This window comes from Astyanax mexicanus, chromosome 4 (genome assembly GCF_023375975.1).
Source record: "Astyanax mexicanus isolate ESR-SI-001 chromosome 4, AstMex3_surface, whole genome shotgun sequence".
Taxonomy (NCBI): domain Eukaryota; kingdom Metazoa; phylum Chordata; class Actinopteri; order Characiformes; family Acestrorhamphidae; genus Astyanax; species Astyanax mexicanus.
The window spans coordinates 24,683,267-24,755,355 of record NC_064411.1 but is presented as its reverse complement, the minus strand read 5'-3'; the positions used below and the strand labels follow the sequence as shown (position 1 = coordinate 24,755,355).

Sequence of the window (72,089 nt, the reverse complement as noted above, 5' to 3'; positions counted from 1 at the left end):
TACACCACCCGCAGCATCCGCAAAGCAACCAGCATTGTGAATGACCCCACCCATCCCTCACACAAACTGTTCTCCCTCCTGCCTTCGGGAAGACGGTACCGCAGCTTCCGGTCCAGCACGACCAGATTCTGCAACAGCTTCTACCCCCAAGCCATCAGACTCCTCTACTGCAGAGACTGAACTGATGGTTTTTCTGTACATGCACACACACTCTTACCCCACTTACCCCAGAAAATGGAAAGCACTAAAAACCCTACTACCTCACTGGACTCTATTGCACACTGTGTAATAGAGGTAATTACTACCTCACTGGTCTTTTTTGCACACTTTTTGCACACTGCATAATTTGCACACTGTCTTGTTATTTATTATTCTTTGTCTGTATTGTGTTGTATTGTCTGTCTGCACTTTTGTACTGTTGCACTATTGTTCTGTCTACACTGTGTTTATGTGCACCATGGTCCCTGGAGGAACGTTGTTTCGTTTCACTGTGTACTCTGTATATAGCTGAAATGACAATAAAAACCACTTTGACTTTGACTTTGACTTTGGCATTCCCTGTGTCTTTAATCATAGCCCTCAACGGCGCCATTATCCTAGCATAATCCTCTATCCATGCTGAGGAATACCCAGTAATACCCAAAAATGTCATCATTTCCCTGACTGTCCTGGGCTTTGGAACCTTACGAATTGCTTCTAGCTGTTGTCGCGGTTATTTCACGACTCTTCTAGGCCTCCCAGAAAGGGAAGCCTGGGCTAGCTAAAATGAGCTCTAGAACTTATCTAGTCATGCATCACTACAAAAGCTTTAAGTTCAAAAGAAAGAAGGTAAAAACAGACGAGTGCCTCAAGTTTAAAGAAAGGAGAAGACGAGTCTTTCCGAAGTTCTAAGTTGATCTTTTACTGTTCTTGAAGTCAGCCAGATAGGGTCAGGAAGCTTCAGTCTTCTGATAATACAGAGGAATACACACACTTTTATACAGTATTTGGGTGAACAAAGGTGGGGGCTCTAAGCTCCACCTTTCCTTCACTTGGGCACTCTTCTCGTGAGAGAAAGCTGATCTTGCGCAACGTCTGGGCTTTTTCAGCCGAAGTCAGACAAAGCCCAAGGTCGCCTCGACCAGCACCTCACGCCTTGGTACAGACTGTACAGGCCTCAGAGAAAGGGTCAGACACCTGTTTTAACAGAACTTAGTGAACTCTATACTTTTTATACAAATATATTATTATAAAGGTAATATAGCATATATTGATTACCAATTTAGGGCCCACACTGTTTGTCAGAAATACTTCTATGTCCATGTGATATTGTCTGACCCAAATAAGTTACCTTCTCCTGACAATATTGCAACTTTTTCTGAGAGACTTTGTGACCTTTTTCTTCTAGCATTTTTAACAACTTAACCGAGTCTTCGTGACAAATTTCTTTTGATGAACTGCAAATAGCAATATCATCTACATAATAAATCATTTTACTTTGTATTGACAACTCTAATCCTGCCAAATCATCCTTCAAAACTTTATTGAAAATGTGAGGACTGTTTAAATCCCTGTGGTAACCTTTTATACTCATAGAACTGTCCATTGTATGTAAATCCAAACAACCCTTGGCTTTCTACACTAAGTGGAACACTAAAATATGCCCCACATAAATCTAACACTGTAAAATGTGTTGCGTCTGAAGGAATCTGATCTAATAAAGTATGTGGATCTGGCACTTCAGCTGGAAAATCAGCCACTACGTCATTCACTGCTCTCAGATCATGTACTAAGCGATAAGAACCATCTGGTTTCTTCACAGGTAACAAAGGAGTGTTACTCTGAGGAGTCTGTGTTATCTTTAGAACATCAGCTTTCAGAAGACCTTCAATTTGTGGTCCAATCCCCTGAACAGCTTCTTCTGGCAATGGGTATTGGTTCTTCCATGGAGGTTTGACTCCAGGTCGAAGTTCAACTTTCACCGGTTGAGCTGATTTCACAAGTCCGATATCAGTACTATGTTGAGACCAGAGAGATTGTGGTACTTGTCATAACATTTCCATCTTCAGAGAATCAGCTTCCACTTCAGCACTACATATTGATTCATGTGTCATCCGCACAGTTTGTGGTTGTCCTTTTCCTTGTGCAGCAATTATGATTTTCAAAAATCGCTGATCTTCACTCCTGCATATAGTCGGATTCTCTTGTGGAGGCTTGAACAGAGCCTTCTCCGCTTCTGACATCATTTCTCCAAGATGTTTCTGCTCATAATCCTCAGAGACCAACAATGTCACATGTGGGACACTGTGTTTAATGTCAAATTCTTCCTTTAAATAGTCATTTTCGTCTATCTTCATAGCGGCATCTTGTAGTCCCAAAATGATACAACTTGACTGAAGTTGAACTTCCTTAGGTTGATGACTCAGCCAGTCTTCCGCATTTGATTTTGCAGCATCTTTGAAATATTTGAGAGTACAGTGAAATGGATACTCTGGAAGCTTTGCATCAGGTAGGTTTGCTGTCAAGAACTTCTCCCACACTCTGGCTGGCTCCAAAAGTTCAGCACTTAAATTTCCAATCCAAAACACTGCAGACTCTCCTACTTCTTCTGTCATCATTAATTGATGGACAACATCATGTGGTACTTCCACCAGACAGCCGTCTGGCGTACCTTTTATCGTACAGTTCAGTCTACATAAAGCATCTCGTCCTAGGAGTGCAATGGGTGTATGTTCTGATACCAAAATTGGTATTTTAGTCTTTTGATGTTTATAGCAGAGCTCAATTGGTTCTGTGAGAGGAATCAGCTGTTTTACTCCCTCAAACCCGATCGTCCGAATCCATTGTCCAGACATGGGGAGGTGTATAGCATCTTCAGACCGAATACAGGTGAAAGCAGCTCCACTATCTGCTAAAACTTCCAATGGTCGATCATTAACTTTCACCTCTATTGTTGGATCACTCTCCGATCCTATTGCTACCAGCTGACACCCCCCTTTCGAGTCTTCGGGCACCCCTAGAATCCTGGTTCCGGGCCCCTCATCGGGTTCACCGGTCCTCTTGATATTCTTGCTTGGCCTCTGAATCCTCCCCTTTGATTTCCTCTGCAATTTCCTCTGAAATTTCCTACTGGTCCGTTGCACTCACGAGCAAAGTGGCCTAACTGTCCACAATTGTAACACACTTCTGTAGATTGTTGAAAATACGGATCAAATCGTCCTCCTCGACCTCTATTCATGTTTCCTCTGCTCCTTCCTCTCCACGTCTGGCCTTGTCCATAAAATGGTTGTGTCCAAGAAGTGACTGGAATCTCCATTGATGGTTGAATTGGTGTCTGTGTTGATTGAGGTTGTAATACCTGCTGTGGTTGTGGAGCTTGCGTCTGTATCACCAAAGCTTGTTTTTTCTCTTTGGTTTTGGAATCCACCAATTGTATTTGGTTCAGCTTTCTTAGGATGTCTTGATCTTGTTCTTTTCGATCATGTTCTCTCTTTCGATACAATTCCACTTGATGCGAAATATGATCCGTGTAGATGCCTTTTGCCATACTTCCAAGACCAACCACCTCTGCCAGTTTAGTTCTCACTGGTAATGGCAGCCCCTTCTGCAGCTTGGCTCTCAAAATCGATTGCTCCATTTGGTTCAGATCTGGATCATTTCCTGTAACATTTCTCCAAACTGGATGAGCTCTTGACACATAAGCTCTTGGATTTTCTTCTTCTCCCAATGGGTCAATTATAATATTATCAGGATGTACATTTGTTGGAAACATATTTCTCAATGTTCTCCACATTTGCCCTCTAACTTATAGCCCTTCGTCTACTTTCATAGGGAAAATCTTTACTTCCTGAATCTTCATCACTGTCACCGTGCTCACTTTCAGTAGAACTTTCAACTTCTGTGGAGTATTCCTTCTTTCTTGTCTTATCTCCTCTTCTTTCTGCAGTAGCCAGTATTCTACTGAAATGTATCCACCCCTTTTCTCTCCCACATCACTTTGTTCCTCTTCTTCTTCATCTCTTGTCCTTCTGATCCTTAGTCCACCTGTTGTTGTCAGATGTGTGGTTTTCTTCTTGGACTTTGGATACATCTTGATGGTTGTTTCTGCACGTCCTGCTTCTATCACTTGATCATCTTCATTTTTGATGTGGTAATCACCCTGTTGACTAATCACTGGGAGTTGAGGATAGATCTCCTCAAAGTTCACTTGCTTCTCATAAGGTGGGGGTTTCTTCACCGGATCCACATGTGAAAAAGGTACATTGATTTCTGTCATCTGTTTTTCTATTACTTTAGCACGTTGTCCTATTTCTTCTACACCTTTCTCTCTCTTCTCCTTAGCTGCTTTAATCATTTTCTGTCCCTCAGCGTCAAACAATTGAAGAATGCCAAGCTCCATTTTCCTCTTTTCCTTGCGCCTTTCACCTTTCTTCCTTGTCTTTTGCCCCGCTTTATATGTAGAGACCAGTACTCGTATCACACTAATTACATCTGGATTAAGAGTCCCTTCCTGAGGCCACGGCTGATCAATTGAAGGCCATCTTTGATTCCACTTTTTGGACACTTTTGCAATGCCTTTAATTAATGGATTATTCTTTTTAACCACATCAATCGGAGTAATCTGTTTCGCAGCATTTGTTTCCATGTTTGACATTCCTATGGTTCTTTTTGTTTTAATTGTCTACAATACAGTAACATAAAATGCTTAAGATAATTAATTAATTGACCTTTTTTTTAATTATACATGTTTTAATTATACAACATGTATTGAATTTTCCCTAATAAACAAAAATCTAAATAAATTTATCAAAATCTGAAAGTTAGAATATATACTAGTGTCACACTTCTATCCCACAGTAAGTCCCCTTAACAATGATAAGCATAGCAAAAACAAGAAACTATCCACCACTTATGAAATCTAAACATCAAATGTGTGTAACTATTATAATTACTCACAATGCTTAAATATTATGATCCTAATTAAAATTCTTCTTAACAAACTCCTGTAAGATCACTTGTTCACTAAAAATATTGATTACTCAATCAGTTGCAAAGTTTCTGAGAGATTACCCTTAATTATTTGTAGGCCAATCGTGAAAACTAAACCCAATGCATATGTACTAGTCCACAAATTAAATAAATGATTGCATTAACCATGAGTACTATTCACAAATTTATGTGTCTATAAAATCTAATGCAGGTGTGAATCTTTTATAGAGTTTGTGAATTAGGAAACAGTACCCTGAGTTGTTTTTGAAGCTTCCTCAGGCTTTTCTGTTCGTCGGCTCAGGTCTGCTGCAGCCCCTGTGGACGGCCCCCCAAACTCCCTCTCGGTTCTCTCACATCCCCAATTAGACATGGATAAAAGAAACACAAGACAGTGATTACTTTCCAAGTTCAAAACCCATAAACCATCTGGTATGAGCTCATGTTATGTTTTCCTAAGGGATGTTCTAATAGCTATACCAGTTTGCCTAATGACCTGTCACCCCAGTTTGATGTACAGCATACATAAGCTGACAGACTCAAGCAATCAACCAAACTTCACATAGATCTCATTACATCCTGTTTAAACCAGCAGCACTTTACTCTCCAGTCCATCACCAGGCTACAAAAACATTCCAGACCAAAATCCCGCAGCACCTTCACTTGTTTTTCTCTCGTGACCATATGTTCTTTGACATAGTAATTTACATTAGTTCAAGTTGAAAGCTTTAAACCTCATCTACCAAACATCCCTAGAGACACATACATTACCCATGAAACCCAAACCATGAAGCACAACCATTTCTACAAAGCCATATCACAAAGTAAAACAGCCTAAGACAAAAAAACACCACCAGTGTGACCCCAAATGCATTAATCAATGTCAACCAAACTCAGAAGGTCCAAACACTCTGTATACAGCTCAAAGTACACACAGACATACCCTCATTTTAAGCACACACAAGCCTGCACATACGTTCAGCCAGCTGTACCCAATTATAATAATACAACTATTTCTTCTACTCAAGCACAAAAAAATATATACACCCATATTTCATATTTATCTCATAATCAACCCATTTCAACATATCATTAAACTCTCCAGTGGTGTGTTTATGATGGGAAAGCACTAAAAATACCACTTTATACGTCCAAATTTAATTATTTATTTAATATCTATTTATCATGACAAGATACAGAGCTCATTCCAATATTCAAGTATTGGTTACTGTGTCTCTGACCTCATCCACATTTATACAAAAAAATAAGTCGGCTCATCTTTCAGTGGTTTATAAATATTACCTCATGATTCCTATATAAAATACACACACACCAGAGAATTTATAAACCCTTATTCACTCACTTATAGTCTATACCTCAATATAGCATTAACACTACTTTTACTCTTTATTATACCTATGCAGTAATATATATATATTATCGGCCGTTTTAAAACTAACTAAACACATAACATATACCATTCATTCTCTAACTTTCAGGCACTATATTCAGTATATACAGTATTCAGGCACTATATATTATAATTTTGTCTTCAAAGCTGTTTAATGTTTAATCAAAATAAGGTGACTTTTATCAGTACTTCACAAAAATCCATTGTTCCATTTGCCTCTCCCTAGGCCAAGATCAAAGACAAGGCATGTAATCTCAAAGCCTGACTGAGACAATTGGTAACCTGGCTCTGTGAAATTTTTTTCTCCCAATAAAAGTCATCACAATGGAGATTTGCAATTGCTCTCCTCTAAATTAATACAATTCAACCCCTAAATTCCCCCGATTAGCCTGATCTGCCATATTAAGTATAGTAATCAACAGTGATGTCAGTACTTATTTAGAAACGCTACTCTAATCTGACCCTTTTTTTCAGCAATGAGTAATCTAACGCGTTACTATTTCCGATCCAGTAATCAGATTAAAGTTACTTATTTACAGTGTTGGGCATGTTACTTTGAAAAAGTAATTAGTTATAGTTACTCCTTACTTCTCCAAAAAAGTAACTGAGTTACTAACGGAGTTACTCCACTATAAAAGTAATTAGTTACCAGTAAAAGTAACTATCGCGTTACTTTTTATTATTTGCCCGTCAAAAAAAGAAAATCAATTATGCATTTACAATTATTATTAGAAAAATAACAAACGAAAATAAACCCAAAATGTTGACAAAAATATAGTCTAACGAATTTCAAAAAAACAAAACGAAATTCTCCACAGAACCAAAGAAAATTACTAAAACTTGTAATACTGAAAAACATGAAAAACGCGTCTGGGGATGAAATTAAACAAACCAAGCCACACTCAAAGGAAATATGTATATATAAACAAAACAAAATAATGGAGAAAAACAACAATTTAATGCCCGTTAAAATGGTATTAATATAACAGCTACACCAAAGGGGAATAGAGCTTAGATCGGGCTCAAAAAATCCGACCCGACCCAGCCGGAGCCCGTGCACGTTCTGCCCGAGCCTGAACCATGAACTGTCATTATGAGCCGGACCCGATCCGCCCCATAAACTGTCTGTTTTCGGGCTGATTGAATGAGCGAAATATAATCAGAATTATGTTAATTTACACTGTAACATAAAAGCATAGAACTATTATTTAATTTAAATGTTTTTTTAAGAACAGCTACACACAGTGCTGCAAGTCAAACGCGGAGGCGTTCACGTGCGCCCAGAGCTACGTGATTACATTTTTCATTATTATTATAGTTTAATTTTATTTTGTTTTTATTTTTTCTGTTCAGCAAGTTTTTAGGGTGGGCTTGCTAGCGCGAGCGCTTTATACAAGAACTAAAGGACCACGAGGTGCCGCGCGCTCGGCACAACACCCCGCTGTACAACTCCGCTGTACAACAGCGCTTATAAATAAATTAAACACGAAAATGAGGGTATTCTATCTGTAATTTCAGTTCGTTTTAGTTATAAACACAAAATACAGTTCGAGTTATGTTTTTTCCTTTTAATTACCTTTTTTATTAGATTCAGTTAACACAAATGTTTTTTTCACTTTCAGTTTTCGCTATTTCGTTCGCTGTAGTGAACAATAATAATTGGTTACTTAGCAACATTGTGATTATCACATCAGAGCTTTATATAAAATAAAAAATAGGAGCTAATAGGAGCCTTCTCTAAAAGAGGAAGCAGCAGCACCACAAAAACCGGAGCAGCTAAAAAGAGTTTAACGTCCTTAATTCGGAACTTGGGCTGTCCACGGCAATCACTGAATTAATTAGAGCACGCAAATCGTCACAATTGTGCCTCACTTCACCACGCCAAACCACCTAAACCTACAGGCACAGCGGCCAGAAGCTCAAGTTCACCGGACAGAGGATCGGTTAGGGCAAAGCGAAGTAAAAAAAAGTGCGGCCAAAGTAACGTGCAGTAACAGGGTGTCGGAAATGGTAACGGCGTTATAGTTACAGTCAGAGTAATTAGTTAGATTACTCGTTACTGAAAAAAAGTAATTGCGTTAGTAACGCCGTTAGTTTTAACGCCGTTACTCCCAACACTGCTTATTTAAGTCACTGTGCGTTACTCTCTCTCTCTCCACCTCATCTCCTCCACACACACACCGCTCCCTTACCCATTCCCCCTCCGCTCTTCCCCAATCACACACGTCTCGCTTTCTCCCCTGTCTCTCTCTCTCGCGCTCGGCGTGTCTTTATTTTCCGTCCCAATTCACTAGCCAGGGCAGCGGTCTGCCACAAATTTGATTGGCAGAGGAGAGCATTTAAAGATTTTACACCACACGTGATTGGAAGTTCACTGTGGCGCAGAGCGCACATACCGTAAAGACAAGAAAAGTTCCGGTGCTTTAAATGAACACTGTCAGAATTAAATCCTTCTCAGTAGTTGGGTCCGGTATGGGTCCGTATTGGACAACGTCTGGGTCCGGACCCGGACCGCAGTCTGCAAATGTGTGATCCCTGGTCTAGACCATATACACGGTTCTGTTTTATAAAACCACTCCTTGCTGCCCTGCAGAGAACAACAGGTTTAATGTTCAGTTTTACAGTGTTAAATATGTCAGGTCAAGAAAGACTTTCTTTATTTTATATATTTTTTATAAAAACAAGTATTTATGTTTAGTAAAATCAAGAAAGACCATATTTTATTTTATTTTTAAAAAATATGTTAAGTTAATTTTTTTATTTTTATATAAAAAGAAAATTAGGAAATAGTTCAACTTAATAGAGATACATTGTTGCTGTTAAAAATGCATTTTCCAATAAAGGGAGTATTGGCAAAACTGGTTATAATTTTTATGTTAAGGCGGCGGGAGGTGGTGTCTGCAGCTGCTGAAAGTAACTAATAAAGTAACTTGTAAAGTAACTTACTTACTTTTAAAATCAAGTAATCCATAAAGTAACTAAGTTACTTTTTAAAGGAGTAATCAGTAATCAGTAATCGGATTACTTTTTTAAAGTAACTATACCATCACTGGTAATCAACACATAAACATAATACATATATTTGTTAATGAAACACATTTTACACTCTCTCACTGTATTCACCAAAAGAAAGAGATTCCACACACACACACACAGCCTTGCGCAGCCCCAAAACTCAAAACACACAGACAGAGAGCCTCAGTGTCCAGCACTGTTTTTACACACACAAAGAAAGAAAGTCGACTACTTTTTTAATTTCTTGCAAGTTTCCTATCTCTTTTCTTAACATATTTTCTTGTGTCTTTGCTAGCTTCTTTTACTGCAGTATTCTTCTCTATTACTTTTTTACTCCTATTGTTTTCTTCCTCTATTCTCTTTTAAGGTCTTTTCACACTTTTTCCTCTTTTGCATGCTTTTTTAACCTCTTCTTCTTCTTCTTCATTAAAAACACATAAATACCTTTTTCAGTCAACTTTCACATAGATAATGCACGCTAAAGCCGGGTTTGTGGACACGTCTCATAGAAAGTCACGTATAGTCTTACGCCATCCTGAAGACTATATTTCGCGCATGCCGTACAATACTTGTTACTAGTTACTGTATTTTTTTTTTCCTTCTTCTTTTGACGTCATTCCTGTTTCTCTTTTTTTACTCTTCTCTTTATTCTTCTCTTTATTCTTCAATTTTTACTTTAACTCTTTCTCTTTTACTTCTTTACTGCAGTTATACCCCTTCTAGTTAAAATACTTTTTTACCCCAATTTAGAACGGTGCATCCTCCCCACATCTCCACAGCAAAATCTAACTACACAGGACTCAATAACAATGCGACCAATAGTAACAGCCCACAGCTTCTAACAAACAAACCAGCACCCCAAATCATGTGAGAAATGCTCACCTTATTTGCCGGCTGGAGCGGGAGTCGGCGTGCTGAAGCTGTGACGTCACAAATGGCAGTCAATGTCCCTGTTCGGGCGTCAGGATTGTCGTTTACCGCTGTCTCTTTGCTGTGAAGATACTTGAAGATGAGGAAGAAGACACCGCAGACATTGCCTTAAGTGTAATACAATTATTTATTACAAAGACTAAGACAATATCTTCAAGGCTTCCTAGGCCAGCCTTGGAGTCCTCTGTTCTCACAATGTTCCTCTGTTCTCTCTCCCAGTACACTATGCCGGGACTCCTTTTAAAGGTCTGTGGTACACATCTGGAAACACTTAAACCTACACAACCATACATAGCCATAGGCGGAGCCTACAGTAACATGCATTAGTGAAAGAGTATAAAGAGAAATAAAGGAGAATATAAAGAAAATACATATGCTGAAAATATACTTCAAGGTGTTTGATACTGCTTCAAACAGAGTGCCTGTATTGCACAACCTAGCCACTGAAGCCTTTAATGGTGGTCCAGTAACAAAGTGCACACAATACAATTGTTTCCTTAGAGATTATGTACAAAACCATTTGGATTGTAACAACAGGTTGCAAAAGAGAAATCATTCTATTGTAGAATTGCAAGATGGAACACTGTGCAATGTCTTGGGTCTTGTTGCTTATGTGAAAGTGTGCAAATGTGCCAATTGTGCATGTGAAAAAAGTACTGTGTGATGGTGGAGGTGCTTTTTAGGTCAGGAACTTTAAAATAAGTTTTTTTAGGGTACACTTTTTAAATAATACATTTTAGTTGACATACCAACTCTGCCAAGGCCAGTCCCAAGCCTGGCTGAAAAAGGAGGAGAGGATGGGGCGTGGGGCTAGAAACCCCTCCTCACTAAAACTCTTACTACAGAAATTGCAACAACAACTTCATCCCAGCAACTGCCTGGGCGGGACTTTTCTTTAGGGGGACCCATGACGCGTGCCGGTAAAAGCCTTCGGGAAGCCAGCTCGCCATCAAGTCTTCTTCCGACCAAGGCCAAGACCAGGATAGAGACCTTATAACATCCGAACCCTATATGAGAGTGGTAAAGCAGGGCAGGTAGCCAGTGAAATGAACAAATACAACGTCAAGTTACTCTGTCTGTGTGAAACCAGATGCAATTGCAGCAGTTCACAGTTCAACTGTGAAGTCCAGAACAAGTTTGAGGCACTAACAGAGCTAGCTGAAGAGACAGTATAGAACCACTGGGCTTGAACTACAGAAGACCTGGAAGACTGCTGGGAAGACTGAATGGGGCTGGATAGGCCACACACTACAGAAGCCCGCAGACAATGATGTTGTAAGCTGCTACACTAATAAAAAAATAGGGAGAGGAAGTGTATACTTCCCTTTTTGGTGCGTCAGTGGGCCCCCTCACGCTGCCCTGCCCCTCCGGCACCTGTCACTTGTCATACTGGTCACTTGTCTCATTGGAGCCCTGAGCCTGATCTTGGCAGTTCCGAGCAAAATGTCCATATTTTCCACTGGTGCAGAGTCGGTTAATCCAGCCTTCTCCTTCTTCAAAGGTTTGTTGCTGCTGCTGCTGGCTTGGCTTGAAAACTGGCCTGTTGCCAGCAAATCCGACTCTCCCAGTTCCTCTGCCCTTGCCCCTGCCTCAACCCCTTCCTCTGCCTCTCCCTCTTCCACCTCTGTGCAGTGTGTTGGTGGAGAGGTTTGCCACTTGCTCTACCATCATCAACATGGCTTAAACGTGGTGCCCGCTTTTTTCTCGTTTCCCAGTCCTTAAGTTCTCCAAACTTTCTTTATCCAATTTGTTGGGGGTCAGGTAGGCTAGAGGCTGCTGGGTGGCTGCGGTGGTGGCCGCTGCTGCTCCTTCCCCCTGGGCTCCGTCTTCTGGCTGTCTCCTTCTCGGTTGGGCAGCGCCAAGGTCAGAACTGACTGTGACTGAGACACTACATTAAAATGACCTATCATCTCGCCCCTTGTAGATTCCCTGATGGAAAACAACAGGAAGATTTAATCCATACATTACATTATTAGTCCCATAATCCCACTTATCTGGTTAAACAATGCTGCACTGTGCACCTTAGGGTTGTATAAAACTCTTTTTTTGCTAATTGATATCCCATTTTGGGTTCTCTCGTTTGGCCTTTGTCCTCAGAAATTTAGTCCCGAAACAAATACTCACCTCCCTCGTCCCTGTCACTATCAATATTCTTCTGAATGGATTGACACTCTTCCCCACATTCCGGTTCTATTCCTCTAAAAAAAACGTCTTTTAATAGAGGCCTCACTATGACCAGGCTAGTCTTTTTTTATCACGCCGTCGGGCACCTAGCCTCGACTTACACGTAATCGTTACAGTGTCATGTAACTACAACTTGTCCCGGGTGGAGTGCCTAAGGGTAGATGGAGGGACTAAACAAACAAATATGACCAACAAATCAAAATCTGTCACTCACCACCTTGTTCACTGATGAAGTGTGGATTGCGAGCGGAGGGATGATCAGTCATGCCTCAACCCCGCGGTACTACCCACTACCCCTTATTCTGTGAGACTTCCTCGTCTAGAGTCCTCTCTGCCGGAGAGCGTCCTCGGTGTGCGTTCAGCTGTCCTCCCTGTGTTGTTTATGAACTCAGTCAATAAACATTGTAGAATCAACAAATGAGCTTGTGCTCTACTTTATTGAACATGAAACATCTTCCTACAGTTCCTACGTCCCTTGTTCTACTCCACTATCTCTGTAGTTGACCTTAATATAATTATTATCTCCTAGGTCCACCTAGTGGTCATATTTGGAACTGCTATTGAATGCATTCTGCATATCAACACACTCCCCCCTCGCAACTCCAATTCATTCTGTTCGTGAGGCCAGAAAAAAATCATTCCAATCTGTATTTAGGCCTCATCATAGCACTGAGACAGCTTTGGTTAAAACAACAAACGATCTGCTTTTTGCCGCCGACCAAGGCTGTTTTTCTTTACTGGTACATCTTGATCTGAACGCAGCCAGATCGTACTATCTATTTAGAAAGATTAGAGAACATGATCTCTAATGAAGGATGTTGATTCAGCAATTACTTTTAGTGATTTTTTTTTTCCACACACACAAAACTTTCTTTGGTTTTACTCTTTCTTGGGACATTTTTGTTAAATACTTCTTAGTAAGAGTACATTTGATGTACTCTCAATCTGTTATGTCTTTTCAGTTTGATGTTACGATGTCTCAGCCTGCTAAACTTTGGATCATACTTCAAGAACATGACATTCGTAGACATTCTGGTATCCCTGGTACTGTGGACACACTTTATTCTCTTGTGCAACAGACATTTCAAATTGAGGGTAATTTCACTTTGCATTTTAAAGATGCTGATTTTAAAGAGTATTTTTCTCTGAATTTAGTAGGTGATGTCAAGGCCAAAGACACACTTACGTTTTTTGAATCCCCTATGGTCACCTTGACCTTGACTAATCTGGACAGCTCCTGCCCAAAAAGAAAGTGCCATTTATCCTCAATGTGACAGTTGCTCATCTGGATCCCAAGATACTGTGATTCTTTCACCACCTGATTTACCAGGTGGTAGTATGCAGATGTTTATTATTGTGCATCAGTTTGTTGTGCCCACGTTTCAAAGAAATGAAAAAAGATGATATATTAAAAAAAAACAATAAACTATTGAATTAGATGGGTTCAAATAAATAAAACTTAATTAGTTTTCAGTTCGAAACAACATTTAAAGCAGTTTGTTGCTTTAAGGAGTAAGAGAGAAGCTCAACCCTGGGTGCAAAACGCTTTTCTCAGCCTTAACCGGCGATAAACAGCCTTTACTACGTTCAAAGCACAAATTAACCCAAAAACGTAAGAAAAGATAAAAACGTTATGCTAGTGCATTTTTTACAGTTACAATACGTTTTAGATCTTAGAAACTCATTTCTGATCGAAAGAGAAGTTTTCAGTTCGAAACAACACTTAAAGCAGTTTATCGCTCTGATGAGTGAGAGAGAAGCTCAAAACTGTGTGCAAAACACATTTCTCAGCCTAATTCGGCGAAAAACTCATTTCTGATCGAAAGAGAAGTTTTCAGTTCGAAACAACACTTAAAGCAGTTTATCGCTCTGAGGAGTGAGAGGGAAGCTCAAACCTCACTGCAAAAGAATTTTCTCAGCCTAAACCGGCGAAAAACGGCTTTTACTACGTTCAAAGCACAAATTAACCAAAAACGTAAGAAAAGATGAAAACCTGATGTTAGTGCATATTTTACAGTTACAATACGTTTTAGATCTTAGAAACTCATTTCTGATCGAAAGAGAAGTTTTCAGTTCGAAACAACACTTAAAGCAGTTTATCGCTCTGAGGAGTGAGAGAGAAGCTCAAAACTGTGTGCAAAACACATTTATCATCCTAATTCGGCGAAAAACTCATTTCTGATCGAAAGAGAAGTTTTTAGTTCAAAACAACACTTAAAGCAGTTTATCGCTCTGAGGAGTGAGAGGGAAGCTCAATCCTCACTGCAAAAGAATTTTCTCAGCCTAAACCGGCGAAAAACGGCTTTTACTACGTTCAAAGCAGAAATTAACCAAAAACGTAAGAAAAGATGAAAACCTGATGTTAGTGCATATTTTACAGTTACAATACGTTTTAGATCTTAGAAACTCATTTCTGATCGAAAGAGAAGTTTTTAGTTCGAAACAACACTTAAAGCAGTTTATCGCTCTGAGGAGTGAGAGAGAATTTTCTCAGCCTAAACCGGCGAAAAACGGCTTTTACTACGTTCAAAGCACAAATTAAAGAAAAACGTAAGAAAAGATGAAAACCTGATGTTAGTGCATATTTTACAGTTACAATACGTTTTAGATCTTAGAAACTCATTTCTGATCGAAAGAGAAGTTTTCAGTTCGAAACAACACTTAAAGCAGTTTATCGCTCTGAGGAGTGAGAGAGAAGCTCAAAACTGTGTGCAAAACACATTTATCATCTTAATTCGGCGAAAAACTCATTTCTGATCGAAAGAGAAGTTTATCGCTCTGAGGAGTGAGAGGGAAGCTCAAACCTCACTGTAAAAGAATTTTCTCAGCCTAAACCGGCGAAAAACGGCTTTTACTACGTTCAAAGCACAAATTAACCAAAAACGTAAGAAAAGATGAAAACCTGATGTTAGTGCATATTTTACAGTTACAATACGTTTTAGATCTTAGAAACTCATTTCTGATCGAAAGAGAAGTTTATCGCTCTGAGGAGTGAGAGGGAAGCTCAAACCTCACTGCAAAAGAATTTTCTCAGCCTAAACCGGCGAAAAACGGCTTTTACTACGTTCAAAGCAGAAATTAACCAAAAACGTAAGAAAAGGTTGAAAACCTGATGTTAGTGCATATTTTACAGTTACAATACGTTTTATATCTTAGAAACTCATTTCTGATCGAAAGAGAAGTTTTTAGTTCGAAACAACACTTAAAGCAGTTTATCGCTCTGAAGAGTGAGAGAGAAGCTCAAAACTGTGTGCAAAACACATTTCCCAGCCTAATTCGGCGAAAAACTCATTTCTGATCGAAAGAGAAGTTTTCAGTTCGAAACAACACTTAAAGAAGTTTATCGCTCTGAGGAGTGAGAGGGAAGCTCAAACCTCACTGTAAAAGAATTTTCTCAGCCTAAACCGGCGAAAAACGGCTTTTACTACGTTCAAAGCACAAATTAACCAAAAACGTAAGAAAAGATGAAAACCTGATGTTAGTGCATATTTTACAGTTACAATACGTTTTAGATCTTAGAAACTCATTTCTGATCGAAAGAGAAGTTTTCAGTTCGAAACAACACTTAAAGCAGTTTATCGCTCTGAGGAGTGAGAGAGAAGCTCAAAACTGTGTGCAAAACACATTTCTCATCCTAATTCGGCGAAAAACTCATTTCTGATCGAAAGAGAAGTTTTTAGTTCGAAACAACACTTAAAGCAGTTTATCGCTCTGAGGAGTGAGAGGGAAGCTCAATCCTCACTGCAAAAGAATTTTCTCAGCCTAAACCGGCGAGAAACGGCTTTTACTACGTTCAAAGCACAAATTAACCAAAAACGTAAGAGAAGATGAAAACCTGATGTTAGTGCATATTTTACAGTTACAATACGTTTTAGATCTTAGAAACTCATTTCTGATCGAAAGAGAAGTTTTCAGTTCGAAACAACACTTAAAGCAGTTTATCGCTCTTAGGAGTGAGAGAGAAGCTCAAAACTGTGTGCAAAACACATTTCTCAGCCTAATTCGGCGAAAAACGGCTTTTACTACGTTCAAAGCACAAATTAACCAAAAACGTAAGAAAAGGTTGAAAACCTGATGTTAGTGCATATTTTACAGTTACAATACGTTTTAGATCTTAGAAACTCATTTCTGATCGAAAGAGAAGTTTTTAGTTCGAAACAACACTTAAAGCAGTTTATCGCTCTGAGGAGTGAGAGAGAATTTTCTCAGCCTAAACCGGCGAAAAACGGCTTTTACTACGTTCAAAGCACAAATTAAAGAAAAACGTAAGAAAAGATGAAAACCTGATGTTAGTGCATATTTTACGGTTACAATACGTTTTAGATCTTAGAAACTCATTTCTGATCGAAAGAGAAGTTTTCAGTTCGAAACAACACTTAAAGCAGTTTATCGCTCTGAGGAGTGAGAGAGAAGCTCAAAACTGTGTGCAAAACACATTTCTCAGCCCAAGGGCGTAGGAGCGGGCTTGATATTGGGGGGGACACATTTGCCAATATGAACCCAAGCCCACCCAATAGTTTCCTAGAACAACATTTGTGGAAATTACTTTTAATTAAAAGTAAATTATTATTATTATAAGGTGATTTTACAACCTAAACATGTTACTCCACATTACAGTTACTGTTGATAGAAAAATTATGCATGCAATGTCTGAATTATATACATATGACAAAAATGATCAGTTATCACCTAATATTTAAAATAATATTGTCAATTCTGTCGTATATTTACATTTTCTCCTGCACTCTTATTTTTTTTCTACTGAGAGCTCTTCTTAAGATGTTGTCCTTTTATGTAAAGAATGTAATTACGTTTCATTGAGATTTTTATAAACGTCAGGATAAGTGGTCTTACTGTGAACTACAAATGAACAGAAGTCACGTTACAGCAGTGTTTCTCAACCCAGTTCTTACATATTCTACTGCATATTAACAATGTTCTGCATATTCTAGAGCTCTCTCTGGTGGATATACATGATTAATTTAGGCTCCATAGGGGGCTAAAGGATTTTAACAGGTAAACTCAGTAAAGGACTGTTTATTAGCTGATCAGCTGGATCAGGTGGAAAACACTAGTTTAGGGCAGTGATCGGGGTTAAGTAACTGCTTTAAACTACCAACTTAAAGTACTGTACTAAGTTCTGGCTACCCTCTACATCCAGCTTCTAGATAACTAGTTAGCTAAATTAATTTTCGTTCATTATAGCTCACAGTAAGTCCTGTAATCCTAAATGAATAAACAGTTTGAAAATGAAAGTGATTAGCTGATCAGGTACAGGGAAACATTACATATATATTTTATTTTTTTCCTTTAACCCTGACTCCCAATCTAGCTAATTCCAGAGATAAACTAAATCACTCTCACAGCTGCAGTTTATTAATCACAGTGAGTTTAATCTGTGTGTTTTGATTCAGAGACGTGTATTTTAACCAGCTATCAGAAACATATCATCACAGTTTACGTGGTTAGCCTATCGTTACCTTTTTTTATTTTAGAAAAATCTCCGTATATCCAGATCTGTTTTAAAATCAGCTGAAGCTGCTGCATCCCGATCACGCTGCTAAATCTCACAGCGAGGGGGCGGCAAACTTCCCCAACAGCAAACTGCCTCTGCTCCGCGCGCCGCAAAACCAGCAAGCTGATTGGCTGTTTCTACTGAGAGGCGGGACTTAATACCTGAACCAGCTCCGTGATTGGTCCGGTCTGTCTCCTCATTAATAATACAGCTGATCTGAGCGAACTGATGTCATTTTTGGGGGGGACAAATCCAACTGTTTCTAATATTGGGTGGGACATGTCCCACCCATCCCCCCCGGTTCCTACGCCTATGCTAATGAGATCTGCATACTGTCCAGAACAGCAATTGCTGCTTTTATTTTAGAGTTCAGTGTAAGTGCAGTTAACCCAATTCTAACAACTATTTAGCAGCAGCCCCCACAACCCAAGTATGTTCCAGTTATATTTAAATATGTTTTCCTATTTATTTTAGTAGATTACTATTTTTATCCATGTACTAACAAGAAGAAAACATTTAAACAAACTCTCATTTATATTTTATTTATATTATATATCTCAACAATAAAAGAAATGAGACAGGTTGCACAAGTGAAACAATTCTATTAATTTATATTCAAATCATTCCCTTATTTAAAAGAAAAATATGTATTAATTATTTATTAAATCAACAGAACGATTTATTAAACAAAGGCAATTTTTTATTAAATTAACAGAACGATTTATTGGAATTATTTATTAAATAAAGACAATTATTTATTAAAACTGAGGGAATTATTTATTAAAATAACAGAATAATTTATTAAAACTGAGGGAATTATTTATTAAAGTAACAGAACGATTTATTGAAATTATTTATCAAATAAAGAAAACTATTTATTAAAACTGAGGGAATTATTTATGAAAGTAACATGATCATTTATTAAAACTGAGGGAATTATTTATTAAAGTAACATGATCATTTATTAAAACTGAGGGAATTATTTATTAAATCAACAGAACGATTTATTAAACAAAGGCAATTTTTTATTAAATTAACAGAACGATTTATTGGAATTATTTATTAAATAAAGACAATTATTTATTAAAACTGAGGGAATTATTTATTAAAATAACAGAATAATTTATTAAAACTGAGGGAATTATTTATTAAAGTAACAGAACGATTTATTGAAATTATTTATCAAATAAAGAAAACTATTTATTAAAACTGAGGGAATTATTTATTAAAGTAACATGATCATTTATTAAAACTGAGGGAATTATTTATTAAAATAACAGAATAATTTATTAAAACTGAGGGAATTATTTACTACATCAAGGAAAGTAATGGCTTATCGCTGCCGAGACCCTCCGCTGTATGCTGCTAACCCTGCGGCACGGCGGAGAGCGCTCGGCCGCAGCAGCGGAGGGTCACGGCCGCGGCAGCGGCGGGGGATCGACAGCGGTGAGCCAATACTTTCCAAAATAATTTCCATAGTTTAAAAATCTCTGGCACTCGCCACAATCTTGTTTTTTTCTGAAGCGAGCTGGAGAAGCCAGTCGCAATGCATGTTGGGATGCCGTACAGCACAAGATAGCTCTCCATGCACACTGCGGAATCGGAGCGGAGTAGTACACCATCCGGGTACCTGTAGTGCACTACAGATCCTCAGTTTGGTCTCATACTGCGTACTGCATACTAGCTTTAGATTTAGAAGTTCAACCAATGAAAATATTTGCACTGCAGGAATATAATACAAGGGACTAGGTGTGTGATGAGAAAGTAATATAACGAGATTAGACATGATACTGGGTTCACGAGAACGAGACGAGACAAGACAAGATTTAAAAATACATTTTAAAGAAAACGTCAAAAATGAGTTTTATTTGACAAAATCATATAACACAAACTTAACAGACTGGTTTCTCTCACACATTGATTTTTATAAGAAATAGAAATAAGAAGAATAAGAATAAAAAATAAATTATATAGTCCAAACAATAAGTGCAAACCACAACCAGCCATATTAAGCCTATGGTTTGTGTTTTTTTCTCCTAAATCTCTTGTAATTTAACTATTCATAACCATAACCAGTCATATCAAGTGCAAACAGAGACAGAACATTTTTTAATACAGTACAGAGCTAAGGGATTAGTACAACTGCCTATGAAACAGTCACTTTGTCTAAGAGCCTCCTCTGTATCAATTTAGTTCATACAGAGTGTACCAGTCGATGATTGATGGCCGTTAGTTAGGATCATGCAGTGACCAAAATGCCTTGAGCGTGAGCTAAACAAGTCACACAATAGATTCCATATGTTATATGCTAATATGTAAGTAACATGTGGTTAATACGCAATACAATAGATTCTATGTGTTAGTTAAATGCCTTATGTATCATGTGGGTTAGTTTGCCATATAATAGAGTCTGTGTTAGTTACATGCCTGATCAAGCAATGTTTAACTGTATGTGTAAAGAATATATATTGTGATTATTGGTATCTTCTATATAAATGCGTATAAAATACAATGTGAGTAATATAAATGCGTATAAAATACAATGTGAGTATTGGTTAATCTTCTATATAAATGCATATAAAATACAAGGTTTCACACAATGATTATGTAATTATATATGCTAAAGTTAAGTAATCATAATTGAAAGATATTTGTCAATACACCCAAGGTATAATAAACGGTTACTCTTCAATTCCCCCTTTTGACGTATCAACAAGATACGTCATCACATTGTAATTCCTCCAAACATGTGTTTTACATATGTTCAACACGTGATTAAACATGTGAGTGAACATTTAACTAGCAAGTGAGAGCGAAAACCTGTTCCGGCAGCCTTCCATCCAATTTTGACAGGAAAAATTCTCTCACGTCCCCTCTGCCCCAGGCGGACAATTTTAACTCTGTTAATGGAGGAAGTGACATTATTGCCCTAAAGTCATCCCCAAGACTGGTTTGCTTACAGCAGTTCCTATTGCTCTTCCTCACACTCCAGTATAAAATACATGGTGGTTTACAGTCTTTATTATCATTATACCCATTAGAGTAATGGTTATTATTACCTGGAGCCATATTGGAATAACTGGAGGAAGTGCTGGTTCGTTATAGTGTCCGTACTTTGCCCTGTTCCACCCCCTTTTCCCGTACCAAGCCATTATTACACAATAAATGTGTTTTCCCTCTAAATTTTTTCTTCTTTCTTCTTGCTTCAGGGTTCTGAGGGTAGACTACCTCAGCCCTACGTACGAAGAGCTTTATTCTGGCTCTTGGTTTCTGCAATATCAGTGAATGAAAAGTATGAGTTGGTGTGTGATAAGACTATGTGTGTTCTTTAATGAGATGTGTTTAAGAGTCTCTGTATGTAGTGTACTGTGACGCAATCGAAATGCTGCTGAGTGAGTTACTCCCTCAATTCCTCTCCTCGGTCACAGGGGATTCTGCTACCCCTCCTTCCTGCTGCGGGCCTCCTCCAGTCAGACGATTCAGCTGCTGTTCTCACCTCTCCTTCTGGCTCTGTGAGCGATCTCTGGGCTGGGCGGCTGCACACTGGCTCCAGTTGCACCATGTCGAACCCTCGCCTATCAGTTGATCTGCGTACGTTGTTCTCTCAGTCACCTGGAAAGGCTCAATCCAGCCATGCTCGTTCCCCTTTCATGCGTAATGGCGGAGGAGCCCTCACTCTGTGTCTGGACTGGTCCACCTTTGCACCACGTCCTCCTTCTCCCCCCCCGTGTAAACAGATCTGAAACGAGACTTTTATATTCATTATAATCATGCTTAAGGTTCTCTATTCATTTTGGAAGTCTTTTAAAGGGTCCTCCGTGTCTCCTTCCTGCAAGTTAAAATACATGATTAAAATACATTTATCACACTTAACTGGAGCTCTAATTTCCCCTTGGAAGTTAAATATTTCATATTTAATTTTTGTCTGTGCACAGATTTTAGCCCAATTTTTGTTGTCTTACCTTCTTCAGTTGTCCTGATTTTCAGTTATACTCAATCATGATCTTTACTGTCAAAAGTGCTTTAAATCCCTAACATTTAGTAATTTTCAATTTTAAATTACAACATTTAATTATCATCACCATTAATTACTTGCTTTTAGCTTCCTTTTGCTCACACCCCTTTCCCTTTTCTTGTAACTGCTTCCCTGTTGCTCTTTTATATCCAAATTAGCTCTTACAAACAGTACCAGTGTTCACCACCCAGTTTACCACTAGACACACACTATGTCTCATGCACATACACACACAAACTCAGACACTTCCACTTCCACTCTCACAGACACCACCAATGTTAAAGATCAGCAATAGACACTAACACAACCCAACTCTGGGGCTCCATCATTGTACAGACCATATTTTACTGCTTCACAGCACAGTGCTGCTGCTTTAAACACACCTGCTGTTAAACCTCCCACTGAATGCTTCCTGTAGATCTTCTCATATTGTATTGTTAATACTATATAGATAATAGATAAGAAACAAACACTTGGAAATACATCTGAATTATGTTTTTTTTATATTGCTCCATGCAAAGTTTTAATGATCAGCTGCTCTATTCTCCCCTCCATCTCCACACTGATTGATAGAATATCAGGGCCCAAAGTTTTAAATTCTGCACAAACAACACATAAAGTGGCTTCTGTCTCAGGAATGGTTCCATATTGATGTATTGGGCTTTCTTGGGTTACTTTTGCTTGGACTTTAGAATCACCGCTTGTGGCTATATTATTTTACCTGCCACTTTAATTTTCCGCGGTGTGCTATTTTACCAAGAAATTATGTTTCTGACATTTTTCAGTTCCCAAGATTTTTATAAAGACTTGATTTCTAGATTTAGTTGATTTTATTAAGTGCTTTAAGAATTGGGATAGTGGAAAGTGATTATTTTTCTCTGTATCAATCTTTCCATTACGGATAATAATATTATCAATATTAATAAACACAAATGTTATGCTTTGCTTTGTCCACGTTATTATAGCAAATAAAATCCGAACAATGCTTTACATTTACTGATAAATATCACCAAACAGAATCTGTATATATTTATTTATGCATATACAATGCACAGCAGACTGCTCTTCACAATTGTACTGCAACTTCCTTAAACAATTTATCAAATCTCACTTACTGTTTCCCTTGCTCAAAAAGTGGCTCACGTGTTGAATAGTGAAAGTTATTTCTTATTTTTAAATTAGGATTCAGTGTGTCTTGAAAGCTAAGACTTTTCCAATATTGCTGAAAGTAATTGCTCATCTGCATAGTGGTTGTTTTAAAACCAAACGTAAAAAATAAATAAATAAATAAGTTAAAAGTTAAAAAATGCTCTATATCTATAAAATAATGATTGGTCAAAAAATGTTGGTAATAGTGGTGTGAGAAAAAAATCAAAAAGTTAATAATAGGTTTAAAAAGATAAAACAATAATCTGGCAAATAATGGTGGTAATAATGGTGATCTATTAACATCTCCCCCTTTAACACAAAATTGCTCCACCCTCTGTCCATTGGGCTGGTCTACCCTGCACAGGCCTCCACTGGCACACACCCCATCACTTCATTCATCCACTCACTCTCCCCTGGGCTGCGCTTCCCTTCCACGATGTTTTCTCCGTGTTCTGTTGAAATGCATGTGGTGGTCAGATCGAGACTGTGCCTGCCTTAGGTTGTCCCTGTGTAGTACGTTGGGATCGTACCCGTCTTTGGCTAACCAGCCTAGCCCACTGAACCACACACAGCGTAGCAGCACAGTTTTATCAACATTCAGTGCTGTAGTGTTCCTGCAGGGTACAGCTGGGGAGCGCAACCCCAGGTATGTCGTACTGTCATAAACTCACACGCTGATGTTGACCGTGAAAGCCCGTGCAAGGCACCAAGTACCCATGGTTTATTATAGATTATTACTGTATACATATTTTATTTATTACCATCATTATTACCTTTTCTCTCCCACTTAATTTAGCTTAAATTATTTGCTTTGATCACACTGCTCTGGAATGGACCCACACCCCCTCACTGACAGAAAACAGTGCATGTCAATGAATAATTATAAATCAGATTTGGCATTTGTATCTTAAAGGCATACCACAAGGTTAAATTTTGGTCCAGTTTTATCTAATATACATAAATGATATTGCTGGCTCTGCTTCTACCTCAGACTGCAACATTTACCATTATGCAGATGACACAATTTTATATTGCTAAGCTGCTTTTGTTCATGCTGCAGCCAGAAAATGCTTTACAGGTGGCATTGTATAAGCATGAAAACTAAATTTATGCTGTTTTCCAGATCTCTTTCTAGTTTAATTTAATACCGTAAAGAAAGAAAGTAAAGCAAGTTCTTCATTGCATTCATTTGATGTCCCCTTATTTAAAATGAGAAAGACCCAATTCACTACAGCTTGTATTACATCCAATACTGAGTTTCCTTTTCAAATAAATAAGGCCTTTTCTGAAATCAACTATCCCACTTAAGAGAATCAAAATATCAGCATAGACTGAGATACATGAAATCATAGAGAAATTAGATATTACATCCGTCTTATCAGTCTCATTCAGCTGAGACTGAGCTGAGATCAGTCTGAATAAGAAATGAATAGTAAGAGAATTGACTAAATCACCTGATAGAAAAAGCTGTGTTTGGAATGGCTCACTCATTAACTCATTCACTATTCACTATGTAGCATTTTCTATTTATTGAACTGATTATTTAACAATCAAACAATAAACCACGTTTATTTGTCCTGCTCTGAGGACATCTGACACAACAGTACTGCATGGCATAGTATATTTTGGAATTTCAAGCGTACCTCTTCTGTACACTACATTTCTTGATGCATTATGGGTGTTTCACAGTATAGGAAATAAAATGTACTGCTGAGTTTTTACAAAGCACTGCAAAAATGGCCTACCCAAATTGCTTAGTATTTCTGCAATAGGAAACGATTCCGACACAGCCACACACAGTCATTATTTTCATTATTAGATTTGCTTATAGAATATAGAGTTAGACATATGTCCCTGTTAGGTTAGGGCCCCCAAGATATAGTCCAATACCCAAAATTAAGCTAATTATTTTCCTCAATTCTGCCTCCTCTTTCTTAGTTGCTTCGTCCTGCTTACCACCCCATAATCTGTTTATTAAATTCTCTATCTGCTAACTTAGACACCCGTATATAAACCTTTTCCTCCTGTTTACCTCTGTCCCCCAATTTCACTGTGTATTACTCTATTTTCCTACTGAACTGATGTTCTATTTTCTATGATGTCTCACGAGTGTTAATTCACAAATAAAACCAACCTCTCAGTCTAAAACCAAATCAGTGGGCTGGACTAACGCCACCCACCTACTTCACCTTGGACTCCTCCCCTGCAGTGGGACTCATCCATTCCTATTTTGTTGTCACACAAAATTTCGTACACTCAACCAATCACACCGCTCACACACAGTTTAACACACACTCCAACACACACACATACTTCTGTTTCACTCACTCCGTCTCACACAGTACAAATGAAAATATACAGGACTGGCAAAACCGCGCGTGTTTTACAAAATCATACAATACAACCCCATTAGCAGACACTGCCTTTGCTCTATACAATTAAAAATACACAAGAATGAGAATCATAACCATATCCGTCTTACGAAATCAAACAATAACCATTGGAGTAGACACAGCATCTACTCTTATTTAACAAAATTATAAAACACTGGAGTAGGAACAGCATCTACTCTTATTTAACAAAATTATAAAACACTGGAGTAGGAACAGCATCTACTCTTTTTTACAAAATTATATATCACTTGAGTAGGAACAGCATCTACTCTTTTTTACAAAATTATATAACACTGGAGTAGGAACAGCATCTACTCTTTTTAAATAAAATTATAAAAGACTTTGAGTAGGAACAGCATCTACTCTTTTTTAACAAAATTATAAAAGACTTTGAGTAGGAACAGCATCTACTCTTTTTTACAAAATTATATAACACTTGAGTAGGAACAGCATCTACTCTTTTTTAACAAAATTATAAAAGACTTTGAGTAGGAACAGCATCTACTCTTTTTAACAAAATTATAAAAGACTTTGAGTAGGAACAGCATCTACTCTTTTTTACAAAATTATAAAAGACTTTAAGTAGGAACAGCATCCACTCTTTTTTACAAAATTATATAACACTTGAGTAGGAACAGCATCTACTCTTTTTTAACAAAATTATAAAAGACTTTGAGTAGGAACAGCATCTACTCTTTTTTACTAAATTATATAACACTGGAGTAGGAACAGCATCTACTCTTTTTTAACAAAATTATAAAAGACTTTGAGTAGGAACAGCATCTACTCTTTTTTACTAAATTATATAACACTGGAGTAGGAACAGCATCTACTCTTTTTTAACAAAATTATAAAAGACTTTAAGTAGGAACAGCATCTACTCTTTTTTAATAAAATTATAAAAGACTTTGAGTAGGAACAGCATCTACTCTTTTTTAACAAAATTATAAAAGACTTTGAGTAGGAACAGCATCTACTCTTTTTAACAAAATTATAAAAGACTTTGAGTAGGAACAGCATCTATTCTTTTTTACAAAATTATATAACACTTGAGTAGGAACAGCATCTACTCTTTTTTAACAAAATTATAAAAGACTTTGAGTAGGAACAGCATCTACTCTTTTTAACAAAATTATAAAAGACTTTGAGTAGGAACAGCATCTACTCTTTTTTACAAAATTATATAACACTTGAGTAGGAACAGCATCTACTCTTTTTTAATAAAATTATAAAAGACTTTGAGTAGGAACAGCATCTACTCTTTTTTAACAAAATTATAAAAGACTTTGAGTAGGAACAGCATCTACTCTTTTTTACTAAATTATATAACACTTGAGTAGGAACAGCATCTACTCTTTTTTAACAAAATTATAAAAGACTTTGAGTAGGAACAGCATCTACTCTTTTAAACAAAATTATAAAAGACTTTGAGTAGGAACAGCATCTACTCTTTTTAACAAAATTATAAAAGACTTTGAGTAGGAACAGCATCTACTCTTTTTTTAACAAAATTATAAAAGACTTTGAGTAGGAACAGCATCTACTCTTTTTTACAAAATTATATAACACTTGAGTAGGAACAGCATCTACTCTTTTTTACAAAATTATAAAAGACTTTGAATAGGAACAGCATCTACTCTTTTTTACAAAATTATATAACACTTGAGTAGGAACAGCATCTACTCTTTTTTAACAAAATTATAAAAGACTTTGAGTAGGAACAGCATCTACTCTTTTTTAACAAAATTATAAAAGACTTTGAGTAGGAACAGCATCTACTCTTTTTTAATAAAATTATATAACACTTGAGTAGGAACAGCATCTACTCTTTTTTAACAAAATTATAAAAGACTTTGAGTAGGAACAGCATCTACTCTTTTTTAACAAAATTATAAAAGACTGAGTAGGAACAGCCTCTACTCTTTTTTAACAAACTAGAAACACTTGAGTAGGAACAGCATCTACTCTTTTTTAACAAAAATATAAAAGACTTTGAGTAGGAACAGCATCTACTCTTTTTTAATAAAATTATAAAAGACTTTGAGTAGGAACAGCATTTACTCTTTTTTAACAAAATTATAAAAGACTTTGAGTAGGAACAGCATCTATTCTTTTTTAATAAAATTATATAACACTGGAGTAGGAACAGCATCTACTCTTTTTTACAAAATTATATAACACTGGAGTAGGAACAGCATCTACTCTTTTTTAACAAAATTATAAAAGACTTTGAGTAGGAACAGCATCTACTCTTTTTTAACAAAATTATAAAAGACTTTAAGTAGGAACAGCATCTACTCTTTTTTAACAAAATTATAAAAGACTTTGAGTAGGAACAGCATCTACTCTTTTTTAACAAAATTATAAAAGACTTTGAGTAGGAACAGCATCTACTCTTTTTTACAAAATTATATAACACTTGAGTAGGAACAGCATCTACTCTTTTTTAACAAAATTATAAAAGACTTTGAGTAGGAACAGCATCTAATCTTTTTAACAAAATTATAAAAGACTTTGAGTAGGAACAGCATCTACTCTTTTTTACAAAATTATATAACACTTGAGTAGGAACAGCATCTACTCTTTTTTAACAAAATTATAAAAGACTTTGAGTAGGAACAGCATCTACTCTTTTTTACAAAATTATAAAAGACTTTGAGTAGCAACAGCATCTACTCTTTTTTAACAAACTAGAAACACTTGAGTAGGAACAGCATCTACTCTTTTTTAACAAAATTATAAAAGACTTTGAGTAGGAACAGCATCTACTCTTTTTAACAAAATTATATAACACTTGAGTAGGAACAGCCTCTACTCTTTTTTAACAAACTAGAAACACTGGAGTAGGAACAGCATCTACTCTTTTTTAACAAGATTATAAAAGACTTTGAGTAGGAACAGCATCTACTCTTTTTTAATAAAATTATAAAAGACTTTGAGTAGGAACAGCATCTACTCTTTTTTAACAAAATTATAAAAGACTTTGAGTAGGAACAGCATCTATTCTTTTTTACAAAATTATATAACACTTGAGTAGGAACAGCATCTACTCTTTTTTAACAAAATTATAAAAGACTTTGAGTAGGAACAGCATCTACTCTTTTTAACAAAATTATAAAAGACTTTGAGTAGGAACAGCATCTACTCTTTTTTACAAAATTATAAAAGACTTTAAGTAGGAACAGCATCCACTCTTTTTTACAAAATTATATAACACTTGAGTAGGAACAGCATCTACTCTTTTTTAACAAAATTATAAAAGACTTTGAGTAGGAACAGCATCTACTCTTTTTTACTAAATTATATAACACTGGAGTAGGAACAGCATCTACTCTTTTTTAACAAAATTATAAAAGACTTTGAGTAGGAACAGCATCTACTCTTTTTAACAAAATTATATAACACTTGAGTAGGAACAGCATCTACTCTTTTTTAACAAAATTATAAAAGACTTTGAGTAGGAACAGCATCTACTCTTTTTTAACAAAATTATAAAAGACTTTGAGTAGGAACAGCATCTACTCTTTTTAACAAAATTATATAACACTTGAGTAGGAACAGCATCTACTCTTTTTTAACAAAATTATAAAAGACTTTGAGTAGGAACAGCATCTACTCTTTTTTAACAAAATTATAAAAGACTTTGAGTAGGAACAGCATCTACTCTTTTTTAACAAAATTATAAAAGACTTTGAGTAGGAACAGCATCTACTCTTTTTTTAACAAAATTATAAAAGACTTTGAGTAGGAACAGCATCTACTCTTTTTTACAAAATTATAAAAGACTTTGAGTAGGAACAGCATCTACTCTTTTTTACAAAATTATATAACACTTGAGTAGGAACAGCATCTACTCTTTTTTAACAAAATTATAAAAGACTTTGAGTAGGAACAGCATCTACTCTTTTTTAACAAAATTATAAAAGACTTTGAGTAGGAACAGCATCTACTCTTTTTTAATAAAATTATAAAAGACTTTGAGTAGGAACAGCATTTACTCTTTTTTACAAAATTATATAACACTTGAGTAGGAACAGCATCTACTCTTTTTTACAAAATTATATAACACTTGAGTAGGAACAGCATCTACTCTTTTTTACAAAATTATATAACACTGGAGTAGGAACAGCATCTACTCTTTTTTAACAAAATTATAAAAGACTTTGAGTAGGAACAGCATCTACTCTTTTTTAACAAAATTATAAAAGACTTTGAGTAGGAACAGCATCTACTCTTTTTTAACAAAATTATAAAACACTTTGAGTAGGAACAGCATCTACTCTTTTTTAACAAAATTATAAAACACTTTGAGTAGGAATAGCATCTACTCTTTTTTAACAAAATTATAAAAGACTTTGAGTAGGAATAGCATCTACTCTTTTTTAACAAAATTATAAAAGACTTTGAGTAGGAACAGCATCTACTCTTTTTTAACAAAATTATAAAACACTTTGAGTAGGAATAGCATCTACTCTTTTTTAACAAAATTATAAAAGACTTTGAGTAGGAACAGCATCTACTCTTTTTTACAAAATTATATAACACTTGAGTAGGAACAGCATCTACTCTTTTTGAACAAAATTATAAAACACTTTGAGTAGGAATAGCATCTACTCTTTTTTAACAAAATTATAAAAGACTTTGAGTAGGAACAGCATCTACTCTTTTTTAACAAAATTATAAAACACTTTGAGTAGGAACAGCATCTACTCTTTTTTAACAAAATTATAAAAGACTTTGAGTAGGAACAGCATCTACTCTTTTTTAACAAAATTATAAAAGACTTTGAGTAGGAACAACATCTACTCTTTTTTACAAAATTATATAACACTGGAGTAGGAACAGCATCTACTCTTTTTTAACAAAATTATATAACACTGGAGTAGGAACAGCATCTACTCTTTTTTAACAAAATTATAAAATACTTTGAGTAGGAACAGCATCTACTCTTTTTTAACAAACTAAAAACACTTGAGTAGGAACAGCATCTACTCTTTTTTTAACAAAATTATAAAAGACTTTGAGTAGGAACAGCATCTACTCTTTTTTAACAAAATTATAAAACACTTTGAGTAGGAACAGCATCTACTCTTTTTTAATAAAATTATAAAAGACTTTGAGTAGGAACAGCTTCTACTCTTTTTTAACAAAATTATAAAAGACTTTGAGTAGGAACAGCATCTACTCTTTTTAACAAAATTATATAACACTGGAGTAGGAACAGCATCTACTCTTTTTTACAAAATTATATAACACTTGTGTAGGAACAGCATCTACTCTTTTTTAACAAAATTATAAAAGACTTTGAGTAGGAACAGCATCTACTCTTTTTTAACAAAATTATAAAAGACTTTGAGTAGGAACAGCATCTACTCTTTTTTAACAAAATTATAAAAGACTTTGAGTAGGAACAGCATCTACTCTTTTTTACAAAATTATAAAAGACTTTAAGTAGGAACAGCATCTACTCTTTTTTAACAAAATTATAAAAGACTTTGAGTAGGAACAGCATCTACTCTTTTTTAACAAAATTATAAAAGACTTTGAGTAGGAACAGCATCTACTCTTTTTTAATAAAATTATATAACACTGGAGTAGGAACAGCATCTACTCTTTTTTAACAAAATTATAAAAGACTTTAAGTAGGAACAGCATCTACTCTTTTTAACAAAATTATATAACACTGGAGTAGGAACAGCATCTACTCTTTTTTAACAAAATTATAAAAGACTTTGAGTAGGAACAGCATCTACTCTTTTTTAACAAACTAAAAACACTTGAGTAGGAACAGCATCTACTCTTTTTTAACAAAATTATAAAAGACTTTAAGTAGGAACAGCATCTACTCTTTTTTAATAAAATTATATAACACTGGAGTAGGAACAGCATCTACTCTTTTTTAACAAAATTATAAAAGACTTTAAGTAGGAACAGCATCTACTCTTTTTTAATAAAATTATATAACACTGGAGTAGGAACAGCATCTACTCTTTTTTAACAAAATTATAAAAGACTTTGAGTAGGAACAGCATCTACTCTTTTTTAATAAAATTATAAAAGACTTTGAGTAGGAACAGCATCTACTCTTTTTTAACAAAATTATAAAAGACTTTGAGTAGGAACAACATCTACTCTTTTTTACAAAATTATATAACACTGGAGTAGGAACAGCATCTACTCTTTTTTAACAAAATTATATAACACTGGAGTAGGAACAGCATCTACTCTTTTTTAACAAACTAAAAACACTTGAGTAGGAACAGCATCTACTCTTTTTTAACAAAATTATAAAAGACTTTGAGTAGGAACAGCATCTACTCTTTTTTAACAAAATTATAAAACACTTTGAGTAGGAACAGCATCTACTCTTTTTTAATAAAATTATAAAAGACTTTGAGTAGGAACAGCATCTACTCTTTTTTAACAAAATTATAAAACACTTTGAGTAGGAACAGCTTCTACTCTTTTTTAACAAAATTATAAAAGACTTTGAGTAGGAACAGCATCTACTCTTTTTTACAAAATTATATAACACTTGAGTAGGAACAGCATCTACTCTTTTTTACAAAATTATATAACACTTGAGTAGGAACAGCATCTACTCTTTTTTACAAAATTATATAACACTTGAGTAGGAACAGCATCTACTCTTTTTTAACAAAATTATAAAAGACTTTGAGTAGGAACAGCATCTACTCTTTTTTAACAAAATTATAAAAGACTTTAAGTAGGAACAGCATCTACTCTTTTTTAATAAAATTATAAAAGACTTTGAGTAGGAACAGCATCTACTCTTTTTTAATAAAATTATAAAAGACTTTGAGTAGGAACAGCATCTACTCTTTTTAACAAAATTATAAAACACTTGAGTAGGAACAACATCTACTCTTTTTTACAAAATTATATAACACTTGAGTAGGAACAGCATCTACTCTTTTTTACAAAATTATATAACACTGGAGTAGGAACAGCATCTACTCTTTTTTAACAAAATTATAAAAGACTTTGAGTAGGAACAGCATCTACTCTTTTTTAATAAAATTATAAAAGACTTTGAGTAGGAACAGCATCTACTCTTTTTAACAAAATTATAAAACACTTGAGTAGGAACAGCATCTACTCTTTTTTACAAAATTATAAAACACTTTGAGTAGGAACAGCATCTATTCTTTTTTACAAAATTATAAAACACTTGAGTAGGAACAGCATCTACTCTTTTTTACAAAATTATAAAAGACTTTGAGTAGGAACAGCATCTACTCTTTTTTACAAAATTATATAACACTGGAGTAGGAACAGCATCTACTCTTTTTTAACAAAATTATAAAAGACTTTGAGTAGGAACAGCATCTACTCTTTTTTAACAAAATTATAAAAGACTTTGAGTAGGAACAGCATCTACTCTTTTTTAACAAAATTATAAAAGACTTTGAGTAGGAACAGCATCTACTCTTTTTTAACAAAATTATAAAACACTTTGAGTAGGAACAGCTTCTACTCTTTTTTAACAAAATTATAAAAGACTTTGAGTAGGAACAGCATCTACTCTTTTTTACAAAATTATATAACACTTGAGTAGGAACAGCATCTACTCTTTTTTACAAAATTATATAACACTTGAGTAGGAACAGCATCTACTCTTTTTTACAAAATTATATAACACTTGAGTAGGAACAGCATCTACTCTTTTTTAACAAAATTATAAAAGACTTTGAGTAGGAACAGCATCTACTCTTTTTTAACAAAATTATAAAAGACTTTAAGTAGGAACAGCATCTACTCTTTTTTAATAAAATTATAAAAGACTTTGAGTAGGAACAGCATCTACTCTTTTTTAATAAAATTATAAAAGACTTTGAGTAGGAACAGCATCTACTCTTTTTAACAAAATTATAAAACACTTGAGTAGGAACAACATCTACTCTTTTTTACAAAATTATATAACACTTGAGTAGGAACAGCATCTACTCTTTTTTACAAAATTATATAACACTGGAGTAGGAACAGCATCTACTCTTTTTTAACAAAATTATAAAAGACTTTGAGTAGGAACAGCATCTACTCTTTTTTAATAAAATTATAAAAGACTTTGAGTAGGAACAGCATCTACTCTTTTTAACAAAATTATAAAACACTTGAGTAGGAACAGCATCTACTCTTTTTTACAAAATTATAAAACACTTTGAGTAGGAACAGCATCTATTCTTTTTTACAAAATTATAAAACACTTGAGTAGGAACAGCATCTACTCTTTTTTACAAAATTATAAAAGACTTTGAGTAGGAACAGCATCTACTCTTTTTTACAAAATTATATAACACTGGAGTAGGAACAGCATCTACTCTTTTTTAACAAAATTATAAAAGACTTTGAGTAGGAACAGCATCTACTCTTTTTTAACAAAATTATAAAAGACTTTGAGTAGGAACAGCATCTACTCTTTTTTAACAAAATTATAAAAGACTTTGAGTAGGAACAGCATCTACTCTTTTTTAACAAAATTATAAAAGACTTTGAGTAGGAACAGCTTCTACTCTTTTTTAACAAAATTATAAAAGACTTTGAGTAGGAACAGCATCTACTCTTTTTTACAAAATTATATAACACTTGAGTAGGAACAGCATCTACTCTTTTTTACAAAATTATATAACACTTGAGTAGGAACAGCATCTACTCTTTTTTACAAAATTATATAACACTTGAGTAGGAACAGCATCTACTCTTTTTTAACAAAATTATAAAAGACTTTGAGTAGGAACAGCATCTACTCTTTTTTAACAAAATTATAAAAGACTTTAAGTAGGAACAGCATCTACTCTTTTTTAATAAAATTATAAAAGACTTTGAGTAGGAACAGCATCTACTCTTTTTTAATAAAATTATAAAAGACTTTGAGTAGGAACAGCATCTACTCTTTTTAACAAAATTATAAAACACTTGAGTAGGAACAACATCTACTCTTTTTTACAAAATTATATAACACTTGAGTAGGAACAGCATCTACTCTTTTTTACAAAATTATATAACACTGGAGTAGGAACAGCATCTACTCTTTTTTAACAAAATTATAAAAGACTTTGAGTAGGAACAGCATCTACTCTTTTTTAATAAAATTATAAAAGACTTTGAGTAGGAACAGCATCTACTCTTTTTAACAAAATTATAAAACACTTGAGTAGGAACAGCATCTACTCTTTTTTACAAAATTATATAACACTTGAGTAGGAACAGCATCTACTCTTTTTTACAAAATTATAAAAGACTTTGAGTAGGAACAGCATCTACTCTTTTTTACAAAATTATATAACACTGGAGTAGGAACAGCATCTACTCTTTTTTAACAAAATTATAAAAGACTTTGAGTAGGAACAGCATCTACTCTTTTTTAACAAAATTATAAAAGACTTTGAGTAGGAACAGCATCTACTCTTTTTTACAAAATTATAAAACACTTTGAGTAGGAACAGCATCTACTCTTTTTTAACAAAATTATATAACACTGGAATAGGAACAGCATCTACTCTTTTTTAACAAAATTATAAAAGACTTTGAGTAGGAACAGCATCTACTCTTTTTTACAAAATTATAAAACACTTTGAGTAGGAACAGCATCTATTCTTTTTTACAAAATTATATAACACTGGAGTAGGAACAGCATCTACTCTTTTTTAACAAAATTATAAAAGACTTTGAGTAGGAACAGCATCTACTCTTTACTCTTTTATAACAAAATTATATAACACTTGAGTAGGAACAGCATCTACTCTTTTTTAACAAAATTATATAACACTGGAGTAGGAACAGCATCTACTCTTTTTTAACAAAATTATAAAAGACTTTGAGTAGGAACAGCATCTACTCTTTTTTACAAAATTATATAACACTTGAGTAGGAACAGCATCTACTCTTTTTTAACAAAATTATAAAATACTTTGAGTAGGAACAGCATCTACTCTTTACTCTTTTATAACAAAATTATATAACACTTGAGTAGGAACAGCATCTACTCTTTTTTAACAAAATTATAAAATACTTTGAGTAGGAACAGCATCTACTCTTTTTTACAAAATATATAACACTTGAGTAGGAACAGCATCTACTCTTTTTTAACAAAATTATAAAACATTTTGAGTAGGAACAGCATCTATTCTTTTTTAATAAAATTATAAAAGACTTTGAGTAGGAACAGCATCTACTCTTTTTTAACAAAATTATAAAAGACTTTGAGTAGGAACAACATCTACTCTTTTTTACAAAATTATATAACACTGGAGTAGGAACAGCATCTACTCTTTTTTAACAAAATTATATAACACTGGAGTAGGAACAGCATCTACTCTTTTTTAACAAACTAAAAACACTTGAGTAGGAACAGCATCTACTCTTTTTTAACAAAATTATAAAAGACTTTGAGTAGGAACAGCATCTACTCTTTTTTAACAAAATTATAAAACACTTTGAGTAGGAACAGCATCTACTCTTTTTTAATAAAATTATAAAAGACTTTGAGTAGGAACAGCATCTACTCTTTTTTAACAAAATTATAAAACACTTTGAGTAGGAACAGCTTCTACTCTTTTTTAACAAAATTATAAAAGACTTTGAGTAGGAACAGCATCTACTCTTTTTTACAAAATTATATAACACTTGAGTAGGAACAGCATCTACTCTTTTTTACAAAATTATATAACACTTGAGTAGGAACAGCATCTACTCTTTTTTACAAAATTATATAACACTTGAGTAGGAACAGCATCTACTCTTTTTTAACAAAATTATAAAAGACTTTGAGTAGGAACAGCATCTACTCTTTTTTAACAAAATTATAAAAGACTTTAAGTAGGAACAGCATCTACTCTTTTTTAATAAAATTATAAAAGACTTTGAGTAGGAACAGCATCTACTCTTTTTTAATAAAATTATAAAAGACTTTGAGTAGGAACAGCATCTACTCTTTTTAACAAAATTATAAAACACTTGAGTAGGAACAGCATCTACTCTTTTTTACAAAATTATATAACACTTGAGTAGGAACAGCATCTACTCTTTTTTACAAAATTATATAACACTGGAGTAGGAACAGCATCTACTCTTTTTTAACAAAATTATAAAAGACTTTGAGTAGGAACAGCATCTACTCTTTTTTAATAAAATTATAAAAGACTTTGAGTAGGAACAGCATCTACTCTTTTTAACAAAATTATAAAACACTTGAGTAGGAACAGCATCTACTCTTTTTTACAAAATTATAAAAGACTTTGAGTAGGAACAGCATCTACTCTTTTTTACAAAATTATATAACACTGGAGTAGAAACAGCATCTACTCTTTTTTAACAAAATTATAAAAGGCTTTGAGTAGGAACAGCATCTACTCTTTTTTAACAAAATTATAAAAGACTTTGAGTAGGAACAGCATCTACTCTTTTTTACAAAATTATAAAACACTTTGAGTAGGAACAGCATCTATTCTTTTTTACAAAATTATATAACACTGGAGTAGGAACAGCATCTACTCTTTTTTAACAAAATTATATAACACTGGAATAGGAACAGCATCTACTCTTTTTTAACAAAATTATAAAAGACTTTGAGTAGGAACAGCATCTACTCTTTTTTACAAAATTATAAAACACTTTGAGTAGGAACAGCATCTATTCTTTTTTACAAAATTATATAACACTGGAGTAGGAACAGCATCTACTCTTTTTTAACAAAATTATAAAAGACTTTGAGTAGGAACAGCATCTACTCTTTACTCTTTTATAACAAAATTATATAACACTTGAGTAGGAACAGCATCTACTCTTTTTTAACAAAATTATATAACACTGGAGTAGGAACAGCATCTACTCTTTTTTAACAAAATTATAAAAGACTTTGAGTAGGAACAGCATCTACTCTTTTTTACAAAATTATATAACACTTGAGTAGGAACAGCATCTACTCTTTTTTAACAAAATTATAAAATACTTTGAGTAGGAACAGCATCTACTCTTTACTCTTTTATAACAAAATTATATAACACTTGAGTAGGAACAGCATCTACTCTTTTTTAACAAAATTATATAACACTGGAGTAGGAACAGCATCTACTCTTTTTTAACAAAATTATAAAATACTTTGAGTAGGAACAGCATCTACTCTTTTTTACAAAATATATAACACTTGAGTAGGAACAGCATCTACTCTTTTTTAACAAAATTATAAAACATTTTGAGTAGGAACAGCATCTATTCTTTTTTAATAAAATTATAAAAGACTTTGAGTAGGAACAGCATCTACTCTTTTTTTAACAAACTAGAAACACTTGAGTAGAACAGCATCTACTCTTTTTTAACAAAATTATAAAAGACTTTGAGTAGGAACAGCATCTACTCTTTTTTAACAAAATTATAAAAGACTTTAAGTAGGAACAGCATCTACTCTTTTTTAACAAAATTATAAAATACTTTGAGTAGGAACAGCATCTACTCTTTTTTAATAAAATTATATAACACTGGAGTAGCAACAGCATCTACTCTTTTTTTAACAAACTAGAAACACTTGATTAGGAACAGCATCTACTCTTTTTTAATAAAATTATATAACACTGGAGTAGGAACAGCATCTACTCTTTTTTAACAAAATTATAAAAGACTTTGAGTAGGAACAGCATCTACTCTTTTTTTAACAAACTAGAAACACTTGAGTAGGAACAGCATCTACTCTTTTTTAATAAAATTATAAAAGACTTTGAGTAGGAACAGCATCTACTCTTTTTTAATAAAATTATAAAAGACTTTAAGTAAGAACAGCATCTACTCTTTTTTAATAAAATTATATAACACTGGAGTAGGAACAGCATCTACTCTTTTTTAACAAAATTATAAAAGACTTTGAGTAGGAACAGCATCTACTCTTTTTTAACAAAATTATATAACACTGGAGTAGAAACAGCATCTACTCTTTTTTATCAAAATTATAAAAGATTTTGAGTAGGAACAGCATCTACTCTTTTTTAACAAAATTATAAAAGACTTTGAGTAGGAATAGCATCTACTCTTTTTTAACAAAATTATAAAAGACTTTGAGTAGGAACAGCATCTACTCTTTTTTAACAAAATTATAAAAGACTTTGAGTAGGAACAGCATCTACTCTTTTTTAACAAACTAGAAACACTTGAGTAGGAACAGCATCTACTCTTTTTTAACAAAATTATAAAAGACTTTGAGTAGGAACAGCATCTACTCTTTTTTAACAAAATTATAAAAGACTTTGAGAAGGAACAGCATCTACTCTTTTTTAACAAAATTATAAAAGACTTTGAGTAGGAACAGCATCTACTCTTTTTTAACAAACTAGAAACACTTGAGTAGGAACAGCATCTACTCTTTTTTAACAAAATTATAAAAGACTTTGAGTAGGAACAGCATCTACTCTTTTTTTATTTACGAGTGGATCAATCTCGAGGTGAACCTTTCACCTGGCCTTTATCCGTACTTCTCGTCAGAAGCCGGGGGGACACGCTAGCTTCCAATCCTTAACCCTTGAGTAGGAACAGCATCTACTCTTTTTTAAAACCCTTGAGCAGGAACAGCATCTACTCTTTTTTTAAAACCCTTGAGTAGGAACAGCATCTACTCTTATTTAAAATACCTTGGTATGCTCCCTTCTCCCCTCCGGACAGCATTCGGACCTCCTCACCACTCAAATTTCAGATATCCAATATGCAGAATTCGGTAAAACAGGCCCTGCTCACCCTTTTCTTATAGTGCGGCCGCGAGTGGATCAGTGCCGGATGCTGTCCTTTGCCACGACTGCTCCAGACGTCGGGGTCACCAAATTGTTGTAAAAAGAAAATGGAAGATGGGTTACCCCCATCCACCATCTGGGGTACAACTCCCCTGCGTGTTCGTTTTGATGGAGAGAGTCGCAGACTCGTGGTTAATACGCAATACAATAGATTCTATGTGTTAGTTAAATGCCTTATGTATCATGTGGGTTAGTTTGCCATATAATAGAGTCTGTGTTAGTTACATGCCTGATCAAGCAATGTTTAACTATATGTGTAAAGAATATATATTGTGATTATTGGTTAATCTTCTATATAAATGCGTATAAAATACAATGTGAGTAATATAAATGCGTATAAAATACAATGTGAGTATTGGTTAATCTTCTATATAAATGCATATAAAATACAAGGTTTCACATAATGATTATGTAATTATAGATGCTAAAGTTAAGTAATCATAATTGAAAGATATTTGTCAATACACCCAAGGTATAATAAACGGTTACTCTTCACCGTTCATTGTTTCCAATGGAAAGCCAAAATGCAGCCAGACATACAATTTAAATAGGGGGTATGCAGCCTATGCGACACATAAGGGCGCTGCACTAAAGGGGGCAACCAATCAAAGCCCAGAATAAATTTTCTCTCAGTAGAAACAGCCAATCAGCTTGCTGGTTTTGCGGAGCGGTGGGTTTACCTTCTTTTCAATTAATCTTGCTAACTACAAGACCTGCCTCTTCCTTGGGGGATTGGTTGGAGAGATGAATTCAGCTGGCTGTTGGCTTTAAGAACCTCAGAACCTCAACCATCATCAGAAGATAATAAAGAGGTTCTGCAAGAGCTTTCTGTGCAAGAGATGCAACTAAAGGAAGTTAGATTCCATGTATCCGGCTCTCACCGAACCAAAGGCTTACGGGCTTCACAGATTAGCATAGCAGCTGCGCAGGCACGGGCAAATGCTGATGCAGCTAAGGCTAGAGCAGCCTACAGTAGGAAAGAAAAAGAATTAAAAATTGAGAAGGCCCGCCTTGATGTTGAATTGGATGCACTCCGTCAAGACAGAGGCGCAGAGGCAGCTATCGCCAAAGCTCTTGTCATGGAAGCCGCTGCTGCTGAACGAAGCTATCGTGGTAGTTTGGCAAGTTTTGAGTCATTACGCAAAGAACAGAATGTGCAAGAGAAAGTCAGCGAATATGTTGCTAACCACACTCACATAGAACATAGCCATTATGAGGAAGAATTGGATTCAACCGAGCGCCCTTCCAGGCAATGGGATGCAGCAATGTTTCGGCCCACAGCAGCCACGTATGCAGTCTCCTGTATCACAACGGATTGATAGAGAGCAACGCATGTCACAGGTTAATACCTCACATCACCAATACTCACAAAGAAGGAACCATCTTCAACCCAAAAGAGAACCAGGGGTCAGTGCTTATACCCCACACCATATGCCCAGCCAGAATGAAAACGGCAACATATCAGACTTAGCTAAATTTCTGATAAGGAGTCAACTGGTAACAAGTGGACTGAGTCGTTTTGATGACCAACCCGAAAACTACCTCAGCTGGAAGGCAACATTCACCAGGGTGTTACAGCACATGGATATCTCAGCCAACAACGAAGTTGACCTGCTCATTAGATGGTTAGGCCCTGAGTCAAGTCAGTTAGCACGCAGGATGAAATCGGTTAGTATCGGCCACCCATCTGCTGCCCTTAGACTGATTTGGACAAGGCTGGAGGAACGATATGGAGCTCCAGAAGCCATTGAAAAGGCACTGTTCGCTAAACTGGATAGCTTTCCCAAGATTTCCAACCGGGACAACCACAGGCTTAGTGAGCTTGCAGACTTGGTGCTAGAAGTTGAAGCGGCAAAACAAGACAGGTACCTCCAGGGCTTAGCATACCTGGACTCTGCAAGAGGAATCGGTCCAATTGTGGAAAAGTTGCAGTTCTATCTGCAAGAGAAATGGATGATATTTGGGTCAAAGTATAAAGAAGATAAAAAAGTTGCATTTCCACCATTTGTGGTGTTCTCTGAGTTTATCAGAAAGGAGGCTAAGGCAAGAAATGACCCGAGCTTAAACACCTGCAGCTCCGCAGCACCTACCTTGAAAAAGGAAAAGACAGGAAACCTCAATAACAAAAACCACGTTGCAGTGCACAAAACCGTTTCCAAGGAAACAACAGAGAGTGGAACAAACCAAACAGTGGACCCAAATGTACATTGGCCGATACACAAGAAACCCCATCCACTAAGAAAATGCAAGAGCTTTAGAGCTATGCTACTCGACGACAGGAAAAAGTTCCTGAAGGACAACAGTGTATGTTTCCGCTGCTGTGCGTCAGTCTCACATATGGCCAAGAACTGTGATGTACGGAATGCAACAGTGAAAAACAACTTCCCGCACTGCATCCAGGGCCTGCTCCCAAGGGAAATAGGGTGCAGAGCCCCTCCAAAGACCATGGCGGGGAGTCAAAGGATGTGTCTGAGCAGTCTGACGATACACCAAGCGCAACTGCAATGACCATGTGCACCCAGGTGTGTGGTCAGGGCTTCAAAGGCAAGTCTTGTTCAAAGATATGCCTAGTCAATGTATATCCGCAAGGTCATCGTGACAAGATGAAGAGGATGTAAGTGATCTTAGATGATCAAAGCAATGTTTCCTTAGCCAAGTCAGAGTTCTTTGACGCTTTCCACATTAAAGGGCCATCACTGCCATACATCCTCACGACATGTGCGGGAGTCACAAAGTCACAGGAAGGAGGGCCCTTGGCTATGTGTTCGAACCACTCAAAGAAGAATTGAGCATTCCTCTTCCTACTCTGATAGAGTGTAACAATGTCCCTAATAGTAGAGCAGAAATTCCCACACCAGAGGTAGCATACCACCACAGCCACATGCAACACATTGCTGACAGGATACCTGCTCTGGATGACTCCGCGGAGATTTGGCTGCTGTTAGGACGAGACATACTCCAGGTTCACAAAGTGCGTCAGCAATACAATGGCCCACCAAGTGCACCCTTCGCCCAGAAGCACAACCTTGGGTGGGTGATTTTAACGATGTCTGTTTGAGTGGAGCTCACTCTCTGAAAACAGTGAACACATTCAAGACATGCTTCATGGAAAACGGTCGTCCAAGCTACATGAATCCTTAATCTGTCTTAATGCTGTCAAAGTCAAAAAAGTCTTGAGTCAGAGCTTCAAGCAAGTTATCCCTTGGTCATGTGCTACAGTGCGACAAGAAGACCACCTGGGCAGAACAGTCTTCTTGAGGTCTGACAAGGACAATCATCTTTCGCCATCTATTGATGATCTGACGTTCCTACAGCTGATGAACAAAGAATTTGTCAGGGATAAAAACGAAAGCTGGATAGCCCCACTGCCGTTTTGGACTCCAAGGAAACCACTCCCTAACAACAAGAGGTATGCCTACGAATGCTTTATGTCACTGCAGCGCAACTTCCAACCGACATGAATAAAGACTTCATTGAGTTCATGCAGGGGATTCTGCATAACCATCATGCAGAACTGGAGCCACCTTTAGAGGATGAAAAAGAAGCTTGGTACCTTCCAATCTTCGGGGTGTACCATCCCCAGAAGCCCGGGAAGATCCGGGTCGTGTTTGACTCAAGCGCTAGCTTTGAGGTAGTGTCCCTGAACGACGTCTTACTTCAGGGTCCCAACCTCTAGGCTCTAGATCTTGCTGTTGATGACTTACCTGTCCAACGCAGTCTGGGTGTTGCCTGGGACATGACTAAGGACACCTTCATGTTCACCATTCCTGAGTCTCAGAAGCATTTTACACACAGAGGCGTTCTGTCCACAATTAATAGCCTATTTGATCCGCTCGGATTCTTAGCACCTGTGACAATTCAAGGCAGGTTCCTACTGAGAGAACTAGTGTCCCAAGGGACAGACTGGGATGTGCCGTTACCTGATGGGAAGTTCCTTAAGTGGCAGAGATGGCAGGAGTCTCTGCAGGAGCTGAATCAGCTGAACATCCCTCACACTTATGCTTCCTTCCCAGTAACAACAGCAAAGTGCACAGAGTGAGTTGGAAGGTCAAAGGTCACTCATGAAGTCCTGTGCACGTTCATGGCTGAAGTCACCGCTATAATTAACTCCAGGCCGTTAATACCAGTTTCTTCAGATCCTGAAGTGCCACTGATACTTACTCCAGCGATGCTGCTCACGCAAAAGAGTGGTACTCCACCAGCTCCTCCTGCAGATGGCTCAGAGGCCAGTCTGTCATCAGTGGAAGAGAGTACAGGTCTTAGCAGAGACATTTTGGGCAAGATGGAGGCGGGAGTACTCGAGTGTACTTCAAGCCAGGCAAAGATGGCACAAAAGGAAACGGAACCTTAAGGAAGGTGATGATTGACTTGTCAGAAAAGTGTTTGTCATGGTCGCATTGCATCATCCGCCGAAGACTTACCTGAGACCTGTCTCTGACGTGGTCCTACTCCTAGAGGCAGAGACTGTTTAGGGTAAGGGGTTTTGGCATCTAGTGATGCCAGGCGGGGAGTGTGATGCCACGGGGAAGATATTTTGAAAAAAGGGGCTTTTATTCTGACACAGCAATTTCTCAGATTGTGATATGATGACCCTTCCTGTTCCTGGGTGTAGCCATTTTTTCAGTGTTCAAGGTGAAGGACACATGTCAGCTCAGCTCTTTTGAAACTTATCTTTCTCTTTTGTTGTGGCATTGCTAGTAAGTACATTTATGCTGATTGACCTGTAAAAGGAAGAAGTTAATGTGTAAATATATAGTTTATCTGAACATTTCAAGAGAAAATAAGTTAATTCATGTGGAAACTGTAAAGCATTTATTGTACTAGAAATGATGCATGACTCAGCTAATGTTAGAAATTCCTTTGTGTAAATTACCATAGACCTGATTAACACGGAAGGTAGTGTAGCATTTAGTTACCTATCTGGCCTACCTATCTGTGTAGATAATTGTGATACTTACCTTATTATTTGATACTTATCTGCTGGTTAGTCATTATTTATACTTACCTTTTCAATAAATCTTGTAAAAAAGACCTGCCTCTTTTTTGGGGGATTGGTTGGAGAGATGAGTTTAGCTGGATGTTGGCTTTAAGAACAGAACAATTTAAATGTGGCTGAGGTAAGGAGGGAGAGCAGAATGATTCTCTGTGGGTGTGTCTTCTTTGTGGGTGTGATAATTTCAAGCAAAAACAAACTGCACAAACAATTCATAACTCTAAAGTACATTCTCCATAAACGTGCAGGTATTATAATTCAATCAGCTTGTTAAAAAGATTAATGAATCACATCATAAAAATACATGACAATTCCCCCCCTTTGATTAAATAATCATCCTTAATATTTAAAAATGTTTCATCAAAAAAAAAGCTTCAACCACATATCTCCTTCACCCTCATTCTCGAATGGCTCAACAACAACTTGCAGCAATTGATATGATGTGAACACATGAGTTATAAAAGTAGTAATGTGAGCAGGGAGTAAGAAAAATATCACACAGAGTACGGGTATAATCATGGTAAAAGTATCAGTATTTCTATGGGTACCATTAAGCCAAGTTGTATTAACTGTGTCATATGTGTCTGTGCATATTTCAAAGACAAATGGGTATGCTGCAGCATATGGTATAAGGGCAAAAGCATAACAAATGGATGTCTGAAGTACACCTCATCGGGGCCACCAGGGTCTTGTCACCGGGGCCAGTAAGCAGCGCATTTCTGCTGCCATCATCAGCAGTCTTTTAGAGTTGACAATCGTTTTTATTCTTGCGTTGTTGTCTCTTAATGTGAGGTCGGAGCCTTTTTGCAGGGAGTATGGTCAACCCACGTTCCTCGTCCTTCCACGTTCACGGCCATGCAAGAAGTGAATGTTGCAAATAAAACTTATTTTAATAGGTCAGGGTTAGAGTTAGGGTCTGTTTGTTCTCAAGTGTTTTGATGTAATTTATTATTTAGAGCAGTAGACGAGGTGGTTGAGCTCAAGAGAGGAAATGTGAAGCGGACTAAACTGATCAGGACTGGACTGATAAAAAAAAAGAACAGGTTAAGAGAAGCAAGACTATGCATTCGGGATATGAGTATTTTTTAAGAGTATTAATAGTGTAGGCCCCTTAGGACTAATATTTATTAATATTTCTTTCAATAATTTGTTCCAGCGTATCATAAAAGGCAAAAGAATCATTTAGAAACAAGTGAGTTGTTTATATTATTACATTGTTAAATGAAATCCATTGTTGATGTAGTGTGTTGCATATTTTATTGAGGAATGGATTTACTGATGGAATATATTTGGTCCTTTAGTAAAAGCTCATAATAGTAACAGACTACAAGGGTTTGGGTTATCTAACATTTATAATAACTTTGACCAAAAATCTCTATGAAACATAAGGTTAAATTCTTTTACTTAAAAGATCACCATCATAAGAAGTACTTTCAGTCGAATAAAATAAAAAAACAGGACACAGCGCTACACAGAGTTTAAAAAAAAGAGTGGAGTTAATGTAAATATACAGATATACAACAGAATTGACATGCCAATACATAATAATAATAATCACATATTATTTTAAACAGTAAGTGATAACTGATCAGTTTGTCATATATGTATATAATTCAGACATTGCACGCATACATTTTGTTAACAACAGTAAATGTAATGTGGAGTAACATATTTAGGTTGTAAAGTGACCTTTACAGCATTCAACACCATCATTCCCTCGAGGTGATCTAAGAAAATCTAGAAGGATCATGAAGGAACACAGAAGACCCAGAGAATCACAGTGTTTTATCCCTGACTCATCTCCTGAGACTGATCTGGTATGGGTAATTCTATTATTATCTGGTTGTGTTTTTGCCCATGCTAATTTTAGTAGACTACTGTGGTTTAATTAATTGTTTAGGATGTTGAGTTTTGTCGAAAGAATGATCATTTTTTTAATGTACAGAAGTGTAAGCCAAAATAAATATGACATAGAGCTATTTAAAGAATAACTCAAAGTAATGGATTAACAATTAATAAAAAAATAAATAAATAAGAAAAAGTGTTCTGCCCCACCCACCCCACTGCCATCTATACAAACATGACAATAACAAATCTTGAATCTTGAATCAAGAGACTGGGCTCACCATTCCAATACATTTTAAGGAGGAGTGTAATTATGAAAAACTAAATAAATTATATAGCCCTTCAATAAAGATTTTTTTTAACGATGCAGTGACATTTCCCAAAACTTCCACTGATGAAACCCCATGTACCTGGTAGGATTATCATAAATAAGCAATTATAAATCTTAGAGGTGGACAGGGTGAGGAGACATCATAGTTCCATATGACCAGCCAATTACACAAACCTGTCACTTGGTGGAGTCATAAATCATTTCTTTGACAGTTACTGTATATTCCACTTTGAACCGATATAATTTGGATTTTTGTGGTACTAAATAGAGTTATGTCTGTGCTACAATTCAGTTTTTTATAACGTGTAGTTATGAGTGCGCTGCTCAAATTTAGTTTAGCAAAACAGTACTCCCGCCAGTAACACATTTTTTTGCTAGTTTTGTTTCAGCTATAATTCAACAGTAAAGATGAGGCAAATTGATGTAGCAGAAAAAAATAAATGTCTGGAGGGACAATCATTTCAAGCATAGGCCAAACAACAGAACAACAGATATTAGGCGATGGCTCCCTGTTTCTGTTTTAGGGCACTATTTTTCTTGGCCTGTGGAATTTGGCGTAATTTTCCATTTATTATTTATTTAATTTCACATTAATTATAAGGATTTATTATTGCATTGGTGCCCACGTAAAAAGTGTTAAAATCTATTAAAATTAATAAAAATTAGCCAAAACTGATATTTAATATAGCAGTATTACAGGATATATTCCAACATGTCCGTAAAATAAACTTCTGACATCTAAATCATTTTAAAATTATTCATATATACTATAACTAAATAAAAAATAAACTTGCAAGCGATAAACAAAGTAATAATACATGATAAATAATAGCATTACTGCCTATTCTAGTTTCCAACAGCAAGACAATATCTTTGCTCTTCCAGGTTAACTGTCTGGAACAAGGTTTCTCCCCATCGACTTGAAATTAAATTTCAGTGTTAGTGCGGCACTACACCTGTTGCTTGAATTGAATTTAAAAAAACGTTACAGATACGCCCACACAGAGGTGTTCTGTCGAGTTGTGCTACCCTGTCAAACCGTGCTACTCTTATGTGTATATTTAAAGGTAAAAATACAAAAGAAGCACTATATTAGAGCATGTTTCCAGTAAGAAGTTCATATACTATATTTGGAAAGCATAAATCACCATTTCAGGGTAAAGTTATGGTAGCAACAGTTTATTATAATCTTTTTAGATATTTTATTATTGTTATATATATATATATATATATATATATATATATATATATATATATATATATATATATATATATGCTTCCTCCAGCAAATTTCGAACAAAACCCAATTAATTCACACAACTTAGCAACATTGTGAACGGCTGTAAGGATTATGTTTCTAACCAGCGTAATGTTACTGTAATGGATTACTCCTGTACAGTGCTTCAAAGACTTTAACTCATGTTAATAATGAAGCAGTGTCTGAATTAACTTGTATTTCTACCCCTGATTGATTCGTAAACTAAACAGTCTCTCTGTATATAGTGCACTACTTTTGAGGGAGTAGGGATCGACTTTGGTCACTGCCCAAAGTTATGCCTCTGTATTACACAATATAAAATTATTTCCAGGGGCTTTAAATTTTAAATCAGTTAAATAAAACCATTAATGAAATATAAATCACAAAAAAAAAACAAAAAAAAACATACACAAATCCTGCATATTTATAATGGCTGTTTATTCAGGAACAATATTTTTAGTTGTTAAAATATAAGCACAGTGTAATATATTCAATGAGCCATCACCAGAAAAAGGAAAATGTGAAAAATACATAAGATTGACAATAATGGGTACAGTACTGCTTTTTACTACAAGATGCAATCAAATTTTCTCAACAGCTATTGTAAAAGAACAGTGAAGCTGCCCCTTGACTTGAGGGGGAAATGAGGGCAAAGACAGTGCCTTTAGCAAATGACACGGTAAATCCTTTATAGCACAACTTGCACAAATGTGATGGACATTTGTTGAGACCCTGCTCACAGATAATGACCACTTATATTAGCTTAAAATAACAGTTAACTAACAGCATGAAGTCCAATGGCCACCACTTTGTTGCAGACAACTAACCAGCAGGTAATCCCCACACCACCTACAATGAAAAGAAAACATGAGTTATGTATATGTATACAATATGTCCTTGTAATTAATGATGCCAACTACTTTGAGCTGCACCTATTGCTGAAACAGGTGTTCCGCTATAAATGGGCAGCTTTTGTAATATCCACAGAGAATTTCTGCCATTAAAAGGGATTGCTCTATAAATGTGTATAAAAAAAGCTTCCCTGCAATGAGCTGTTAATATAACCCTTGTACTGGCCAGGCACAAATCAATAGCCAGAGAAGTCAAAAGCACGTAAACAAACAAACAAAACAAAAGGAAAAAAATAAATAAATAAATAAATATATATATATATATATATATATATATATATATATATATATATATACACACACATTATATATATATATATATATATATATATATATATTAGGGCTGGGTGAAAAAAATCTTATCATGATATAGTTTTTCATATCAGCCGATATAAATCAAATCACTTTCTGTTACACTTAAAGGTTTCTTTTTACTCATAAGTGACAGAATAAGGGAGTTGTGGCCAAAATCTCCCCCCCCCCACATGTTCGGCCCTTAAAACAAGTACAAGAGACAAATATATAAACTATAAATAAAATTCAGAACCATTACATTATTTGTCTGTTTAATTTAATTAGCAATAGCACTTGGATTTTTTATAAAGTTATATTTAATCAAAGGATTATTCCCCTTCCTCAATGCAGGCAACTACATAAAGCAAAATACAAGAGTATATCACAGTGTTCATTTTAACAGGTGATTTTGATACAGTTTTAGTCTTTTGACTAAAATGTATAACAGTTTTAGTTACATTTTTGTCTATCGAATATTATCCATTTTAGTCACATTTTAGTCTAATAAATTTTGTTATATAAAAAGTATGTACTACATATGTTTTACTGTTTTTCTATTTATTATTTGTTGTTATTTTGAGATTACTTACTGCTAATGTTTATTAAAATAATAGCCTTTAAGTTCTGTTGCATTTAAATTATGCTAACATTTAAATATTTTTAAGCAAGTGACCTGTAATGGAGGTGGGAGGAATAAAGTCAAGTTTCTGAAATGATGCACTTCTATTGCAGTACAGATTAATACTAACATTACTGGCTTTCAGTAGACTAGACTTTCATTACTTAACAAGTGTATTTAAAAGTCCTTCAGTTCAGGAACAGCAGCGTTTAGCTCCGTTTAAATACAGCTACACAGATTATATAATCTTCTGTATTTAGTAAAATATCCAGCACAACTGACTCTCTATCTGTTAAAAACTAAAAACACAAAGACAGAGGATAATTCTGCCCCCAGGGTTTTCTAACAGAAACAGTGAGTTAGAAAAAAAGACGGAGATATCGATTTATCACCCAGCACTAATATATATATATATATATACATACATATATATATATAGCCCAGAAGTCTGCCACTTCTGGGCTTAACAAGAACTGTCCCTGTGGTCTTCCATTTCCTTACTATGTTCCTCACAGTGGAAACTGACAGGTTAAATCTCTGAGACAACCTTTTGTATCCTTCCCCTGAACAACTATGTTGAACAATCTTTGTTTTTAGATCATTTGAGAGTTGTTTTGATGAGCCCATGATGCCACTCTTCTAGGGGTGAAACGATTACTCGAGTAAATCGAGTAACTCGATTAAAAAAATTGATCGATTAATTTTCTGTGCCTCGAGTAATCGTTTATTTAATTAATAAACTCAGCGCGCGGTATTTCCGCGACTTTTATTTTGACAACGCGCTCAGCGTTACGTCACTCTCGCCCGGGAAGAAGGAGACGGAGGTGTCACTCCCCGATCTGTACCCCCTGCCCGATTTGTGCCGCGCATGCGCACGCATGCGCACTGCAAACTGAGCGAGACGTAACAAAAAATAAATAAAAACACAGCAGGCTCACACATTTTAACAGATTATTTTCGATTTTTAATTATTTTAAACACCTATCTGTCTATCTAGAGTTCAGAAAACGGAAGTTAAGCTTGATCAGCGATCTCACAGCGCCGACAACTGTTGACAGCCGTGGCTGCCCGATCTGCGCCCTCTGCTCAGTGTGCAGTGCGCATGCGCGGCACAAATTGGGCAGGGGGTACAGATCGGGGAGTGACAGGAGGTTTGAGCAGCGGCAAAAATGGAAGCGGCGAGAGAAAACAGCGGTTTTAAAGGAATAAAAGCATTTTAGGTTGGAACGGTGACATGTATTCAGTGCAGCGCGTCCTTGCCTCCCAAAACAGCGCGTTTTAATGCTGCACCATCTGAGCTGAGGACAGCCGAGAGAGCAGGTAAACATAACTTATAATAAATCAATGAGATTAACATTAATATGCCTTAATAACATAACAGCAGCGCCGTGGAGTGCTTATTAATAGAAACACTGTCTATTACTTATAGTTTATTAGAACAGAGACGTTTTCGAATGAATACATGCTTTATCGAAACAGTAAACACAGCGCTGTGGAGTTCAGAATATAAACAATAATAATGTTAAAGTTAGCTACACTGAAGTTACTTTGGCTGAAAAAAAAATGCATGATTTCTTCATCTAAGAGTACATTTGACCGGTGAGACAGAAACTGTGTATGAACACTGTGTTGTTCATATAAGGAAGTGTGTGTCTCTTATTTATTGGATAAAATATGAATTACTACTAGTGCCTAATGTGCCCCAATGCGTTCATAAATGCACGGCCATGACTTTATTATTAGACTTATTAGTCTTAGTGATGTAATTAGACCCAAGTAGTCCAACATATAAATAAAGAAAAAAACCACATTTGTAATACTTCTGTTTCACAATTATTCCACAGGTCCTGATATATTTTGGAGAAGCGGCTTGGTGGTAAAAGAATGCAGCACACTGATCCAACACTGGCAGAACTGACAACGTCTCTGCTGTTCAGAAGCTAAGATGCACAACACAAAGACGATGTTTATGCCTTTTTTATTGATTAATACCCTATATTTGATACTTACAAGAAATCCAAAATTGAAAGTAATGTAATTAAATGTATTTTTGTAATTGTGGTATTTATTTCTTTATTGTGGTTTATTTATTTGTATTTGCAATTTGGAAATGTATGTTGTGATTTAAAAAATATAACTTATCTAAACAAGGAAAACAATTGGTCATTCATTATTAAGTGAAATGCCTTTTTAATTGCTCTTTAACAAAAAAAATGTTTTATCCGATTACTCGATTAATCGATTTTTCAGTAGAGTACTCGACTACAAAAAGAATCGATAGCTGCAGCCCTACACTCTTCAGAGGAGATTCAACTTGCAATTGGCCACCTTAAATACCTTTTCTCATGATTGGATACACCTGGCTATGAAGTTCAAAGCTCAATTAGGTTACCAAACCACTTTTGTGCTTCAGTAAGTCAGTAAAAAGTATTTAGGAGTATTCAAATCAATAAAATGATAAGGGTGCCAATACTTTTGCACCGGTCAAATTTTGGTTTAATGCATATTGCACATTTTCTGTTACAATAAACCTCATGTCAATCCTGAAATATTACTGTGTCCATCAGTTATTAGATATATCAAACTGAAATGGCTGTTGCAAACACCCAAATATTTACAACTAAAAATGATTAAGATTTATAGGGGTGCCCAAACTTTTTCATATGACTGTAGATATACCATTTTCTTTTCACGCTGATGCAGCATTACTTGGTAGTCTGCGCGCTCAAAGGAGTGTGTTGTTGCTGTTTTTTATTTATTTATTTTTATTGTATTTTTTTCATACAATATAATGCAAATTAATTATTTAAAAATAATGAAATGTGAGTTTTTGTTTTATTCCGTCTCTCATAGTTGAAGTGTACCTATGATCAAAATGACCATTCTCCATTCTTTGTAGATGGGAAAACTTGCAAAATTGGCAGCGTATCAAATACTTATTTTCTCCACTGCATGTTACAAAAGACTTTATAAAAGACTTGCCTGCAACTCCAGAAGGAAACGCTACAAGTCGCTCCAGTGGAGAAATCCACTTACTGGGCACCACAGTGACAGGATCAGCATAGTATTTCCAAATGAGTGAGACCATTAGAGCTGCCTAACAACACACAGCAAAAGGAATAATAATAAAAAAACTGAATGTGAATTTAACAAAATCAACAAACAATAGTTTAGACTGTTTTTTTTTTTTTATCGACAGTCTATGCCACAGTTTTACTCTTTTTTTTTTTACAGTCCTGCTGAAATAAACAATGGCTCTTTTCCCTGAAAGAGCCATTACCTGGATGGTAGGATATGATCTAAAACTTCCTTATACATTTGAAACCAGAAGTTTTCATACACTATATAAAAAGATACATACGCATGTTTTTCTTACTGTCTGCCATGAAATCAGAATAAGCCATTACCATTTTAGGTCAAATACAATTACTAAAATTATTCATATCATGAGAAAAATTATAAAGCTATCAGACAAGATATCAGGAAGAGAAGTCTGGTTCATCCTTGAGTGCAATTTCCAAATGCCTTAAGGTGCCTAGTTTATCTGTACGAACAACTGAATGCAAGAATAAAAAAGTTGGGAATGTCCAGCCATCATAGCGCTCAGGAAGGAGACAGGAGACAGTGTCCCAGAGATGAACATGCTCTGGTCCGAAATGTGCAGATCAACCCAAGAACAAAAGCAAAAGACCTTGTGAAGATGCTGCTGATGCTGATAAGAGTGTAAGAGTCATTATCCACAGTGAAACGAGTACTGTATCGACATGAGCTGAGCAAGAAGACATTACTCCAAAAGGAACAAAGCCAGATTAGGTGAGAAGCCTGAGAATACCATGCCAACTGTGAAACGCAATGGTGGCAGCATCATGTTTTGGGGTTATTTTACTGCAGGAGGGACTGGTGCACTTCACAACACAAATGGCATGAAGAAAGAACATTATGTGGCAAAACACTGGTGGATTGGCCACCACAGAGTCTTAATCTCATTGAGAATCTTTGGGATGTGCTGGGGAAGGCTTTGTGCAGCAGTCAGACTCTACCATCATCAATGCTGCTGCAAGATCTTGGTGAAAAATTAATGCAACACTGGATTAAAATAAATCTTGTGACATTGCAGAAGCTTATTAAAACAATGCCACAGTGAATGCATGCAGCAATCAAAGCTAAAGGAAGTCCAATGGAATATTAGAGTGTGTGACCTTTTTTGGCAGAGTAATTCGCTTTTAAGAAATGTTTTTCTTCTTTTTTCCGAATTCATTTCTGGTGTACATGTGATGCCGAAATGCTCTTCTCAGTAGATTATAAATTAGAGAACCTGCCTCCTGGGTTTCTTTCCATTCATCCATGCAGTGGTAAAATACCCAACAGCTGATTAATGGGATCAGTTAAACTAGATATATCCAAGCTGGATCAGAGCTTAAATAACACATTTTCTGCAACATGAACTAAGCTAAGTGTCATGGCAGCACCCTTTTTCACAATGAAAAGAAATTCCAGAAAAATAAGAAAAACATTTAAATGAAATATCGGTCAAGAAAATGTCAGTATTTGTTTCCACCTGATTTTTGCTACGTTGGCATTTTGCTAAGGGTGGGACACTATATCTACATAGCAAAATATTGTATCAATAGGATTCAATTGTATCCTAACATTAAAACATGGATACATGCATATATTTGAATTTGGGCATTACTGTAAAAACAGTTTTTATTGAGAAAAAGGGTTCTAAATTAATTTGGACAGGAGGGACAGAACCTTATTTGGCCTATGGGCTACAAGTTTGACAACCCACCCGGCTTAAAACTTACTTGAAGAATGTAGAAAATTATGTTGACAATCCATTTGATTTTAGCCTGCTGAGCAGCTCTTGATTTTACTGTAAGAAGACAAATGGAAATACAATTACTATATTTGTGAAAATACACAGATTGTGCCATAAAAATGTTTTTACTGTTCAAATGTTTGAGTTTTTGCACAACATCCTTTTGTAGAAAATAACAAAGGCTAATTTATTCCCAATGTTATGGAACACAGAAATTCACGGAGCTTGTTCATGAATAGGAGTGTTCTGTTCTTTTCTTTTATACGTCAGAAAATGAACAGAAATGGAGAAGCACCACTTTTTTGGTAGCATTTAGACAATAAATGAGCCTAAAGGCTGTGGCATACTCGAAGCATCGCACACCACTCCAAATTTTTAAGCTTAAGTTTAAAACAGTTTTCAGTGATTTAAAAAATATCTGTGACAAGTGGTGTATACCTTCGATCTGGATATAGCCCCACTTCACTGACCGGCTTCTTTTACATCACCTACACCCTGGTGAACTTGGGGGAGATGGATATAGAAGAGCCATAGATTCAAGACAGTGCCCCCTGAAGCCCACATGAACTACAGCAAGCAAGTGTGGCAGAGTTTATAGTATGGTTTTGGATTTAGTTCAATGTATTAATAAAGATAAAGAAAATTCTAAATGACTGACTGAGGAATTAAACAGTGTTCATACTATTTGAACACCACCACATTGTGTGCATGCACCAGTGTGCATACCTCCATTAAAAAACATTGTTTTCATTTTTTTGTGTCGTGAAATCAAAAACTCTGACAAGCAACTGAGCAGCAAAAATCATAAACATGTTTCTGGCATTCGAATTGTATGACTTATGTATTATGCAGAGCTGTGCACTGTCAGGACCCTGAATGCAATGCTGTTTAGTGTCCAAGACACAATTTTCTGGTCCTGTAGTTACATGTTGTTTGTAGGTTCCTAGTTTATTTCACATCTTTCTCTTGAAGAGATTTTGGGAGATTTTCTAATGAAAAGACTGTGTATGTTTCAGACTTGGTTATTTTGACAGTTTGCTTAAGACTGTAGCTCTTAAATTATGGTAAATGGCTGTAAACTGTGATATGTCAGTTCAAACTTTGAACTGAAGTTCACTCTGATTTAAATGATCAAAATAAGATTTAGTTGGACAGGTTAGCCCATATCCAGGATAGATGTTAACTGTGGCATTACTAGGTCACTGATCAGTTGCAGAATCTAAAAAGGAGAATTTTCTTTTACCCAAAAAATACAAACTGATTTCTTGTATATCAAAGACATTAAAGAAATATAAATGTGCACATATCTAGACAGGGCATACAGCCTTTCATGACACTGTATGTAATACTAACTAACTGCATTGTTGCACACTAATGACTGGCAATTCCTGGAGTGTATTCAGACATGCTAACCATCCGGAAATGTTGAAGTAAATTTTCAACAAAAAATGTATCTTGCTTTTTAATGATTTACAGTGACTAGTATTCATACCCCTTGATCTTTTTTCACAACTTGTCACCTTACAACCACAAATGTATTTTATTAGGATGTTAAGTGATAGATCAACACAAAATTGTGAAGTGGAACAAAAATTATACATATTTTAAGGGTCATCATCTTGCTTAAAGGTGAATTCCCTTTCCAGTCTTTTGCAGCCTCCAACAGGTTTTATTCCAGAATTGCCCTGTATTTATCTCCTTCCATCCATCTTCCCATTAACTCTTCCCTGTCCCTGTTGACGAAATGCATTCTCACTGCATGATGCTGCCACCACCATGTTTCACAGTTGGGATGGTGCATTCTGAGTAGTGTTACTTTTTCACTATATGTAGCGCTTTGCATTCAGTTCCACTTTTGTCTCATCTGACCACAGCACCATCTTACACGTTTGCTGTGTCCCTACATGGCTTGTGGTAAACTGTAAACTGCACTTCTTATGTTTTTCTTTCAACAATGGTTTTCTTCTTGTTGCTTTTCCATAAAGGCCAGATTTGTGGAGTGCACGAGTCCCACCTGAGCGGAGGATCTATGCAGCTTCTCCAGAGTGATCATGGGCCTCTTGGCTGCTTCACTGATTAGTGCTCTCCTTGCTCTATCTGTCTGTTTGGGTGGACGGCCATGTCTTGTTTGGTTTGCAGTTGTAGAATTTTTGAATAATGGATTAAACAGTGCTCATTGGGTTGCTCAAAGCTTGGGATGGTTTTTTATAACCTACCTCTGCTTCAAACTTTTGCACAACTTTATCTCTGACCTGTCTGGTGAGTTCCTTACTCTTGATGATGCTGTTTGTTCACTAGTGTTGTCTAACAAAACACTGAGGTTGATACAGAGCAGCTGTATTTATACTGAGACTAAATTACACACAGCTGGACTCTATTAACTTATTCAGAAGGTGGCTCAAAGTGTGCACGCCACACAAATTTTATTTGATTAAATTGTTTAAATTCCTGTATAACTTTAGTTTAACTTTACAATTATGTGCTACTTTGTGTTGGTATATCACTTAAAATCTGAATAAAATACATTTGAATTTGTGGTTGTAAGATGACAAAATATGAAAAAGTTCAAGGGGAATGAATACTTTTGTAAGATGATTTGTAAGTCAAACTCTTACCATGAGTCTTTAACTTGTCTGTCATTTTGTTGATCTTACGCTCCAGTCTGGCATACCTGGCAAACTCATCCATCATGCTTATAGTAGAGAGCTCTAGTCTCATGTTCTGGATTTCTGTTCGCATTTCCATTTCCTGCTCTGCATCTTTTTGAAGAACCTTTAACATCTTTGAAAAACACAAAAAAGATTAAACATAATGCTACATATGTGTTGAATGAATGATGAATACAGCATTTATGTTAATCAAATACAAAGTATTCAGAAAGAGAGAATGCACTCTTACCCACAAAAAAACAGGATAGCATCAGTTAATGTCATTTTTACCCATTTCTTTTTTATCCATTCAAAGGTGGACTTTGGATCATTGTCCTGCTGCAGAACCCAAGTACACTTGAGCTTAAAATCACAAACTGTTTTTGAATTTCTTTAGATCAGGGCATAATGTGTCTTTGATATCTTTTATCTGCTTCATGATGTCAGACAGGATCTATTTAAATGATTTCTTGATTCTACAGGTCTGGCAGTAATCAGGCCTGGTTGTGATTAGTAAAATTTTACTCGGATTTACAAAACATATAGTTAGTGTTAACTTGTGAAGAACAATTACTTTTAGCATTGGGCCGGATTTGATTGGATAGCAGCTTTTTTTTCATTTAATTAAAAATAAATCTGTAAGTGAGCAAATACATTACCACAACACTGTTCATTAAGGTTGTTACAATATAAAAAGTTTGGATTTTGAAGTGTAGTATCACAATTCTGATCACTAAAACAGGACTGTCTGTAGGTGTTGGTGCAGAAGATGCCATCCTCTACCTGCTACGCAGAGAGCAATAATAAATGTGCAATACCTCTCCTGATAGACTTTTTAAAATCCATCCATCCACCCATCCATCCATCCAGATGGACGGACAGACAGACAGACAGACAGACTTGAAAAAGCACTAAACCTTCAATGCTTCAAAAAAACACCAATATTCATTTTGCGCAAACATAAACCTATAGCTTTTCAAGTTGTTGAAGGTGGAAAATGGAGCTGGGGCCCCCCCAAAATCCGGTGTGAAATGGACTTGGGTTGTATTGAAACACGCTTACAAACATGCTTTTGTTGAATAGTGCACCTAGTTTGCATTACAAATTACAGGACTTTTAGTCAATGCTCTCAACAGGATTACAATGCTAGGGATAGAGGTATAGTGTTGCTCATATATGAAATCACAATTTGTACAAAATGTACAAGGCTCAAAGCAGCTACACACTAAATTGGTAGAATTAAAATTATGTAAATGTCAGGGGCCTCATAGTTAAGTCTGGAGCTACTTTGAGCTTGATAATGGTGTAAAAATAGTGAATTCTTTGCCTGGGCAACGCTATTCCCACTTCTGTGCTGCCTGATCCTTTGCTGTGCGCAAGATAAAGATCACCACTACTACACTTCCTGAATCTCTATTGTGTTTTGACTACGTTCACAACTACTGTGCTGCCTGATCCTCTACTATGCTGTCTGATCTGCTGCTGTGCTGTCTGTACCTCTAGTCTGCTGCCTCATCTGCTGCTGTGCTGCCTGATGCTCTACTGTGCTGCCTGATGCTCTACTGTGCTACCTGATCCGTTTCTGTGCTGCCTGATCCTCTGCTGTGCTGCCTGATCCTCTGCTGTGCTGCCTGATCCTCTGCTGTGCTGCCTGATCCTCTGCTGTGCTGCCTGATCCTCTGCTGTGCTGCCTGATCCGCTGCTGTGCTGCCTGATCCGCTGCTGTGCTGCCTGAACCTTTAGTCTGCTGCCTGATCTGCTGCTGTGCTGTCTGAATCTCTAGTCTGCTGCCTGATCTGCTGCTGTGCTGCCTGAACCTTTAGTCTGCTGCCTGATCTGCTGTTGTGCTGCCTGAACCTTTAGTCTGCTGCCTGATCTGCTGCTGTGCTCCCTGAACCTTTAGTCTGCTGCCTGATCTGCTGCTGTGCTGCCTGATCCCTTTACTGTGCTGTCTGAATCTCTAGTCTGCTGCCTGATCCGCTGCTGTGCTGCCTGAACCTTTAGTCTGCTGCCTGATCTGCTGCTGTGCTGCCTGATCCTCTACTGTGCTGCACTGCCCAATCCTCTAATGGGCTGCCAGATCCCCTACTGTGCTGCCCAATCCTCTTCTCCTGTGCTGCCTGATCTGCTGCTGTGTTGCCTGATCTGCTGCTGTGCTGCCTGATCTGTTGCTGTGCTGCCTGATCCTCTACTGTGCTGCCCGATCCTCTACTGTGCTGCCCGATCCTCTACTGTGCTGCCCAATCCTCTACTGTGCTGCCCAATCCTCTACTGTGCTGCCCAATCCTCTACTGTGCTGCCCAATCCTCTACTGTGCTGCCCAATCCTCTACTGTGCTACCCGATCCCCTACTGTGCTGCCTGATCCCCTACTGTGCTGCCCAATCCTCTTCTCCTGTGCTGCCTGAGATGGTGTCCATCATTCCTGCGCTGCCTGTTTCTCTACTCTGTGTGTGACTACGTTCACCACCACTGTGCTGCCTGATCCTCTGCTGTGTGTGCGACTACGTTCACCACCACTGTGCTGCCTGATCCTCTGCTGTGTGTGACTACATTCACCACCACTGTGCTGCCTGATCCTCTGCTGAGTGTGACTACATTCACCACCACTGTGCTGCCTGATCCTCTGCTGTGTGTGACTACATTCACCACCACTGTGCTGCCTGATCCTCTGCTGTGTGTGACTACATTCACCACCACTGTGCTGCCTGATCCTCTGCTGAGTGTGTGACTACGTTCACCACCACTGTGCTGCCTGATCCTCTGCTGTGTGTGACTACATTCACCACCACTGTGCTGCCTGATCCTCTGCTGAGTGTGTGACTACGTTCACCACCACTGTGCTGCCTGATCCTCTGCTGTGTGTGCGAGTACGTTCACCACCACTGTGCTGCCTGATCCTCTGCTGTGTGTGACTACATTCACCACCACTGTGCTGCCTGATCCTCTGCTGTGTGTGACTACATTCACCACCACTGTGCTGCCTGATCCTCTGCTGTGTGTGACTACATTCACCACCACTGTGCTGCCTGATCCTCTGCTGTGTGTGACTACATTCACCACCACTGTTCTGCCTGATCCTCTGCTGTGTGTGACTACGTTCACCACCACTGTGCTGCCTGATCCTCTGCTGAGTGTGTGACTACGTTCACCACCACTGTGCTGCCTGATCCTCTGCTTTGTGTGTGACTACGTTCACCACCACTGTGCTGCCTGATCCTCTGCTTTGTGTGTGACTACGTTCACCACCACTGTGCTGCCTGAAGCTCTGCTGATTGTGTGAAATTTCGGGCACCGCTACTGTGCTGCTTGAGACGGTGTCCATCACCACTGTGCTGTCTGATCCTCTACTCTGTGTGTGACCTGAATGAACATGACTGTGAGCATACCATAGGGGTGTCACGATTTCGTTATTTTATTGAAATCGAGCAAAATTATGTCCCGGTCTCGAGCATCGAAGTCAAAAAGATGATCAACGATCCCTCTCTCTAAGGTACGCAAGCGCACACGCGCTACGCAAATAGCGCAGCACACTGTATTTTTTTATTATTTATTTTATGTTGCTGTTTTAATAGTGCACACTGCTGCTACAAAAAAAAACACTAGCTGGCATTACATATATATCTTAATTAAATTATTTTAATTTGACCAGTAGTGCCTATTGTGGAGTGTTACAGATCACTAATCTAAAACTGCCATAGGCCTCCCTGCTGTTAAAAAAAGAAAAAAGAAAATCGAATCGAATCGTGACCCTTAAATCGAAATAAAATCGAATCGAGGATTTAGAGAATCATGACACCCCTAGCGTACCATGCTGATAGCCCTCCTGGTTATTATTTTGTTTTTTAATTTGTCTTACAGCGACTAATGTAATCAAAATGCTTTGGCATACATTATTACTCTATTTTTGGATTTCAGTTTCCTCCATCTGTTTCTTAAAACCAAATGCTGGCTTTGTGCTAGTGCTCTCTGACTAGGTCTTTGATTTAAATCCTTACAATTTCAGTAATCACTCATGTCTGGACTGAAAAGAAAAAGGAGCACATTGCCATTTGCATTCTCCATATAGAAATTGTGACCACATTATTACTTTGGTGCATCTCCAAATTTTATTCCATCTATTTAGGTCTCTTAGATAAATATTTAGGTCAGATTCTTGCAAAAATAGAGAATTTTCTAACCACTGTATAGCTCAGAAAAAGTTGAGACAGTATGGAAAATGTAAATGAAAATAAAAATATATTTCTGCAATAGTAGAATCTTCCATGGCTTAAGGTCATTGTTGAAAGCTGGACACACAGGGTGCACTGCATTAAAACAGGCAAGCTGACAAATGGCTTTTTCCTGCATCATCCAGCTTTAACCTTCCTTTGTGGACTGCACTGTGTTCACAGACAAAGATGTTTGGCCATGCAGTAATTTCCAGTACAATTCAAGCCTGTTTTAATGCAGAAGATCACCAGAATCAAATACTGACAGACAGCCTTGCTCCCATTGCATTGATTATTAGTGTTGCTTACTTTTCCAGCCTTATGTTGCCTGAAATGCAGAAATGAATGTTTTAATGAATTAAATAAAATGAATGAAAGTTTACCAGACAAACCATGAAATATATCAGGTTAATAGTGTCTGCAATTATATATATAAAATGCAAAATGCAAAAAAAAAAAATATATATTATATATATATATATATATATATATATTTATTTTTTTTTTTTTTTTTTTATAGGAGTTTAGCATGCTTTTAGTAGCTACTTTTTCAAAACATTTTTATCATTCTTTTTAAAATTGAGAAAAAGTCTTTAGTTGCCCAAAGTTTCAATGAATGTTCATGCATTAATAATAACAGTTTAAATAGCCAGTGGCAACCTTTTCAAACTTTGTACCATAGAACTTGGGGTGGAAGCTCTTCTGATATTCTAGCCAATACATTGCAGGGCAGTTAGACACAGACAGACACACTGATACATTCACTCACACCTAGGGGGCAATTTCAACCAAAACCCAATTGGCCTGGACATGTTGTTTTTGGACTGTGGGAGGAAACCTATACAGACACGGGAGAATGTGCAAAATCCACACAGAAAGACATGGGCTACCCCAGCCAGGAATCGAACCCTTGCTGTGAGGCGACAGCGCTACCCACTGAGCCACAGTGCTGTAATTATATATTAATTAAACATTATTCCAACTTTTTTTATATAATTTTTTATCCCAATTTATTTTCTATTTTCTCTCAATTTACAAGGCCAATTACCCAACCCACTCATTAGGACACTTTCACTAGTGTTGCCCCAACACCAGAAGGGGAAAGACTAACACATGCTTCCTCTGACAAATGTGAAGTCAGATTTCGCCTCTTTTCCACTGAGGAGTAGCATCACAGCGCACTCGGAGGAAAGTGCAGCGACTCGGTTCTGATACATCAGCTCAGAGATGCCCTGTGCTGATCAACATCCCTCAAGGAGTGATGAGGAGAAAAGAGCGCCATCTACCCACCCAGAGAGAGCAAGGCGAATAGTGATTTTTCCAAGTATGTATTGCTGCAGACTGCAGCACCTCCAAAAAGGAGGGGCTTACCTCCAAATGGGAGGTCCACAGCTCCAAAGGGGAGGGGCTTACCTCCAAGTGGGAAGTCCACCAACAGTATAGGGCTGGAGACTGGGAGCGTTTGTGCGCGAGACCTCTCTCACCACGGCTCCGGCTAATGTCATAAAAAAAAGTCTTCCGTGATTATTATTATTACTATTATTCTATTACATCAAAGTAAATGTTATATAGAATGTACTATCACATTATATTATATTATACTATATAAAAGTCTACATCGTAAGGCAGGGAGACCTCACTCAGCACAGCTCCATTTCTCTGCCAAACGCCACAAAAAAGTCCTCCGTGGTTAAAAGGCTCATGGATGTCAATAAATATATTAGTCAACAATTAATGATTATTTATATTTCTTAAATGTCAATATAATAAAATACGTGCAGTGTGGATGTATTTATAATATTATTGGCTATGAATAAACAACTGCCTTTATTATTTAGATCTTTACTATTTTATAATTTGAAAAATTCACAGCATGGCAAATGTTTAAACGTTTTAAATAAATAAAATGTGGTTGCAATGTGCACAACATGCTTTTAGACTCTTAGAAAATGCATTTTAAAAGAAATAAACATTTAATAAACGAAATTGATTAATTAATTAACCTTTGGGGTTATTTACAAGCACAAAACGTCGTGAAAAACACCATACCGCGTAACACCAAGCACCAGCCTACTTGGATGTAGGCTCCGCCTGTTTGGAGGTATGTTCCTCCCCTTTGGAGGTGCTCCAGGCTGCAGCTATACACTTCTCGATTTTTCAGGGCTCCTGCAGCTGATGGCAAGCTACATGAACAGGATTTGAACTTATAAACTAAGTTAACTTTTAAAACCTCGAAAGATTTACATGCTGATATATTGAAAGCAGTGTGTAAAATTCAATCTCGTCGAGCAAATTACCCTTTATATCAGGTTTTTAACTAATTCCTTCTTTAGTATCATGTATCGGCTAACAGAAAGCATAAACTTACATAACAACAACAACAGGAATTATCTCTATCAGACTGGGGCAGCTGCTGGATTTGATCAGCGCTGCTCCTGAATGAAGCTGTGAAAGAACGCTGATGCACCACAGCAGTATATTCACAATACTCCGCTCAGTCAGCACTATCTGTTCTGTAAGAACCCTGTACTTATGAGGGATATACAAAAGAGGAAATAGACAAACCGTAAACTTACAAAGGAGGAAATAGACGGCAGGAATGTTTTAACGAGATTACACAGAAACACAGAGCTAAGCACCACGAGCCAGTTGTACGTGGAATCCATTTTGTTTGTTTATGAACTACTTCACCCGATTCGTGAACCGATTCGCTTCGGATGAGCCGGTTCGTTGTAATGAATCGGACTTATGATTTAAACGTACAGGGTGTGGCCAAAATGGCTCCCCACTCCCTCATGTGTACCTCAATAGAGGGAGACAGTTCACTAAGTTGCGAAGTAGTAAAACACAGGAATGAATTCGGACACTCCCTCATTATTATCATGCGCTCACTCTGCTCGCTTAAACATGAACAGCTGAAGGGCTGAACTGTGTGAAAGGGCTGAAGTCGTGTCGGAAATATCGTGCTACGAGATAGAGAGCACATGGACGCCACCACAAACTCGTATTAATGGGGAACTCGGATTTTAGATAATGCCCGAATTTCCCAGTTGGGGACGTGTCAGAGGTCAATAAATTAATTACATGTATTTAAATGGATAAAAAAATAATATATTGAAGCAGACAGTTCGTATTGTAAACTGCTTAACACGAACACTTGCAGGTTGTAAACCTGCACACATATTTAACACACATGCAGATAAAATCATTTAAATATATATTTGTGATATTTAAGACAAGGCCTTGTCATGCCAACGTAAACAATGACGTTGAGCCAACGTTGAGCCAACGTATGCTTGCTATCTGGGTATTTTATTTTATTAAGATCATGTTGTACTAAAACCTGTAATACTGTTGATATGCTGAACATCAGCTGTTTGTCCGGTTTTTTTAGCATTTGGGCGGAAACACCCAGTGTTTTTCACCCAGTCACCCAGTTTACTCAGTGACATGATTTTATCTGAATCTCACTGTAACAATCTGGCAACAAAAGCACAAAAAGACCCTATTGGCGCGTCGTACAAAGCGCCGTCTCAGTGCAAATAAAGCGGCGTTTTAGTTCCTCTCTTGGCGCCGTAAAAAGTGACGTTTAATAATAAGACAAAGAGCTCCACCTGCCGGTTTTAAAAGCCAATAATTTGAGGAGCCGCTCGCTGCAGCCTGTAGGAAGGCGGAGTTGGACATCCAACCCCGCCCACATCCAACTCCGCCCATGTCCAACTCCGCCTTACGTCTAAAGCAACACCCACCTTACGTCCGTCACGAACGCCTACATTTACTCCCGGTAAACAGGAATTGTAGCCGAGAAAGCAGCTAAATCATCTATCTGATTTATATCTCCGGTTATGGCGGTAAGTACAAATATTGAGTTATTTTTTAAGTTAACAGAGCTATTTTTATAATGTCCTCTTGTTTTTCTATATTATATTTTATGAATAAACGGTGAGTCGTTGATACGCACATGAAGGTTCTACCTCGGCGCGTGTACCATGTGGTTTGTTTGCTTCTAGCTAGTCATATTGCCGTTTTTTTTTTATGGATTCTAATGCAGAATTGCACCCAGTCTTGTCTAATTCAAACTTTAGTTATCTTACCTTCTGTTTTATGGGCTAAAATGCTACCAATGAATGGTATCACAGATAAACTCTCATAGCTAGTAGTGAGCTAGGCATCAGTTTTGTTTTTAAGGCATAGGGGTTATAGTCAGCTAACCTAAAAAACTGTTTAAACTGTCTATACAAGAAGTTAATTGGCTAACAAGATAGCAAGATAATCTAGCTAACTAAAATTGGTTCAAAGTCTTAGTCATACAAATAAATATTTGAAGATATCAATGCTTAATCCTCCTATTTAATTTGTCAGGAATAGCAATGGTATTCCCGGGTTAATTTGACCTGGTTCATTTTTAATTATCCAAAATATTTCTGAAACCAAAACAATCCTAACCAGAAGAGTAAATATTTAATAACTAACTCCATTGCTGATTGTTCTATCAACATTTAGTACAATAGTGTACAATAGAGGCAATAGTTCAATTAGTATAATTCACTTGTTTTTCCATTTTAAAAAATCTTACTTTTTTTTTTGTTTTACTACTTTGTTACTTTTAAACGACCAACACAATATTTTTACATATAAATGAAACATAACATTACAATTTCGTTTTAGTTTTAGTTTTTGCAGGGGGTTGTTGCAAATATGAAATTAACCATTTTCATGTTATATGTTAATTATACAAATAAAGGCAAGCTGAAGACGTTTCATACAGAAAAAAATACTTTTACTATCTTACTAAATGGATCAATTTGACCCGTAACGTAACAGGAGGGTTAAGTCGATGCACATTTATTACCTTTGTACTGATATTTCAGTACAGTTAAGATGTTTGTTTTCCCTTAGAAAAGGAATTACACTTACTGATTTTGAAATCATTTTAAAATTCTTGATTTTTTTAAACCTACAGGTGTAGTGCCATGAAAACATCACAGTGCTGCATGTAAAGACGAGTTTCGCAGGATGTACGAACTGCAGTGCTGCCAGAACTGTCAAGAAACTTATAAAGACTACATACTGGGTATGTTTGTTCTAAATAAATTTTTATAATTTTTTCCTGAGGTCAGAAATTGGTAAGTCAATATATTTAAGGTATTGGGGCTTGAGAGATTGTTACTTTGTGAAAGTGTGTGCTTTTACTTATATTACAGGGTACGTTGGGCATGGGAGACGAGGGGAGCTTGTGGCATTTTACAGCGAAAACGAGCACCCTGGATTCTGCAGCCAGCTTCATGAGTGGCTGGGTGTGTGAGTGGCTGGGTGTGTGAGTGGCTGGGTGTGTGAGTGGCTGGGTGTGTGAGTGGCTGGGTGTGTGAGTGGCTGGGTGTGTGAGTGGCTGGGTGTGTGAGTGGCTGGGTGTGTGAGTGGCTGGGTGTGTGAGTGGCTGGGTGTGTGAGTGGCTGGGTGTGTGAGTGGCTGGGTGTGTGAGTGGCTGGGTGTGTGAGTGGCTGGGTGTTGCATTTTTAAATAAAGACTTCTGTATTTGTTTGACCAAAGCATGTAACCAAACATTTTAAAGGCTAGTGTGCCAATAAATGCCAATAAAGATATTGTATTAGCTTGGACAAAGTGTTTGTAAATGGAGTTAATTTCCCTGGGAACTACTGTCAGCCATACAAAATTGGGAGAGGAGAAGCAGGAGAGGGATATCATTATTATTATTATTATTATTATTATTATTATTGACAAAATAGCTTTGTATACATATGATATTTTAATTTCTGAAACCACAGCATTTGATATATTGTACTCTATCGTTATACAGTGAGTCCAAGAAGTATTTGATCCCTTGCTGATTTTCTGTTTGCCCACTAATAAAGACACTATCCTTCTGCACTTTTAATGGTAGATATATTCTAACATGGAGAGACAGAATATCAAGACAAAAATCCAGAATATAATTTTAAAGAATATATTTTAATTAATTTGTATTTCAATGAGGAAAATAAGTATTTGATCCCTCTTGCCAAACACACTCAATACTTAGTGGCAAAGCCTTTTTTTGCAAGCACAGCGGTGAGACGTTTGTTGTAGTTAACCACAAGTTTAGCACACACACCAGGGGGAATTTTGGCCCACTCTTCTTTGCAGATCCTCTCTAAATCATGAAGGTTGGTGGGCTGTCGCTTGGCAACTCTGACCTTCAGCTCCCTCCATAGATTTTCGATCGGATTGAGGTCTGGCGACTGGCTGGGCCACTCCATGACCTTAATGTGATTTTTCTTGAGCCAATCCTTTGTTGCCTTTGCTGTATGTTTAGGGTCGTTATCATGTTGGAAGACCCAACCACGGCCCATTTTCAGATCCCTGGCAGAGGGGAGGAGGTTGTCCCTCAGGATTGTGCGGTACATGGCTCCATCCATCTTCCCAGTGATGCGGTGAAGTAGCCCTGTACCCTTGGCAGAGAAACACCCCCAAAACATTATGCTTCCACCTCCATGCTTGACGGTGGGCACAGTGTTCTTGGGGTCATAGGCAGCATTTTTCTTCCTCCACACATGGCGGGTGGAGTTGAGGCCAAAAAGTTCAATTTTGGTCTCGTCTGACCACAAAACCTTCTCCCAATAACTTGGTTCATCTTTCAAATGATCATTGGCATACTTGAGGCGCGCCTCCACATGTGCTCTCTTCAGCAGGGGTACCTTTCGGGCACTGCAGGATGTGAATCCATTGTTGCGCAAAGTGTTGCCAATTGTTTCCTTGCAAACTGTGGTCCCAGCTGCCTTCAGGTCATTTGCTAACTCCTGCCGAGTGGTTGCAGGACGATTTCTGACCGTTCTCAGCATCATTGCCACCCCACGAGGCGAAATCTTCTTTGGAGCACCGGGCCGAGGTCTGTTGATTGTCATGTTATACTCTTTAAACTTTCTGATAATTGCACCAATAGTTGTTACTTTCACATCCAACACCTTACTAATCTTTTTGTAGCCCATTCCAGCTTTGTGAAGGTCAACAATTCTGACTCTGAGGTCCTGTGACAGCTCTTTGGTTTTACCCATGTTGGAGACTTGAAATCTGTGTGATCTGTCTGATTCTGTGGACAGGTGTTTTTCACACAAGTGATTAGTGAGAACAGGTGGCTTCAGGTCAGGTAACAAGTTGATTGGGAGTGTCTAACTGGTCTGTAAAAGCCAGAACTGCTAATGAATACTAAGGGATCAAATACTTATTTCACTCCATGAAATACAAATCAATTAATATATATTCCTTAGATTTATTTTCTGGATTTTCTTTTTAATATTCTGTCTCTCCATGTAAGAATACATCTACCATTAAAAGTATAGAATGATCATGTCTTTATTAGTGGGCCAACGAAGAAAATCAGCAAGGGATCAAATACTTCTTGGACTCACTGTACACTATCCAGCATACCATTATTACCACCTGCTTGTTTCTGCTTCTATTGTTCTTTTTTTTTAGCTCCAATTAGCATCTAGGACACTTTAGTTGCATAATGGTTTACTGGTGTATAATATACAATAGGTATAAAACACTGTTCACTCTATTAGACACTTCTACCAACAGCTGCTTTACATTGTGAGTGAAAAGTCAGAGACAGAATCTTTAAATCTGTTGCTGCACAGTTTGTTGCAAATCTGCAAATTCTTCATCAGTGCCCATGGGATGCTGCCTACTTGATGCTGAATACAGGACGCTGCCCACATGATGCTGGTTGATGGAGCATTTCCTGTCCAGTAGTGACAATGAGGTGTTTAAATTCTCCAGAGGCACTACTTTGTCGGATCCACTCATACCAACACAGCTCTTAACACCACTATGTCAGTGTCACTGTAGTGTTGTGAATAACCAACAAGCCACTCTGTGGTGGTCCTAAATTGTATGCTATACAGTGCAGCTGTGTCATTCTCATCTGTAATATTTTCAGCACCCTGTTGACAGTGAAGATGCAGAATTACTTCTAATATCATTATTATATATTAGCTATGCCTATGACACAAATAGCCTCCCCCCTGCTGAGTGGTGATAAGTAGTGATGGGTCTAATGACCCTGAAACCTCGACACATGCGCCGAGCTGTCAAGGCGAAACCCCGTGTCGGTGCGCGTATCAAGTTAAGGAAAACCACGTGACCGATACACTTCCTGTATCGTTTGGTAGCGATGGGTCTGACGACACTGGAACCTCAGCGCATGCACCGAGCAAACAAGGCGATCCCCTGTGTCAGACCGCGTATCCTTTTAAGGAAAACCACGTGACCGATGCATTTCCTCGCGCAGTTTCTTGCAATGACTTTCTTAGTCCAGCAGATGTCGCCATTAAGTGATACAGCAACACAGTTTCAACACAGTGTCGATACAGTTTGGGAAATGTGCCATACACCCAATGAGGTTTCATCTGCCCATCACTAGTGATAAGAAGCACTGTCTATCTGTAATATGAAGTATAGAGCATTACAGTACAGAGAACAGGTGTGATCTAACAATCAAACACTTTAATAATCAGATGCACCCTTTGACCAGCCTCTATCAGTGCAAAGCCATGATTGATAATGTGCTCTTTATTTCATATGGAACATAACCAAAAACTGTATATCGTAAGTTTTAACTTTATATAATAAGTAAATAATGATTCCTATGATAGCTAATCAATAATTCTGGAGATATTTACCAGTCTAAAATAAATTTATAAAATCTACACACTCTGGCAACTAGTTTAACAAATTTAAATGTAAGGATTAATGCAGTGAAATAATGGCTTACTCTGCTGGTGAGTGGGACAGATTAATGTATAATGTATTGTGATATACAGGACAGAGGCAATTGATCTTTTGGAAACAGCAAATCGTTGTATGCAATTATTTGCTTATTGTATAAAATCAAGGAGAAATGGCACACGTGATGAAAAAGAAGAGCAAGAGTTCCCTCTGTTACACAGAATGAGTTACCAGCCTCATAAACCACAAGTTAGCAGCATGCCATATAAGAAAAACAATAAAATCATACACTTTTAAGTTCACATGATTCCTTATGTATTACTTTGTTTACAATGTTAAACCAAAAATGAATGAGAAAGTGTTTCCAAACTTTTGGCTGGTACTGTATATATAGCCTATTTTTTGTGATATCTGTGCATTACACTACAGCATGTGTAGTGCTGTAGCCAAGGCTACGTGGTGGAACTACTCACAAGATATGCGTAAATTTAGCGCAACATCGGCGTTATATGCGTATTTCACGTGGCACACAGTGCTTCTTGAACAAAAAATTAGGGGGGTTGGCGTACAAGAGCACATGTGGGCGGGGTTGGATGTGGGCGGAGTTGGGTGTCCAACTCCGCCTTCCTACAGGCTGCAGCGAGACGTACTTGAATAATTTTAAACTCTTTTCAGCCAATGCTCTTGAAAGGCTAGAAGAGACTTAGTCCAAAGTAATTCACTGCAGATCCGAGCTCCTGAGCTTGTCGGAGCTCTGTTTTTTTTACACCGTAAAGCGTTTTGAACTGCTCTTATTAATTATCTTTAAAAGCATTATATAGCTATTACACCGAGATCTACTTTTCTTTCCTTCTATTATTTTCTGTTGTGAAATGCGCTAAAACATTAAAACTGTGTACATAAGCATGATATTTTATTTATTTCCAAGAAAAAGAACAGAAAAGCTGGTCTGCTATAACAAAACGATGTTCTAAAGCTATTGTGTTATGTGTGATTTATCTGAAAATTCGTCTGAAAGTGTACTTTTCTGTGTCTGAAGAACAGACTTTTGAATAATGCACAATCTAATCCCATAATTCCATTTTTTCATTTAGTTCTTCACAGTATATCTGTAACATGCCAGTATGTTTTGTGAATACTTTTTTATCTCAATTTAATAACACTCATGTGATGAGACCCGCCATTGTTCACGTGGGCTGCAGGTGGATACTGTCTGACTTGATTTCTTCGCTCCTCCACCCCAAATCAAAGCACGCGAAGTTTCATAGTGTTTTTGGGATTGAAAACATTACTAGAATTAGAAGGATCAGGTACTTCTGATCCAGGACGCAAAAATCCATCCCAGGATTTTGTTCGAACTCTCTGTGCGGCTCTGCTGCAGCTCAGCTACACTGAACCGTGCACGAAGATAGATCCCGGGATGGATTTTTACTTTCTGGATCAGGATTACGGACCTCCAGTTAGGCTACTGTGAGCAGAGAGAGAGAGATACTTTATTGATCCCGAAGGAAATTTAGCAGAAATTTAAACTACGTTAACCTTAAAAAAATGTGTTGGGATTGTTGGATCTGTCAATGACTATTTGTAATTTAGAATTCCTCTTTATAGAAGAGATGCATTCAAGTATTATACTGAATATTAAATATATAATTTTACTAGTGGGTGGGGCTGAGTGCATAACAAAATTAATGTCACGTCTCTAACCCGCATTAATTAAAAGAAAATGCATTATTGCACATAGCTTTTGTATTATTTTCATTGAAAGTAAAAAAGCAACGAATGATACCTTAAGCTGTGACGTCATTGATAAGCTATTCGATCTTGTGGTAAAATAAAAGCTTTATATTTTGCTTTTTTTAAACATTTGACATTGGTGTAACATACGCAAACTCACATAAGAGAGGGGTTTCAATGTGAAGGTGTATGCTCTTTGTTTAGGAGAGAGTTTTATCCCAACCCCCTGTTTCCTCTGCTCTGGCGGAAGTTCCTCTGTAAGCTGAGGCCTCTTATTTCCAATGGCGACCGAAAACTGGCTAAGCAGAGAGCGGAGTCGAAGCCACA

The 72,089-nt window shown here is 36.7% G+C and overlaps 2 protein-coding genes across 4 annotated transcripts in view; one reads left to right on the top strand and one right to left on the bottom strand.

The window, feature by feature from the left end:
- Window positions 1–48,216: 48,216 nt before the first annotated feature.
- Window positions 48,217–64,023, bottom strand: get1 (guided entry of tail-anchored proteins factor 1). 3 transcript variants are annotated; one of them, XM_022664014.2, is made up of 7 exons: window positions 63,878–63,964; window positions 63,351–63,484; window positions 62,715–62,796; window positions 57,059–57,224; window positions 54,430–54,497; window positions 52,604–52,718; window positions 48,217–48,646 (listed from the first exon to the last, which is right to left on the bottom strand). In XM_022664014.2, the coding sequence occupies exons 4-7, from the start codon at window positions 57,222–57,224 to the stop codon at window positions 48,573–48,575; spliced, it is 423 nt and encodes a 140-aa protein (XP_022519735.1). In that variant the 5' UTR covers window positions 62,715–62,796; window positions 63,351–63,484; window positions 63,878–63,964; the 3' UTR covers window positions 48,217–48,572. The 3 variants fall into 3 exon arrangements, with proteins under 3 accessions (XP_022519735.1, XP_022519734.1, XP_022519733.1); XM_022664013.2 differs by lacking the exon at window positions 62,715–62,796; XM_022664012.2 differs by lacking the exons at window positions 62,715–62,796; window positions 63,351–63,484 and having other exon boundaries at window positions 63,878–64,023.
- A 7,980-nt stretch (window positions 64,024–72,003) lies between these two features.
- The window catches only part of brwd1 (bromodomain and WD repeat domain containing 1), a 41,682-nt gene continuing 41,596 nt past the window's right edge, over window positions 72,004–72,089 (top strand). Inside the window, exon 1 of the mRNA XM_022664018.2 lies at window positions 72,004–72,089. This exon is cut by the window's right edge and continues 115 nt beyond it. The gene's annotated coding sequence lies outside the window, so the exon portion shown is untranslated.

Excerpts from the sequence above, each read along its gene's own strand:
- get1 (XM_022664012.2), bottom strand. The coding sequence starts at position 63,967 with ATGGATTCCACGTACAACTGGCTCGTGGTGCTTAGCTCTGTGTTTCTG. Across the intron at positions 54,498-57,058 it reads AGACAAGTTAAAGACTCATG|TAAAATCAAGAGCTGCTCAG; the intron begins GTAAGAGTTTGA and ends GTCTTCTTACAG. Across the intron at positions 48,647-52,603 it reads GTTTCCTTCTGGAGTTGCAG|GTGGTGTGGGGATTACCTGC; the intron begins GCAAGTCTTTTA and ends TTTTCATTGTAG.